Source organism: Alexandromys fortis, unplaced genomic scaffold (genome assembly GCF_014885135.2).
Source record: "Alexandromys fortis isolate MF-2015 unplaced genomic scaffold, M_Fortis_MF-2015_v1.1 scaffold_7, whole genome shotgun sequence".
Classification (NCBI taxonomy): domain Eukaryota; kingdom Metazoa; phylum Chordata; class Mammalia; order Rodentia; family Cricetidae; genus Alexandromys; species Alexandromys fortis.
This window is the reverse complement of record NW_026067920.1, coordinates 8,446,062-8,514,852: the sequence shown is the minus strand read 5'-3', so window position 1 is coordinate 8,514,852 and position 68,791 is coordinate 8,446,062. Positions and strand designations below refer to the sequence as shown.

The following is a 68,791-nucleotide window of genomic DNA, read 5'->3' as shown; positions in this document are numbered from 1 at the left end:
TGACTTCAAGGCCAGCCTGGTCTACAAGAGCTAGTTCCAGGACAGGTTCCAAAACTATACAGAGAAACCCTGTCTCAAAAAATCAAAACAAAACAAAACAAAATAGTATGGATATTTGCATGGTGATTTCTCAGAAAATTAGGAAACAACCATCCTCAAGACCCAGCAATACTACTTTTGGGTATATATCCAAAGGACGCTCGATTGTACTACAAGGATATGTGTTCAACTATGTTTATAGCAGCATTGTTTGTCATAGCCTGAACCTGGAAACAACCTAAATGCCCCTCGACCAAAGACTGGATAAGGAAAATGTGGTACATTTACACAATGGAGTACTACACAGCAGAGAAAAATAATGACATCTTGAAATTTGCAGGCAAATGGATGGAGCTAGAAAACATTATTTTGAGTGAGGTAACCCAGCCCCAAAAAGACAATTATCATATGTACTCACTCATAAGTGGCTTTTAGACATAAAGCAAAGAAAACCAGCCTACAAACCACAATCCCAGACAACCTAGACAACAATGAGGACCCTAAGAGAGACATACATGGATCTAATCTACACAGGAAGTAGAAAAAGACAAGATCTCCTGAGTAAACGGGGAGCATGGGGACCATGGGAGAGGATTGAGGGGCGGGGAGAGGCAGGGAGGGGAGCAGAGAAAAATGTAGAGCTCAATAAAAATCAATAAAACAAAAATGTTACTTCCAATGCTATCTCTCAGCCAGCCACTCAGCTTCTGGGGCAGGTTCTGCCCCTGATGAGGATTCTGGGGTCTTTCCACATACCTTCCTGGCTGCTCTCTCCCCCTTTTCCCTTGACCTTGGCTTGATGCTATCAGGGTAGCTTGTTGCCTCCTTGTCCAGCCTGTCAGGACTTTCCACCAATTCACACCGTGGGTCAGAAACCAGGAAAGCTGGCAAGGTTTTCTAACTTGGTGTCCATAAACCAGGGACCTCCCTCCCCAGTATCTGTGTTTTATTTCAGTAGTAATCACAGTAAATGAGAAAATAACTAAAAAATGTAATAGTGTCAGCTCCTGCAGCAGTGTGAATGAAATCATCTCTGGATTTTTGTCTGTTTGAGGCAGAGTTTCTCTGTATGGCCTTGGCTAGACCGGAACTCTCTATAGACCAAGTTGTCCTCAAACTCACAGAGATCCGCCTGCCTCTGCCCCCTGAGTATTAGGATTAAAGACATTTGTCACCACATCTGGCCATCTTTGGATTTTTGATTTGCAGTGGAGCTGGGGTCTGCAAGCACCCCTTGTCTTTCTCTCTTTCTGGGCCCCCAAGGCATTCCCTTATTGCCAGTTATGCCTGGGTTGGTTAGACAAATAAACCCAAGAGTCTTCAATTTAAGGGTAATCCCTTTGCTACGATCCTCTAGCCAAATCTCTAAGAAGAAGGGGATCCTGGGGTCCTGGTGCTTCTTGACTTCTCCCCACCCCCTGTATTCCAATGGGGTCCCATCCTGAGCCTCTAACTGCCCACCTGGTTCTTGTGGGTGGTGCCTGTCCAGAAGTGGAGACACAAACTTTCCTTAAAAGGCAGCAAATGTTTCTCAAAAATAAAGCCTCTATTTTGTTACATAATCAGCTAGGCCCTGGCAAGCCCCAGCACTAGTACACCGACTGCCAAAAATCCAAATCTAAGACACGCCCATAATCCCTGCAGTGAGGAGGCTGAGGTAGGGGTACTGGAAGGCTGAGGCCAGTCTGGGCTACACAGTGAGACCTGTCTCAAAAAATAAAATTACACAAATATTGAGGTTCTGACGGGTCCACAAAGGTCAGAGAAGGTGGGAAAGCTAGACCCAGGTAGCAGATTGAAGAGAAACATCCCCCACCCCGCACACACATCTATAAGCTAGACCTGGATAGCTGATTGGAGACTAACATGCCCCTTCCCATTCTCCCACCACATATATCCATGTCCTTCCAGACCTTTTTTGGAATAAGAGTCCTTTGCTGATATAATCAGGATAAGAACTTTGAGATGATGTCCTCCTGAATTAGAGTGATATTTCTTGACCAGGGTCATTCTAAGGAAAGAGAGCACACAGTCAGAAGAGCCCAGGGAAAGACAGTCACCGAAGGCGACAGCAGAGACTAGAGAGGTGCAGTCACTGACAGGAAGAGGCAGATGCAAACTTTGGGAATGTGGCCCTGCTGAGACCCAGAGGGTTTTTTTTTTTTTTTCTTTTTACTTCTGGCCTTGAGAATTAAGAGAGAATGTGTTTCTGTTGGTTCAAGCTGCCCAACTTGTGACAATTTGTTATAGCAGTCATGGGACAGGCACACCAGAGATTAATGATAACAACATGTCAAAGTGCTTGAAGGTCCCAGCCAGTGTCTTTGAAGGGCCAAAAGTCCCCAGGATCTCGGTCCAGCAGCATTAAGAGTTTTACCACAGGCTTCCCAAGAGCTGCTGGCAAGTGGCCTCTAGAGGAAAGAGATCGAGATGGGAGAGGCAGAGCTGACTCCAAGCCCCTCAGGTGTAAATGATACCAAAGTGAACCCAAAGACAGGTGCTGGTGGGGTGGAGGTGAGGAGCGGAGGTGTGGCGAGGATTGGGCAGCTTAGGAAAGGCTGTGAGGACTGAGTAGTTGTCTGTCCCCATTCCTCCCCACCCCCCACACCCCACGCAGACCGCCAAGGTCTTCTGGAGCTAGAGTTCAGAGCATCTTGGAAAAACACAAGTTCAGACGTCTGGGCAAAAGTAATCCAAACATGACTTTGAGATGGGCAGGAATAGCCAGGCTGGAGAGAACGGGGGAAGGGCAGTTGAAAGAGACTGGGCATGAGGTAGTCTGTGCAGGCTCTCTAACTTTGTGGGGATCTCAGAGAGGGGAATAAGAGGCTTGAGATTTAGATGGGAACCCCAGAACTAACTTCACTGGAACAGACCACCAAAACCAGTGAGATGTCACTGCTTCCAGAGAGGCACAAGAGCGGCTTGGGGGTTCGGGAAAGCAAAGGTCAGAGACTTCCCACACCTGTGTCAGATCCTGGCCCTCAGCCTGGGCCTGCCTCCTGAGAGCCACTGCTCTCAAGCACAGACATTCTGTGGGCCCGTGTTTCCAGGGTATATATGTAGGCAGTGGAAACGTACACAGCATGGTTCTTTCTCCTTAGCATTAACGCTCTCTGAACTCCTCAAGGCTATTGTACCACACAACCCTTTTATCTTCAGGACACCTAGTATTGGATGTATCAGAGGAAGTGACATGCCTTACTACCGTCCCTGTGATAGGCCTTCCCCTTCTCAGACTCGCTCTGCGCCACCTTCCTACAGAGACTACCCCAGTAGAACTGTGGGGGTGACTAAGTCAACTGAGATATAAAACCCAAAGACAGTATTCATATATGAATCTTTTTTCAAATTTTATTTATTTATTTATTTTTAGGGAGGAGGGCTCTGGCTGTACATATGACTTCATCCAGAAGAGGGCATCAGATCTCATTACAGATGGTTGTGAGCCACCATGTGGTTGCTGGGAATCTAACTCAGGACCTCTGGAAGAACAGCCAGTGCTCTTAAGCTCTGAGCCATCTCCCCCACCCCATATATGAATCTGAAGTCTCCATTCTGTGGAGTCCAAGACTCCTCCCCAAGAAAGGCAACTCCAGTCAAGCACATGTCAGTCGCACTGGGCCCTGGACCTACCCCACGAGTACACATCCTACTGCTAGCCCTGCTGCAAAATCTACTTCCAGTTCCCAGAGAGCCTCAAACAGGTCCCTCGGCATTCCAGGAGCAACCTCTTCCCTCTCCACCTGTCCCGGGAGGATACCTATAGCACATTCAGTACTCACGAGTCACAGCTAGTCCAAACTATCCTCAAACTGGAGACCCTGCGTTCTTAGTACTCACGAGTCACAGCTAGTCCAAACTATCATTAAACTGGAGACCCTGTGTTCTCAGCTTGGAGCGCTGACAGTCCAGAGGCATGCCGCCTTGCCAGGCCAAGTTTTAAACCTATATTTGGCTCCTCTTGCCATCTTTCCCTCCAGTATTATGACGTTGATTGTGCTATTTAGCTCACACAAATATTCCCGTGGGGCTGGAGAGATGGCTCAGTGGTTAAGAGCCCTTGCTGGTCTTGCAGAGGGCCTGGGTTCAGTTCCCGGCCTTCCTAACTCCAGGTCAGGGAGATCCGGCACTCTCTTCAAATTTCCACCGGCACCAGGTGTTAATCCAAAGATGGGAGGAGAAAGACCACAACCCAAATCATCATGGCCAAATTAATTAGAGCAACCAACTAATTAAAGCACGTTGTTTTATTTTGTGAACACGGGCTGCCTCCCTCTAAGGTGGGGTTCCAGAGGTCAGCACTGGATGTGAGGAAGACAAGGCTTTTATTTATTTTATTTTTTAAAGACTTATTTATTATGTATACAACATTCTGCCTCCATGTATGACCACATTCCAGAAGAGGGCACCAGATCTTATTACAGATGGTTGTGAGCCACCATGTGGGTGCTGGGAATTGAACTCAGGACCTCTGGAAGAGCAGCCAGCGCTCTGAACCACCAAGCCCTCTCTCCAGCCCGAGACAAGGCTTTTATAGCTCAGGGTAGAGGATTTACAAATGGAGGATTTGACAGGCAAAATAGGTGGGGTTGTAGGAGCAGAACACAGGAGGTGGTCCAAACAAGGTCATCACAACAGGTCATCCTAAAACCTTTTGAAACAAAGGTAGGGTTGTAAGATGGCTGTAAACAACTTCCCGAAACAAAGACCGGATTTCCATTCCCGGAACAGGCAGTACAGAACTATGTGGTTAAGGTGGGGCATAGCCCAATCCTTGAGAAACAGAACTTTAATCATAAACAGAACCTAGTTTATTTTTTACTATAAGATGGCTTTTAGGCCTAGTTTATATCCTCTCTTTGATTCTATTAGTTAGCATTGGAATTTCCATGCTATCGTCTCAGAATGTCTATATAGTCTACCCCATGATAAAACGTGTACGTTGGGAAATATCTGAAAAACCTAATGGTGAGGGGATGTAAAGGAAAGGAAGGTGGTTCTTTGCAGGCATACATGTGGTGCACATACGCACATTCAGGCAAAACAATCAAGCACATAAATCTTTTTTTAAAAAAATATTTACTTATTATGTACACAATATTCTGTCTATGTGTATGGCCGCAGGCCAGAAGAGGGCACCAGATCTCATTACAGATGGTTGTGAGCCACCATGTGATTGCTGGGAATTGAACTCAGAACCTCTGGAAGAGCAGACTTAACCTCTGAGTCATCTCTCCAACCCAAGCACATACATCTTTAAAAAAAAAAAAAAAGTTTAGGGACCAGAGAAATGACTTGGCAGTTACTCTTGCAGATGACCTGAGTTAGGTTCCCAGCATTCAAAGGGGCAGCAGCTCACAACTACCCTTAACTCCAGTTCTAGGGATCTGACATTCTTCTCACTCAGTAGGCACCAGGCATGCACGCGTTGAACAGCCACACATGCAAGCAAAACACGTACACACATAAAATAAAGATAAATAAGTCTAATAAATAATTTTTAAATAAAAAACTCGAGTTTCTGCCCTTTTAGTTTTGGTTTCTTTTCGGATTTAAATGTTTGCTCCATCTGGATTTACTTGATGTTAAGCAATGACGGAGGGGGCCAATTTCTATTTTTCCAAGTGGACGGCCAGCTGTCCCTGTGCCGTTAGATTGGAAAACTTCACACTCCACCAGCTCGCAGACTACGAAACTGCACTCCTCCGCACACACAGTGGCTGCAAAGCAGGCGCCGCGTCACCAGCAGAGGCAGCCGGTGCCGGCTAAACCGAGGCACCGCCCTTGGGGGTGTGGGGGGGCGTTGTAAGAAAAAAGGAAAGGTGAAGACCCCGCCCCCAGAGAAAACAAGGCCCGCCCACTCGAAGGCTAAAGCCCCGCCCACAAGCCCAGGCCCTCTCCTCTAAGGTCTGCGAAGCCAATGGGGCTGTCCCAGAGAGCAAGTCAAACATCCGGCGAGTCCTCGGGCGTTATTTGCATAGAGGCGGGGCCTCAGGGGTGGAGCCCAAGCCATTTCAGAGCGCGCCTCATTTGCATAGAGTCCTCCACCTCCCGCCGCGGAGCAGGCACTACTTCCTCTCCTCGCAAGCTTCCTCGCTGTCCTTCCGCCTTCTCTCCCGACCGCGGTTTCCTCGGTTCTGCCGCCTTCCGTGCCTCCTGAGTTCCGTGTGCAGATGCTTCCCAAGCGGCGGCGAGTGCGGACCGAGTCCCCACACCGCGCTGTAGCTTCCTCCGCGCCGCCGCCGGCGCGCTTCCCGGGTGTGGCCATCTACCTGGCCGAGCCGCGCATGGGCCGCAGTCGCCGGGCCTTCCTCACGCGCCTGGCGCGGTCCAAAGGCTTCCGCATCCTAGATGCCTACAGGTGTGCGGCTCCCGCGAGGGCCCGGTGTTGGTGGGATGCCAGCCTCGAAGGGAGGCTGCTATATAAGCCGGTCCCCCTACCCCTCCACCCCGTGTATGGACCCACCGTGGCCCAGGGCGGGAGATGATTCACCTGCGGCTTTGGGTTCTAAGCCAGCCCTGGCACTTCGCGGTTGCGGTACCTTCCTCCAGCTCGGGAGTTCCTCGGTTTGAAAGGGTGCCATCTCATGTCAGAGGCTTCTTAAGACTTACAAGGAAAAGTAGTTAGCCTATTTGCTAGCTGCTCGCCCTCCCATTACGTCCTGAGTTTGCGGAAGTCACCAACCAGCTCCAGTAGAGAACATGCCCAGGGCAATGGTGTAACTGTGCGATTGAGACTAATAAAGAAACTTGGAACCTGTGCCCCTCTGGCTGGCTAACTTGTTTGCACCCCCCTCCCAATAACGAAACATTACTAAAGGCGCCAGTAAAGAGTGGAGAAAACAGCTTGGGTTGCACACAGTTCTACATTTTTACAACAGCCTGACAAGATCTCCAATGTAAAGGAAATTCAGAGAGACGGCACTTTCCCTGCAGCAAGAATTTGCCTACTGGGGTTTGAACAAATAGAGCAAGACTCTTGTGTCTGTATTTAAATCTTAGCAGAGCAGGATGCCTGCCTGTGATCCTGGTGCAGGAGTGCTGGAGTTCAGGCCAGCCTGTCCTCCACAGTAAGTCTCCAAACAGTCAGCACTGAGATCAGAACCACCTGGCCCTGGTCCCTACAGCAGGCCTTTCCCTGCGGCAGAGGGTGGCAGACAAGTTAACAAGTCAAACTGGCTTGTGAGTGTGGCTGTGCTAAGAACCCTGTGGGAGAGTGAAGATGTGGTCGTTCATCAAGGAGGGCTGGGAAGGCTTTCCAGAGGAAAGGGTGTTTGAAGAATGCAGGGCAGTCACTGTGCAAGAGCCAAGGCTTAGGATAAGGGCGGGCAGAACTGCAGGGGCCCTAGGTTTCATTCTGCTCTTCCCCCAGCTCAGAGGTGACGCATGTGGTGATGGAGCAGACCTCAGCCAAGGAGGCCACCTGCTGGCAGAAGAATATGGCTGCTCATCACCCAGGCGGCCCCCAGCCAGTTCTGCTGGACATCAGCTGGTTTACAGAGAGCATGGCAGCTGGGCAGCCTGTCCCTGAGGAGGTCCGGCACCGCCTGGAGGTGAGCTAGTGAGGGACTGGCTCAGCTGGGACAGATGACACAGTAGCAGTGCCTCTGACCTCAGGAGGAGGTGGGGAGTGACTATTCTGACCAGTTGGGACATACCTACTTCCAGTGTATTGAAGTGTGTCTTCCTTAGTACTTGGGATGAACCGAGCTGGCAGGAACCTATCTTTGGGATGCTCTAGAGCCAGGCTGCTAGGAGACAGGAGACAAGCTCCCTTGCTTCTGAGACCTCAGTCCTCAGCTCACATATACAGAGCTGAGGGATAGAGTCCATGCCAGTCCTGCAGCTTCACGATGACCTGTGCCTTACCCTTTTGCAGATAGCGGAACCCAAGAAGGAGCCCCCAGGCTCAGTGATGATGCCAACTTATGCCTGTCAACGTCCCACGCCTCTTACACACCACAATACTATCCTCTCAGTAAGCCCCATCTATGAGCCGATCCCCGCCTCAGAAAGTGGGTGGTATGGGTAGAGCTGGTTGGTAGCTAAAAGGCTGAGGCAAAGTCCCATGCCCACCTTGTACCTTAACCAAGCCCCCCCCCCCCCCCGCAGGAGGCTCTGGAGACGCTGGCAGAGGCAGCAGGTTTTGAAGGCAATGAGGGCCGTCTCCTCTCCTTCTGCAGAGCAGCCTCGGTACTCAAGTCCCTTCCCTGGCCTGTCACATCCATGAGCCAGCTGCAGGGGCTGCCCCACCTTGGAGGACATTCCTCTAGAGTAATCCAGGTAGGTGCTTGTCATACTGAGTGGGTGAGTGTGTGGAGTGGGGAGTCCTGGGCCTGGTGGAACAGCAGGATACTGTGAACAGGTGGTTCATAGCCCAGTCTGGAAATAGCAGCATGCACACAGACACTGCCTTGCGGCCACAGTAAACTGTCTTCACAGATCCTGGTATGGGAGTTGTTCCCCTACCTCCGGGTAGATGAGTAGACTCAGTGGAGGTTGCGGCTGGCATTGGCGTCATTGTTAGCAGGCTCAGGGTGTCTGGGGTATTGTAAGAGAGAACTCTGAAATGTTTTTTGAGGACCCAACATTGGACAAGCCTTTTGGATACTTTTCTTTCAAGAACCCGCAGTAGCAAAAGCCACTTTTAGATGAAGTCATACATATTTCTAAAGGTAAATATTGGTATACCCTGGAACTCATATGAGGAAGGAGCCATACCACAGATTCCATTGACTGTAATAACTCCAGCCCTGGAGACCTTTGTGGCTGGAGCCCCTGCCATCCCAGCTGTGCCCTGCAGCTTTGGTTACCTCCTGGGGTTCAGTTTCCATTTCCAAGTTCTACTGTGGTGTCCCTGACACCATAGAGCCCTCCCCTTTCTTCAGGGTATGGGAGGAACTGCCGGATCTTCAGGCTGAGCGCTTTGTTTTGTCTCCTGTCCCAGGAGCTGCTAGAACATGGAACTTGTGAGGAGGTGGAGCAAGTCCGCTGCTCAGAAAGGCACCAGACCATGAAGGTGTGTGTTCGGGGAGGGGACAGCTAGGACCTTGGCAGGGGTGCACACAGCACAATCCACCGTGTGAGCCAGCATCCATCAAAGGCCTTTTTACCCAGCCTTGGGGTCATAGTAGGTCACTAAGACATAGCAGCTAGACTGACACCTGATAGGTGCCACCTGGAGAGCAGGTAGAGGCTGTTTTGAACACAGGGAATTTTCTACATCACTCAGCACCATCTGGTTTTTTTAATGGAATAGTCTTGTGTGTGTTAGAGACCACACTGAGCAAAATGTGTGCAGTAGGGAGGGGGCTGCCACCTTGCAGTGCCCCATCTCCGCAGTCACCGTGTTGTTCTTGGTGTTGTGGGTTTGCCTGTCTCCATGGGACACCTGCACCTGTCTGCTCATTGCTCACCTGATACGGAGGTCACCTGGGTGCTTTACTTTTGTCTGCTCTGACACCTTCTGCCTCCCCCTTTGTAGCTGGAGATTATCAGAGCAGTGGCCTGAGATTTGTGGCCTCCTGGGAGGGTGAGGCTCACGGTGTCGTGGAACACTGCACAGAATACTATCAGTGACAGGGAGGACTTGGAAAAGAGTCCTCCCCAGCCCCCGTGAGGTTTTTCTAGGCGAGAGAGAGAGAGAGATGCATTGGAAGATGTCAGGTATCTCTTCTATATTCTGCCTCCTGGGCACCCCAAAGTCTGAGAAAATATCCATACTAGCAGAAAATTATAGTAGTAATTAGAATTTTTTTCCAGGGTGGGGGCTTGAGACTCTCATATTGAAACTGAGGCTGGCCCCAAACTCAAAGCAAACCTCCTGCCTCTGCTTCCCAAGTGCTGAGATTATATGCATCAGGACCTCCCACTCATAAAAATAAATAACGTAGTTGTTATCTCAGTATTTTACTGGGTTTTTTTTTGTTGTTGTTGTTGTTTTGGGATTTTTTTTTTTCAATACAGGGTTTTACTGTGAGGCCTTGGCTGTTATGGAGTTTGCTCTGTATGCCAGGCTGGCCTTGAACTCACAGAGATCCACCTGCCTCTGAGTGCTGGGATTAAAGTTGTATGACACCACCTATCAGCAGATTTATTTTTTTTTAAATTTTGTTTATTTATTTATTTGGGGAAAGGCACACACCATGGTACACATGGGGGTTAGAGGACAGCTTGCAAGGGTTGGTTCTTTTCTACTAGGTAGGGTCTAGGGATGGAACCAAAACTTCAGCTTTGGCAGCAAATGCCTTACCTGCTGAGTTTCACCAGCCTATGTCTTCCTGTCTGTCTGTCTGTCTATCATCTATCTATCATCTGTTTATCATCTCTCTATCTGTCTGTCTGTCTGTCGATCTATCTATCTATCTTGAGACAATTTTGCTTTGTAATGCAGGCTGGCCTCAGTCTCCTAAGTGGTAGACTTACAAGCAAGTACCACAGTACCCGGAGCTGGTTTGTTTGGTGTTGGCGGCCTGCCTCTTGCTCACACAGCCCAAGCTGGGAAGGATCACACTTTGTAGCCGAGCCCACTCTCCTCTTGCCCTCATCTCCCAGATGCTGAGATACCAGAATGCACTCCCATATTCAAACTATGTCAGATTATTTTTGTAGATCTATTATTGAAATTACATATATACTTGCACGTGTAGATGTGCGTGTGTGTGTGCACACGTTCACTTTAGTATGGGTGAGTGAAGTTGTCAGAGGTGACAGATCCCCTGGAGATATAGGCAGTTGTAGACTCCTGGAATTGAACTCAGGCCCTCTGCAAGAGTAGCACTTGATCTTTTTTGTTTTTGTATTCTTGAGACAGAGTTTTTTTTTTGTGTGTGTAACCCTGGCTGTCCTTGCTCTATACACCAGGGTAGACTTGAACTTAAAGATCCATCTGTCGAGAGTACTTGGTAGCTTGACTGTTTCTGGGTCCCTGTCTGGTCATAAATACCAGATGGAACCAGAGGTTAGTAGCAGAGTTGAGTGCACATCCGAGTCAGGAGTGCCATACTGTGCCCTTGGAATCGGTATGCTCTGTAAGACTTCCTGCGTTCCTTCTTGCTGCTTTCTTGGGATTGGGGTGGGGGGTTGTTTGTTCATTTTTATTCTGGCTTGGTTTTGATCCCACAGAGCAGAGAATATAGTTTGTACCTACCATGGCACAGACATTCAAATAAATAGTACTGATTTGTTTATCTCTGGAAAAAAAAAAAAAAGATCCATCTGCCTCTTGAGCGCTGGGATTAAAGGCATGTGCCTCCACCGCCCAGCTAGTACCAGATTTGCGATGACAGTGGTCTGTCTTACACTGTGAGTTGACAGAGTTAGGGAAAAGAGGACTGAGAAAAGCCCAGGAAGGGCAGCGCTGAGACTGTTCTTCTACAAGACAGCTGTTTTGTTTGTTTGTAATCAGGCTCTTGTTTATAGTTCAAAGCCGCTCTGTAATTCAAGATCTTCCTGTATCTGTCTCCTGAGAGCCGGGATGACAGGCATGCATGGCCATACGTGACCTCCATCCTCCGGACACGTATTTGGTAGTCTCCACAGCTGTGATACATAGCCGCAGAAGGGTTTGGATCATGTATGCAACCTCTACTGTGGTGTGGGCTGTCCTTAGTCTCATTCCAAAATTCCTGGGGAGAGTCTTCATGACTGGCCCAAGGCAGGCAACATGCTTAGTCCAGGACACCATGGGCCACTTGGCATTTGAACGTTTGAGATCAGGTTCTCCACACTTTCTGTGGTAGATGCTAGTCAGGCCTCCAGTGCTCTGTTAAAACCACCCTCTTGGTTCACTCTTCCTTTGGTGTTGCTGTTGAAGAGAACACACAGTAAGTCCCAGCCGCAGTAAGTGGAGGCCTTTTCCTAGTGAACTAAGCACCCGGCGAGCCTGTATACAGGATAACTCTTTTGGTCTGTTGTAAGCTCAGGCCGTGCCTATGCATTAAGGGGACAGACCTCACAAGGGCTGAAGAGAGAGCTCCTTGAAGTTTTCTGGTGCTTGGGCGGCTGAAATATGTTATCCTTAATAGGGCTACTCTTAGGGTATGTGGGTTTAGTCCCCTGTGAGAGTGGTCTGGGTAGACCAGATTCATGGATTTGGTCCTCATCCTGTGTCACTAGGCATGAAGGCAACACTCTCAGGGACATCTTCTGTAGACTTTGTCTTGACTTATCCATCTCTTCTTCCACATAGCTCTTCACCCAAGTCTTTGGGGTTGGTGTGAAGACTGCCAACCGGTGGTACCAGGAAGGACTCCGAACCCTGGATGAGCTCAGAGAGCAGTCCCAGAAACTGACCAAACAGCAGAAAGCAGGTGAACTTCCCAGAGCCGCCTGGACCCAGGAGCTCTGCACAGTGAAGCCCCTGGCTCTGCTGTGGAATGTGCTGACTACCCGAGTGCCGGAGCAGCTGGTGCAGAGGGATCCGGGAGTGATTAGCCGGGTTTCCTATGGTTTTCTCCCTATAGTCCGTGTCTACCATGGCCCTTTCTCCTTGAGTGTTGTCATGGCATTGCCATGGCATCTGGGCCTCATGTTTCCTCCTGTTTGATTTCAGTTGTGTTGGGGACAGCCTTGGTCTGGGCCTGCCTGTCCAATGTGGTGTCTGGGTGTGTGGTTTTGTGGTATAGGTGCCACCACGAGTGGAAATAACATAAACCTTGGGTTTGCTATGCCTGATCTGAGTTCTTTCCTCTATTTAGTAGGTATGTAACCATGGCTTCAAGGCTAACCTCTAAGTCTCGGTTACCTTCTCTGGGAAGCAGAGATACAATAGCATGAATTTCCCAAGTGCCTCTGGAAGCCAGCAGGTGATGAGCAGGCGTTTGGTCTGTGTAGCCTGCCTGATCGCTCTGGTGGTCTTGGCTGGAGACTGCTGAAGGGTGCCATGGCCTGCCAGTGGTCTCCCTGGGTGCTGCTTACTTCACCTCCTAGAGCAGGGTAGACAGGATGGCCGGCAGCATTTACTAAGGGCTTGCTGGATGATGCTAAGCATTGCCATTCCTCATGCTTAAACCTCCTTAACTGAGCACGGAGGGCACAGAGATGCCCCTTTGACAGGCAGGGAGACACGCTGGGCCTAAGGAGAGGTGGCTGGTAGCAGACCCATCGTCGCCACCTCTTTTCACTGCCTTTTGGTTGCCTTTGACTAATGGGGAATCAGAAACCTTAAAAGTGCAGGCTATAGCCGGGCAGTGGTGACACAAGCCTTTAATCCCAGCATTTGGGAGGCAGAGGCAGGTGTTCAATGCCATGGATCTCAGTGAGTTCAAGGGCAACCTGATCTACGAAGCAAGTTCCAGGGCAGCCAGGACTGTTAACACAGAGAAACCCTGTCTCTAAAAACAAAACAAAACAAAAAGTGCCGCTGCATCTTGCCTGTGTCAGCTTCTTTGTCACATGTGGTTCTGTGAAAGATGTTTTTGTTTGTTTTGTTGTTGTGTGGGGAGTGAGCCCTATACGGTGCATGCTAAACTCTCTGCCCCAGCTCTCCGTACATAGCCTTGGCTGGCCTGAAACTGTATAGATAGACCATACTGGTCTCAAATTCACTAGAGTTTTACAAGGTACTATGTTTGTAGGGGAGTTGGGTGCAGGGCACAAGGGATCTTGTTTACTTCAATTGCATGTGAATCTACAGTTATCCCAAAGAAGAATTTAAGTTTAAAAGGAGAAGTGGATCATCTATATGATCTCACTCTGCTCTGGCCCCCACCTTACCCTCTGCCTTTCCCACAGCCACGGGGTTGTGGTGGCTGGTGTGTCCTGAGGGTGGGCTCCATGAGAAAGACAGGCTGTGCTGCCCACAGGGCTCCAGTACTACCAGGACCTGAGCACCCCAGTTGGGCGAGCCGATGCCGAGGCTCTGCAGCAGTTGGTGGAGGCGGCCGTGAGTCAGACTCTGCCTGGAGCCACTGTCACGCTGACTGGTGGTTTCCGGAGGTAAGGGGGCCCACCGTACCTTCTGAGTATGCACCAGGCTCCTCCCTAAGATAGGGACTGGAGTTGTGAATGCCGAGGTGGCCTTTCCACTTACTGTAAGGGACATTACTTTGTGCCGAGGCCAGAGAATCAAACTTTCTCTTTCAGGGGGAAGTTACAAGGTCATGATGTAGACTTCCTGATCACTCACCCTGAAGAAGGCCAGGAAGTGGGGCTGCTACCCAGAATGATAAGCCACCTACAGAGCCAGGTGAGGCCTCCAGTGCCCTGCACAGGAGTGACCACTGACCAGCCTTCTACCCTCCCAGAACCATGGTAGCACCCGGCCACACTTGCCTCCCCTCTCGCAGGGACTGGTCCTGTATCACCAGCACCATCGCAGCCACTTAGACTCTGCCCATCTCCTGCGTCAGAACTACAACATGGACGCTTTTGAGAGGACTTTCTGCATCTTGTCCTTGCCCCAACCCACACACACAGCTTTAGAGGGGCCCCTACATCCCTGTCCAACCTGGAAAGCTGTGAGGGTAGATCTTGTGGTCACCCCCAACAGCCAGTTCCCCTTCGCTCTTCTTGGTTGGACTGGCTCCCAGGTAGGTCATGTGTTCCTTGGGGGTCTGGGCCTGGGGTGGCCCAGCCCTGCTAAAGGCAATTGTCCTCCCCATCTCTCCCCAGCTTTTTGAGCGGGAGCTGCGGCGTTTCAGTCGGCAAGAGAAGGGGCTGTGGCTGAACAGCCATGGGCTGTTTGATCCTGAACAGGTAGGTTGCCAGGAACTAGGGTTAAAAACAGCTCCCATAACCTGAATCCTGGTTCGCAATCTCAAATATGCTGTACACTGCCATGTAGTATGACGTGATCCCAACTGCACTGTGCATTAACATGGCCTGGTCCCAGCCGTGCATGGGAGCATGGCCTGGCTCCAGCTCTGCTGCATGGGAGCTTGGCCTGGCTCCAGCTCTGCTGCATGGGAGCATGGCCTGGCTCCAGCTCTGCTGCATGGGAGCTTGGCCTAGCTCCAGCTCTGCTGCATGGGAGCATGGCCTGGCTCCAGCTCTGCTGCATGGGAGCTTGGCCTAGCTCCAGCTCTGCTGCATGGAAGCTTAGCCTGGCTCCAGCTCTGCTGCATGGTAGCTTGGCCTGGCTCCAGCTCTGCTGCATGGGAGCTTGGCCTGGCTCCAGCTCTGCTGTATGCAGTTATGGAATAGGCCCCAGCAACTAACCCTCTTGTTCCTTGCAGAAGACATTTTTTCATGCAACTTCTGAGGAAGACATTTTCAGACTCCTGGGTCTCAAGTACCTTCCTCCAGAGCAGAGAAACGCCTGATCCTGCCCGCTGGCCGCCACACCCACCCACAAAAATGAGGGGTTTCCTCATGTTTGACCAGGGATGTTTCTAGACAGAAGGTGGACTGCCACCCCATGGCCTTGCCTGTGCTAATGGAATTTTCAGCTGCGGGCACATTGGCAAGATGTGGCCTTGAGTCAGCTTTCAGCCTCGCACTCATCAGAGTCAGGGGCTCTGAGCAGTCCGTACATCATGGAACTATGGCCGTCTGATGTCTTGCTTCTGGTCCTGGTATGAGCATTTGGTCTATCCAGCCGTGGCTGCCGTCTACAGCAGGGTACCCTGTTCGATGTGCTAGAAAAGAGACACGTGTCCCTGCCCCGTTCTTGAGCTGATATAGGAAATATAATTTATGGCTGTGAGGTGTTACACAGAGCAAGAATCCTGACTGAGGGCTATGCCGCCATGTCTAGAGGAAGAAGTGACCTAGGAAGGAAACCTCCTGTGCTGGGGCTGTCTGGCACCACCACCCACAGAGCTGGGAGCCAGACTTCATTAGCAGCACAGCCCCAGAGTTAGCACCCACATTCCTCCTCTTCCACTCCTCCATACTCCAGCCTGAGCTGAGCCAGGCCTGCCCACCCACAGTCTCCTGTGCATCCACAGTCCCAGCAGTGACGTCTGGGAGGGCTGGTTCCTCAGACAGACAGTGCAGCCCAGCCTGGCAGCGGTACTGAACACCAGCAAGATCAGTGGGCAGCAACCGAGGGCTCTCGCCCTCCTGACTCGTGAGGTGCAGGCTCCCCTGTCCTATCTTTTCCGACAGCCCTGCAGCAGTCCCAGACCTGTAGTCCTCACGCAGGTCCTGTGGCTCTGGCATTTCTGTCGTCTCTTCCAGTGTCAGCTGTGTTCCTCTAGTTCAGTCTCCCCCCACTTTCCCAGTTCACCGCCCGTCCCTGTGTGCAGACCCTGTGTGACCAACCACGTCACCTTCTCTGAGGCAGACATACTGAAGTGCTCTCTAGTTCCTCATCCCCAGGCACCTCTGGCTCAAAAGGCCCTCACCCACTGTCCTAGTGCCCACTCTCGCTGCCTTCTTCAGGGCCTGACAGAGAAGAGCCTCCTAGATCAACCACGGCATTAGCAAGCGTTTTAAAGATTACCATTCAATAAAGTGCATTCTTACGGCGTATGAGCAAGGCTTACCCCAACTCATGCATTTGGCTTCGTCCCTACAAATAGGTCACAGATGTGCAGCTAGACTTTGTGTCAGCCATTGTTGGTCTGGGTTAGCAAATGCTCTTGGGGCCCCTGCAGTGTTACATGTATCAAACTTAGTACTCCAGCTGCTACACGTTGTGAGCATTCCACTGTCCACTCAGGTCCTGAAGGTTTACACTGGCTTTATGACTGTGACTAGGACTGCAGTGGGCATGCATGTAAGTGTATCTGAACAGTTGCTGGGGTAACATACCCCCGGGACATTGCTGTGCTTGGATTTCTTGTTTCCTGTTCCGTGAGTTTTCCCCTTCTAATAAATAAAATATAATTGTTTTATCCTTAGCTAGCCTAGTTATTTCAACATTGCCACCCCTTAATTCTAGACTTGTGGATCCTGGCTATGGGAGAAACCATACCATATATATGGGATTTTAACTCAAAGCCTAAACTGTCTTCTGGAGAATCCTGTCCCAGCCCTCCAAACTGCTGCCCCCTAGTAACTGTGTCTTCAAAAGACTGTTCCAGGGGGCTGGAGAGATGGCTCGGAGGTTAAGAGCACTGACTGCTCTTCCAGAGGTCCTGAGTTCAATTCCCAGCAACCACATGGTGGCTTACAACCATCTGTAATGAGACCTGGCGCCCCCCCTTCTGGCATGCGGGCACACATGGAAGGAATGCTGTACACATAATAAATAAATAAATCTTTAAAAAAAAAGACTGTTCCATCTTTCTATCAGGTCAGCTGCTTCAGGATGGTGGAGAACATAGTAAGACCAGTGGGTTCCATGGTTATGGCCACTGTCACACTTCTTTAGCTGTGAAGCTCCTTGGTCAGAAGCAATACCATGATGGTGGAGAAGGCATTCTGTAAGTCCACAGATGGTAGTTTTATGACAGGAAGCATGATGTGCAGGAAGGCAAACCCGTAACCAGAATAAGTATCTACTCCATAATTCACAGAACCATCAGTAAAGCAGGCCCTGCTCTCTTCCTTAGCAGATCTGGTACAGCCCATGAGGCTATAGGTGCATGCTCAGCAGCAGACTGCATTGTATTGGGATAGAAGCCATTTGGACGACTTCTTCATGTAACTCCTAACAGGAGACTTCAGGACCCGCTTGGGCCCAATCTCATGTATACCACTTCTATTTAATAATAGATTGCTGCTATGCAGGTCCCACTTGACGGCTCGATGGCTCAGACAACACCCAGCTCATGATAGGCAGCTCAGGTCACATGCTATCTTAGTAATATTGATGCCAAACTCTATGGCCCAATAGCAGGCCAAGAGCTGTCTCTCAAAGGGAGATTAGTTGTCTGCAGATGATGGTAGAGCCTTGCTCCAAAATCCCAAAGGTCTTTTCTGTGATTCACCTATAGGGCCCTGCTAAATGCTCCAAACAGCATCCCTAGCTGCCACTGACACCTCAAGTACCATCGGGGTCTGCTGGATCATATGGTCCAAACGGTAGAGCAGCCTGCACAGCAAGCAGCCTGGACCTGCTGAAGAGCCTTCTCCTGTTCCAGGCCCCATACAAAGCTAGCAGCTTTCCGAGTCACTTGGTGTATGGGCCGGAGTAACTACCAAGTGGAGAATGTGCTGTCTCCAGACTCCAAACAGGCCAACTAAACATTGTGCTTCTGTCTTGGTGGTGGGAGAGGCAGGTGCAGTAACTTATCCTTCACTTTGGAAGGAACATCTCTACATGCCCCCCCCACTGGACTCCTGATAATTTCACTGATGTAGAAGACCCTTGAATTTTGGTTGGATTTATTTCCCATCCTCTGATGCGCATGTGTGTTACCAACAAGTCCAGAGCAATTGCTACCTCCAGCTTACTTTGTCCAGTCAGCATAATGTCATCAGTATAGTGAACAATGTGACACTGTGGAAGAGACAAACAACTGAGATAACTCCCAACCCAGTTGTGACACAGGGCAGGAAGTTAACATGTCCTTGAGGTAAAGCTGTAAAGGTGCGCTGCTGGCCTTGTCAACTGAGAGTAAATTGCTTCTGGTGGTCCTTCTGGAGAGGTTCTGAGAGAAATGCATTTGCTAATCAAAAGCTGCGAACCATGTACCAGGAGATGTGTTAGTCTGCTCCAGTAGACACCACATCTGCTATAGCAGCTGCAATTGAAGTCACTACCTGGTCAAGTTTTCAGTAGTCAACTGTCTTTCTCCACAATCCATCTGTCTTCCGCACAGGCCAGAGGGCACAGTTAAAGGGAGACGTAGAGGGAACCGCCACCCCTGCACCTTTCAAGTTCTCCACGGTGGCACTAATTTCTAAAGTTCTTGCACGGATGTGATACTGGTTTTTTTTTTTTTTTTTTTTGAGACAGGGTTTCTCTGTGTAACAGCCTTAGCTGTCCTGGAACTAGTTCTTATAGACCAAGCTGGTCTTGAACTCACAGAGATCCGCCTGCCTCTGCCTCCCAAGTGCTGGGATTAGTGATACTGTTTTTAACTCACTATTTTCCTTGTCAGGGGCAGCTCTGGAGTGGGACTGGAGAAATAAGCACAGGTGAGTTCAGGGACCCACCGGACCTACTGAGTTGGCCTTCAGCCAACCTCCATTAATCCCCTGAACTCCATAGCCCTTACTGTATCTGGATGGCCACAATGTTACTTGGGGTCTCCTGGAATCAGTATCAATTCAAGACCTTAGTTAGGGTTTTATTGCTGTGAAGCGACACCATGACCACAGCAACTCTTACAAAGGAAAACATTTGATTGGGGGTGGCTTACAGTTCAGAAGTTTAGTCATTTATCATCATGGAGGGGCATGGTGGCATGCAGGAAGTCATGATGCGGGACAGGTAGCTGAGAGTCCTACACCTGGATCCTCAGGTAGCAGGAAGTGATAGTGGCACACTGGCTAGGCCCTAGTGATACACCTGCTCCAACAAAGCTGCATCTACTCCAACCAGGCCACACCTCCTAATAGTGCCACTCCCTATGGACCTATGGGGGCCATTTTTATTCAAACTACCACACCAGTAGACCCTGGAAAGTCTGATGCTTCCTTTTCCCCCAGTGTACAGTTACCCTTGTAAAAGGTCATAGGTCCTTCTGGGGAAAGGACTGGAGAAAATTTAACAATAAAACTCTTAGATGTTTTTTATCAAGGCTGTTTCTCAGGGCAACTTGACTGTCCCTTCATTCAGGGGGTCCTAGGTCTGCAGACTGGCTCAAGTCTGTTTCATGCCTGGAAACACCATTATTAAGTAGCCAGAACCAAAGGTCAATACAAGTCATGCTACCATGAAAATCTCTTTGCCTGTGCTGCCCATTATGGCTCAGGCTATTATAAACACTGCTTTGTCCATTTTCATAACCTTGATTTGAATATTCACTGCTGCCACCTGGGTGGGCCCTATTCCCCAAGGCCCAATTAAAGCCATTGTATTTAGTTCATCCAATTAGACAGCAGCACCTCCAACCCTAAGGTCTGGCACAATGAAAAGAACAACAAGACTCTTCAAATGTGCGGGTGCCCCCTCACCATTTCGTGTCTTATAGGATCGGTGAAGGGTATGTCTTCTGGGCCTTCCTGCTGCGGAAGATTAGGTTTTAACACAGCATCCTTTCATCTAACCCAAGGGATATCAGGCATCCCAACTCCTTTTCAGTAGGCCATCTGTCAACAAATGCTTCAGGGCTGGAGAGATGGCTCAGAGATTAAGAGCACTGGTTGCTCTTCCAAAGGTCCTGAGTTCAATTCCTAGCAGCCACATGGTGGTTCACAACCATCAGTAACGAGATCTGTTGCCCTCTTCTGGCCTGCAAGCATGTATTCAGGCCAGAACACTGTATACATAAATAAACAAATAAATAAATCTTTTTAAAAAAATCAACAAATGCTTCAACCAATCATTCAAACAAACTTATGATACTTTTTTTGTGTGTGTGTGTGCAAGCTTCTGTTAAATTTAGAATCTCTACTCAGGGACCTACATCAACAAGCTCGGTTTTATGTTCCTTCCACCATTATTCCACACTCTTGAAATCCTTTCCCACACATATTCCCCAGATTTCTGCCTAAATTAATTAGCGAACTCACCATTCTCTTTAGTAGTGTAGCACACCTCCTCATGGACTTTTTACCGCCCCTCTAGGAGCCTGCTTTAAGTCTGGCTATAAGTCTAGAGGCAGCTATTGGTGGCCCTGAGAGACATCTGTATTGTCTTGCTGTGGACTATTATTTTAACTGACAAAGACGTGTCACGTTTGTTTATGCTGCAGAATGTTACTTTAGCTGTAAAGGTGTGTTACTTTTGTTTATGCTGCATTTGTTTAAAGATGTAAGGGTGTGTGTTTGATTATGTTAAGAGGTGCTTCATCTGTTTCACGTTGCCTACCTAAGGCTCCTGATTGGTTTAATAAAATGCTGAACAGCCAATAGATAGGCAGGAGAAAGGATAGGTGGGCTGTCAGGCATGGAGAAAAAATAGGAGGAGAAATCTAGGCTAGAGAAGGAAGAGAGGACAAGGGAGACACCCAGGGCTGAAGCCAGAAGCTAGGTATACGCCAGATAGCAGACACAAGAAGCAGAGAAAGATATACAGAAAGAACGTGAGCGAGAAAGGTAAAAATCCCCAAGGCAAAAGGAAGATAAAGAGAAACTGGTTAATTTGAGCTAAAAGAGCTATCCAGAAAAGAGCGAAGCTAAGGCCAAGCATTTAAAACTAATAAGAGGTCTCCATGTCATGATCTGGGAGCTGGTTGGTGGCTCAAAAGAAAAAGCCTGGCACAAAGTCTCCTTCAGGGAAAATCCCTGTTGGCCTAGCATACAATGAAGATCGTTTTTCTCAGTCAAAGGAGGAAAAGGAGATATCTCAGGGGACAGAGGTGAGAGTACATCTTCTGCTGAGGTGGAGAGACTACCTCCCCAGGTGAGATAAACCCTTGAGAATCTGGGAGTTCAAGATTCTCAGCCTCAATAGGGTCCTCCCCCAAGTTACAGGTTCCCATTTTTACCAATTAATTTCCAACCTCTGAGCCTGGGACTTAGATTTTCTTTGTAATTTAGCCAACCTTATAGTGCAGGCTTTGGTTTGATATTCCGAACCTGAGCTCTGTGGCTGCTGAGAAGATTCTCTTGCAGGACAAACTTAGAAACCTTTATACTGTTTGTGTGTACCTGGACCTGGTCAGTTTTATCACTGAGTTTATTATCGTCCTTCACCATATTCTGAGACACTAGGAGTTGGTTGTCTTATTCAGCTTGTGTCGTTGTGAAGAGACGCCATGACCATGGCAACTCGCATAAAGAAAATAATTTAACTGGGGACTTGCTCTAAAGTTTCAGAGGTTTAGCCCATTATCTTGGTGGCACACCGGCAGACATAGCCGAGAGTTCTACATCAGGATCTGCGAGCAGCAAGAAGACACTCTGAGCTTGGAATGGACTTTTTGAAACCTCAAAGCCCACCCCAAATGGCAGACTTCCTCCAACAGGACCACACCACTTAATCCTTTCTAACAGGGCCACTCTCAGCTGACCACGTATTCAAATCTGAGCCTATAGTGACCATTCTCATTCCAAGAGCCACATTGAATAATTTTATAATGGAGCTCATGCTTTTCCTCTCTCAGTTTATCCAAAAATGTTAGGAGCAACCAACCAGCAGCATCATTTTCCTTGTTTTTCCACAAATTGTCAAAAGTTGCCTCTCACGATTAGTGAATCAGGATAATCAAATGCATTTGTTTCCTTACGATTGTAAAACAGTTCACACCACAGACTTTCAACGCTCTCTGAGCTTCTAGGAGAGGCACTGGCAAACTGGCCTATTCCAGATACTTAAAACAATTAGTCCTTATACGTCTGTTGTTTTAGAATCTAGCATCTATCTAAATACAGAGAGAAAGGGGATTAGAATGACTTACTGACTGTGGCCCAGCTAGTCCAACAGTGGCTGTCTACCAACAGAGGCCCAGGAATCCAGTCCTCGTCCAGTTTGTAAGGCTGGATGTCTCAGCTGGATTCCGTATATGTGCAATCCTGAAGAAACGGCTCTACGACAGTGAAGGAATGGACTTGCCAACCGGGCAAGAGCAAGCGAAGACAGACTCCTTCCTTCTTCCATGTCCTTCACAGAGGCTGCCAGCAAAAGGTGGCCCAGATTAATGATGGATCTTCCTGCCTCGAAAGAGTTGGATTAGAAGCAGATCTTTCCTGGCTGGCATTTTGGAGCCCATTACCTATGGTGGGATACTTTGCCCAGCTGATTCAGGGGGAGGGGCTTGGTCCTGCCTCAGCTTGGTATCCCAGACTGTGGTGACTGCCCCAAGGGAGGCCTTACCCCTCTGAGGAGTGATGGGGGTGGGGGAGGCAAGAGAAGGGGAGGGAGGGGGAACTGGGGTTGGAATATAAAATGAAAAAAAAATTTAAATGAAAGAAAAGGCTTATCTTTCCACCTCAAAGATCAATTACTTAATTAAGAAAAACAATCCCACAAGGTGGTGGTGGTGGTGTACACCTTTAATTCCAGCACAAGGAGACAGAGGCAGGTGGATCTCTGTGAGTTCGATGCCAACTTGGTCTACAGAGTGAGTTCCAGGACAGCTGGGACTGTTACACAGGGAAACCTATCTCAAAAAATGAAAATTTTTTTAAAAGTAAAGTAAAAAAGATGTTACTTGGGGACAGGCATGGAAGCTAGAGGTGGGGCCTCACTGGAGGAAGTATGTTTCTGGGGTTTTGCCCGGTATATGTGGTCCTCGTGTTTCTGAGACGCTGTGAAGTAACCAGCCCTGGAAAGACCCATACACTTGCATGCAGCACCTGTGGATGCCGGGAGACTGTATCGGATTCCCCTAGAACCGGAGCTACATATGGTTTTGAGCTGCCATGTGGGAGCTGGGAACCAACCCTGGGTTCACTGCAGGGCAGCCGGTGCTCTTAACCACTGAGCCATCTGTCCAGCTCCACAAGTTGAGTGTCTTGTGGATGCCTTTTATCAAGTTAAAAATTATCCTTTATTACTAGTTTTTACCCCCAAAGTTTAAAAAAGTATTACACCTAATCTTATGAGTTTTGTGTGGGCACATGAACGCCACATTGCTCACGTGGAGGCCAAGGACAACTTTCAGGAGGTCTCTCCTTCCATGGTTCTCTCCTTCCACCTTGTGGGCTCTGGGTTAGCAGGTGCCTTTCCTCACTCAGCCAAGTTGCCAGCCCTCCCAGGTTTATGAGTAGCTCTGAGTTTTGGTGGCTGTTTTCCTTGCATCAAGCTGTATGATCGTGGGAATATTCTGGTTTTTGTTGTTTGCTTAGTTGATTGGTTGTTTGGTTTTGGTGTTTTTTTTCTTTTCTTTTTGTTTTTTCGAGACACAGTTTCTCTGTGTAGCTTTAGAGCCTGTCCTGAACTCTCTCTGTAGACCAGGCTGGACGGGAACTCACAGAGGTCTTCCCATCTCTGTCTCCTGAGTACTGGTGATTAAAGGCGTGTGCCACCACTGCACGGCCTGGTTTGGGGTTTTCAAGACAGGGTTTCTCTGCATAGTCCTGACTGTCCTGGGATGTAACACTTTCCCTGGGGAAACCTTCCCCTAGCTGAGCAGAGTCATGGTTACACTGCAGGGGTGGGTGGGAGAAGGGCTAAGCAGAACTGTAACCCTTCCCTGCTGGAGCAGAGTTGTTATGTTGGGAAAACCTCTGCTTGGAACAGGGAGGTGAGCTGCTACGCTTATGGTGACTTTATGGTATTCCTTGCCTCCCGACTGCCAGGATCCCTTTCTCTCCAAGCCGCAATGCTTACAGTCAGCATATTTAAAACACAATACAATTTGCAGGAAAGTTTCCAGGCAACAACCATTTCCATTCCAGGTTTCCAGGCAACAATCATTCCAACTCCATGTGCACAGAAAAGCTTAAAATGTGTTACTTAAAAACGCCTTTATAAAGTAAGTGTATGTGACCTTGAGAGTGGGTTTCTATATTAAAAGACCTATGATCTAGTGTGGTCTTTGACCAAGACAGGGTAGAAGTCAGCAGGCCATAAAGTACATATGACATCTCCCCTAAGGATGGCTTCTATTAACTAGGAGCTAAGGATAAAGGTCTAGGGAGGGAGAGTCTGGGATAAACATTCTGGGGGATTTGGGTGAGGTCTGGTTCTATAGCAAAAGATGGGTGAAGTTTGCTTCCACAGATAGCAAAATGGTCGCCAGGTCATTAACAATATCCATTCCCAGCCTTCTGCTTTGAGGAGAGGCCCGTTGGTGTTTGACATTTCCGGTTCCCTAGTGCTCTGTGGGTGCAAGAACTTTTGTGTCCCCAACAGTGTATCTATCATCTGTAAAAGTTTCCTGGTGGAGTTTTTGGGAGGGGGGCTCACTTGTGGTGATATTTTGTTTGTGATCTAACAAAGTTTGCCTGAAGATCATAGCGAAGAGTTAATCTTTCTAAATTCAAGTCCACCCTGGGCTACATTAGACTGATCCAGTCTCAAAGAGAAACAGAGTGAGGCAGTGGTGGTTCACACCTTTTATCCCAGTACTTGGGAGTCATACACCTTTAATCCCAGCACTAAGGAGGTGAAAACAGGAAGGGATATGGCTAGGTGGAGAGAGGAATACAACGCGAGAAGAGACAGACGTCAAAGCATGCAGTCTGAGGTTTCATAGAGATGGATGCAGTCTGAGGATTGCCCCTTTGGTCTGAGCACTGGTAGAGGTAAGAACTCTAGTGGCTGCCGCTCTGCTTCTCTGATCCATCAGCTTTCACCCCATAGCTGACTCCGAGTTTTTATTATTAAGAACAATTAGAATTCGCGCTACACTCTGCAAATGAAGATACTTTCCTTGACTTCTTTTTCCGGTCTGCTCCCTTGATCTCCTTCAGCTGTCTTGTTGCTCTAGCGAAGACATCAAGTACCACATATTAAATGGACTGAAGAGTAGACAGCCTTGTCCAAGGACCACCCACCTCCATCCAGGTCTAGTAAGGTGAGCATCCATCATTCTTATCTTTCTTCTTTTAAGACAGGGTCTTTCTGTTATACATCCCCGACTGTCCTAGAATTCCATGAAGACCTTGGAGGCCTTAAACTCATAGAGATCCACCTGCCTTTACCTCGCAAGTACTAAAGGCATGCACTATCATGCTTCACCTAGATAATTTTTTGACATATTCTTTTATTTAGTCTGCAAGTATTTTGTTGAGAATTTTTGCACCTATGTTCATAAGGGATACTGGCCTCTAATTTTCTCTTTTTGTTAGGTCTTTGTGTGATGTAGGTATCGTGACAACAGTGACCTTGAAAAAGGAATTAGGAAATGTTCCTTCAGTCTGGTACAGTCTGAAGGGGACTGGGGCTGGCTATTTAAAGGTCTGGTAGAATTTCATGCTGAATCCATCTGGCTCTGACTTTTATTGGTTGGGAGACTTTTAATTACTGTTTCTATTTTGCTAAGCATTATGAGTCTGTTTAAATTGCTTATTTGATCTTGATTTAACTTTGGTAGGTCATACATATCAAAAAATCAATCCAGTTCTTTTTAGGTTTTCTACTTTGGGGAATATAGATTTATAAACTTTGTTATCATTCTCTGGGTTGCTTGGTGTTGCTGTAATGTACCATATATAATGTAATATATATACATATATATACACACACATATATATTTGGAGGTAGTTATTTCTTCTTGTTCTAGAGATTTCAGGTGCACACTAAGGCTAATATGAAATCTCATTTTTTTCAATTTAGACACTTAGTGCTATGAACTTGCTTCTTAGAACTGCCTTATTGTCCCCTAGATTTGGGTTTGTTTTGCTTTCATTTTCAATTCAGTTCTAAAAAGTTCTAAATTTTCTTCTTGATTTCTGTCTTGACCTTCTTTTCATTCAGTAGGGAGTTGTTCAGTTTCTGTGAGTTTGTAGGTTTCCTGTTGTTGATATCCAGGTTTAATCCATGGTGGTCAGATGGTATACAGAGAGTTGTTTCAATTTTTTATACTTGTTGATAATTGCTTTAAGTCCAAGTATGTGGTCAGTTTTGGAGAAAGGTCCACGAGCTGTTGAGAAGAAGATAGATTCTCGACCAGGTAGTGGTGGTGCATGCCTTTAATCTCAGCACTCAGGGGCAGAGGCCAGTGATCTCTCTGAGTTTGAGGCCAGCCTGATCCATAGATCTTTTGTCAGGTAAAATGTTTTGCGATGTCTGCCAAGTCCATTTGACTTATGATATTACTTAACTCCAGCATTTCTCTGTAGGGTTTTTGTTATTGATGAGAGTGGGCTATTGAAATCACCCACTATCACTGGGTGAGGGTCAGTATGTGCTTTTTAGCTGTAGCAGTGTTTCGTTTATGAATTTGGGTGCTCCTGTGTTTGGTGCATAAATATTCATAATTGCAATATCCTGTTGTATTTTTCTTTTGATGAGTATGTAGTCATAGTCCTTCTTTCTCTCTTCTGACTGCTTTTGGTGTGAAGTCTATTTTGTCAGATAGTAAAACGTCTTCACTTGCTTTTCTCTTGGGTCCAGGTACTTGGAATACCTTTTTCCATCTTTTGACCCTGAGGTGAGTTCATCCTTGTTGGTGAGGTGGTATGCTTCTTGGATGCAGGAGAAAAGTGGATCCTGTATTCAATCTGTTACACTTGTGTCTTTTTGTTGAGGAATTGAAAACATCAATATTGAGAGATATCAATGAACATTGTTTATTGATACTTGCTATTTTGTTGTTGCAAGTGTTACAGCTCCAAAGGGAAAGGTATCCTGATTTGTTGGGAAATTGGTCTATACCTACAGCTGTGAAGGGAAGGTTTCCTGGATACTTGCATTGTGAGGAGAAATGTATCCTGACTTGTTGGGAAGTCAGACTGTACCTAAAGCTGGGGTCTCATGGGGAATGGTCTCCCCACAGGATGTAGCAATCCTGCTCTTCTCCGAGAGAGAGCTGTTACGGCTGAACTCTGCTCTGTCCTCCTAATGGTGTTTCCGTATATTCAGTTCTTCTCTGCTCCAGCCCAAGATGTTATTTCTTCTGCTTCGCTCTGCTAAGGGGGGAACCCCTGAAGAGATGCCAGGCAAGTGCTCTACCACTGACCAACCCCTAGTCCATGACTGCCTTCCTAATTGCAGCTCTCTTAGTAGATACGAAGTAGGATTGTTCACTTGCATTTCTTTTAAGTGGCTAGTAGTGTTGAGTATACTGATCAGATCGTTTCTTGTTAGGGAATTACCTGTTTAGGTCTGTTGCCCATTTCCAAGTGAGGTGGTGTGTGTGTGTGTGTGTGTGTGTGTGTGTGTGTGTAAGCCACAGCACACATGTGAAGGTCACAAAACAACTTAATCTGTTGATCCTTGCCTTCCACCTTACTTAAGATGGTCTTTCTGCTGCTTTCTGCTATGTTCACCAGGCTAGCTGTCCCTGAGCTGCTGGAGATTCTTCTGTCCCCCTGCCACTTCCCTGTAGGGTGGCAGGATTGCAGAGACTTATGCTGTGTGTACATCTTTTATGTGGAGTCCTGTGATTCAAACTTAGTTAAGAATAAAATCAAACTCGGCTCCTCTCCTCCTGTTTGTGAAGGAAGTGCCTTTACCTCTCTGAGTCATCTCACTAGCCCCTGCTTAACTCTTTCTTACTGAGCTTAGAAGAGGGGTTTCCATTTGTTTTTGTTGGTTTGTTTTGAGGATTTTCTGTGGTGCTTTGGATGGAACCTTGGCTAAACAAGTGCTATACCCCTGGGTGATATCCCCAGACCCTTGTTTTTATTTTATTCTTGTGACGGTTAGTTTTACTTGTTGATTTGACACAGTCTAGATTCTCTTGTAGGATGAGACTCTCAAGGAGGAATTACCTAGATTGGGATGGTCTATAAACAGGTCTGGGGTTCATCTTCCTTTTGCTAATTGAGGTGGGAAGATCCAGTTGTGGGTGGAGTCTTTCACTCCGCAGAGGATCCTGCAGTGTGTAAGGGAGGGAAGAAAGTGACAGATGTCTGTGAACTGAACCCAGGTTCTCTGGAAGAACAGCCAGTGTCCTTAACCACTGGCCATCTCCTGTATTGCCATCATGTTTTCTGTGTCAGGATCTCTTGCTGGGATCTGAGGCTCGCTGCTTAGGGTAGATTGGCTGGCCAGGGAGCCCTGTACTAGGGTTACACGTGGGCACCATTATGCTCTGCCTTTTTCTATGGGTTCTGGGGGGGGTCAGACTTGGGTCTTCAAGCTTGCGAAGCAGGCATTTTACTCACTGAGCTATCTCCCCATCCCTAGTTTTCACCCTCATACTTAGATTATTAATATGGTTTGAGGAAATGTATAAAAGGTTTGAGGTGTTGAAATTGGAGCCGCGGGGCTGCGTCCCCGGCACCCGGCCGCCCGCATGGCTAGAAATACCCAGAAATAATTACACGGAAACTGTATTCTTTCAAACACTGCCTGGCCCGGCTAGGTCCAGTTTCTTATTGGCTAGCTCTTACATATTGTTCTAACCCATTTCTAATATTCTGTGTAGCCCTCGAGCTGGCTTACCAGGGAGGATCTTAACCTGCGTCTGTCTGGAGCGGGAGAATCATGGCGACTCTTCCTCTAACCTTCTTTCTCCCAGAATTCTCTTCTGTATACTCCGCCTACCTAATTTTCTATCCAATAAAATGGGCCAAGGCAGTTTCTTTATTAGTAAGAAATCATTCCCACATCATTTCCCCTTTTTCCGTTTAAACAAAAAAGAAAGGCTAACTTTAGCACAGTAAAATTACATATAACAAAACAGTTATCAAGTAAGAATTACAGTTACAATATTTATATCTATTTTATCTCTTACCATAACTAAGGAAAACTATAACTATTCATTCTTCAACTCCATCAAAGACTCCAGAAGGATACAATATTACCTAAGTACACAAGAAATAAGAAAACTCTAGAAATGACAGAGACATCTTGCTGCCTGGACAGTCACCCAAAGTTCTTTGGTACCGTTGGGGCATCCATCTTCGGCCTACAGGCCCATGGTATCCAGATACATTTCCATGAAGCAGGAAATTTCAAAGACAGTTCAGTCATTTTCTGCTGTGTCCTGCAGAATGTCTCGCAGACTCTTTCATGAATCAGGAACCCCGAAAGACCATCTCACCTTTAGGCAAGTTCAGCAGTCCTCTCTCTGAGGGTTCTCTGTGTCCAGTTTATGCAACAGTCCAGGCAAGAGCAGTTTCTTGCCCAAATGACTATCAAACTCCATAAGGATCCTCTTCGATGCCCATCTTCCTCTTGAAGTAACTGGTGCTGCCAGGAGCAGACGTGTCTCCTTGTCATGAAAAGTCCTAAGTTATTAAAATATTTTAAATGCCATATTCTGCAGTCTTTGAAAGATATGAAGAATGCCTATCTAATTGAAATATATCTCTATATATCTAGAAAATCTAATTAACATGACTACAAGCTTAACTATTAGCAATGATTATCCATTAACAACCTATATTTCCTAATTATACATTACATTTTAAATGAACTACACAATCACAATACCTTAATCAAGATCAAAAATACATATACATATAACAAAATTGACCTTAAAATCCATACCAATGCAAATTATTCATATCTATATCATATCCCCCTTTAAATGTAAAAGAACATTTATAAACAATATTTGGGAACATGGGCGTAGTTTTTTCTTTCCAAACTGCTTCCTGCTGAATAGGGGCGTCGTTAATTAGGTCTTTTGTGGTATAACCTGTGTGCCAGGGTCATCTCGGCTGGCAGTTGAGTGAAGTAATTTTTTGAGGGTGTTCGCAGCAACCTTTCAGGAGGGCGTGGTCTATCATACCATATCGGGATAGATGCAATCCACAGGGTCACATCCTCTGTGAAAACAAAAGAAGACCCTCTCCAAAGCATCATATCCATAGACCCAAATTTTGAAATCGTGATACCCTTATATCCATTCTGGTTTAGCTTGGCAGCCCATGTAATGAAATGTCTCTCTGTACTTAGCTCCTTCACAGTCAAAAATTTTAAAGAAAACACAATGTACATAATCCAGATTCTCTGTGAATTTTCCATTTTTACGTGGCTTATTTTTCTTTATTTCTTTTAATCTATAACTATCTGTACTTCTGTATTCTGTCTCTTTAAAGACTTTACCCTTTTTCTTTTTAAGACATTAACTTTATTTTTTATATTCTTTTTTCTTCTCTCTCCCAAGCCTACGTACATTCATCCAACAGTGTCTGAATCTGTTTTATTGTGAATCTGTAACTTTTTTACTATCCAGGAGCACTTTCTTTTGCGCCTTTAAATCACTAAGCGCTTAAGAATCTAAGCTGTGACATTCCTAGGTCAAAAACAGGTACTGTATGCTGGCTCCGCCCAGTCCAACATGGTGGAGCCGCTCGTGCCTCTGATCCTTGCACATTGCACCATTAGCATGGCGGAGCTGCTTGTGCCTCTGAGCTGCGGCACACAATGTCCCCCTTTTTAGGCACACAACAGTCTAGTTGCCATCAAACAAATCGTAGCACTTTAATCCAAATGCTCCATTCATACGCTCTGTCTCCCGCCGGAGCCAGACAGAGATCACAATGGCGGCACAGCCCAGAAAGCCGGCATTTTAAAACAGCCAGTTTTTTCCTGCTGCCGAGTCAGGACAATTTCTTTGCAGCACGCAACCCAGAAACAGCAAAAAGCTGTCTTAAATTCTCTCTCTCTCCTTTTTAAGCCCTCTCAGGTTTTTAAGTGGATTTAGCCCATCACGTCTGGGCGCCATTGAGGCAGGGGTCTGCCTTTAGTGACTTTCATGTGGCTGTCCAGTTGTCCACAAACTATTGGTTAAAGAATTATTCTTTGCCCATTGGGTTCTTCGGGCACACCTGTTAAACCACTTAACCACAGTGTGAAGGGAGGCTTCCTGGACTCAGCACTGTTCCGGGACCTCTGTTTATCTTACACAGCCACACTGTCTCTGTTACTGGAGTTCTTTACAAGCACTTAGACACTGGGAAGAATAAATCCTCCAAGTTTTTGTTCAAGTTGTTTTGGGAATAGCCATTCTAAGACCCCACTTTAAGCCAAGCAGCCAGATAGGACTTCTAATAAGAGTCTGCAGTGAAGGTCTAGGTTATTTGCCGAAAATTACCAACTTTAACAATAAATATTTTTATTTTTGAGATAGGCTCCCACTGTATCGCTGGCTGGCCTGGAATCCACTGTTTAGACTGGGTTGGCCTCAAACTCACAGACATCTACCTGCCTCTGTCCTCTAACTACTGGTATTAAAGGCATGCATCACCACATGTAGCCCATAAACGTGGGGTTATTTAGATATACTTTAGTTTCTACTAATAATGTTTTATAGTTTTTAGATTTATGTGTATGAGTGTTTTGCTTGTTTATGTATGTGTCCCACATGTGTGCCTGGTGCCTACAGAGCTCAGAAGAGGGCATCAGATCTCCTGGAACTGGAGTTATGGGTGGTTGTGAGCCACCATGTGGGTATTCTTTCTTAGCCAATCCTGGGCCCCCTGCAAGAACAGTAAGTGCATGCAACGGCTGAGCCATCTCTCCAGCCGAGTTTTATAGGGTTTTTTTTTTTTTCCAATTTGCATTTATTTTGTATGTGTGTTCATCTCTGCATGTGTGTACACACACACTAACCACAACATACATGTGGCGACCAGAGGCCAACTTGGGGAAGTCATTTCTGTCCTTCTATGTGTATTCTGAGGCTCTGACTCTGATCAGTAGGCTTGTTACCATAGTCTCTCCCTGCTGAGCCATCCTGCAGGGCCATTCTCAGTGTTTAGAGCATACATTTCACACACCTTTGTTAACTCTAGTTCTAAACCCAGTGTGGGTGCACCCCTGTAGCCTCAGCTACGCAGGAAGCAGGGGACTGCGTAAGACTGTATCTTAAAACCAGCCTGGTAACTCTCTCAAAGACTGAAAAAAAAAACATGTGTTTTATTCTTTAAATGATGCCAGGTGACTCAGGCCTTTAATTCCAGCACTCGGGAGGCAGAGGCAAGTGGATCTCCATGAGTTCGAGGCCAGCCTGGTCTACAGCGCAAATTTCAGGACAACCAGGGTTAAATAGTGAGGCCCTGTTTTGAAGAAAGGAAAGCAAATGACCCTGCCACTCCTTCATCTAGTCTTGGCTGACCAGCCTTACCTGCTCAAGGATTAAAGGTGTGTACTACCACACCTGGTTCTAAAATGTTTTCAAGTTTATTTGTATTATTTTTAATTGCGTGTCTGTGTGTGGGAAATTTGCACATTAGCGCAGCTACCCACCAAGACCAGACCTGTGGGAGCCTCTGGAGATGGAGCTACAGGTAGTTGTGAGCTGTGAAGTGGGTGTTGGAGATTGAACCTGGGTCCTCTGGAAGTGCTCTTAATTGCTGAGCCGTCTCTCCAGGCCTCTAGGGTATTCTGGTTTTTATTGGCACCTCAGCCTAGCATCCCTTCCCTGTAGGGCTCATAGCTGAGTCCCTTGATTTATCTGAGAGCTGCTTCTTCCTCATGCACCCCTCAAAGCAATCGTTCCTCTCCTCCGCCCTATCCTATCACACCCCTTCCTTCTTAGCACCCAGAGCTCGGCACAGTAGACTTGGTAAGCTGTGGTATCATTGCTGCCCTTCAGGGCCACAGTCCCAGTTCAGTGGGTTTCCTAATGTGGCCAGGATAGACAGAACAGTCTTGGGTTAGGAGAGACAAAAAGTGAGACCCCAGTGAGGTGTCATGAGGAGGGATGGTGTCCCTGGGATCTGCAGAAGTTCTCCCTCTGCCTGTCAGGATTCTTGAGTCAGCTTTGGCCCACAGGGCCTTCTGTGTGGGCTGGGACCAGTATGGAGGGTTCCCTGCACGTAAGGCCTAGGCTCCTACCACCCACCTGTTCTTGTTTCCAGATGGGGGAGGTAGGATGAGGTGTGGGGACTGTGTCCTGCAAGCTCAAATGTAGACATTCCAGACTCCATGCTGCCAATTCCCCGGGTCAGCTTATCCCTGGGTGCCTGCCACTAGAAGAGGTGGACATACCCTATAACTAACCCCTGTAACTCGGTGCAGGGCTGTCCCTGAAGGTGTGGGCTTGCAGGTGCCATGAATTCTATTTTCTTTTCCAAGTTGGTCTCAGCTTGAAAGGGTAAGCCTGGCATGGATGACAGTTCATTCTCCACAAGAGAACCCAGAGAGAAGAGTCCTTTTCCTTTGATTTTTTCTGGAAACCAAACCAAGAGGGGTTCTCAGCCCATGCTTCTGTCTGGTGTTGTCCTCCACAAGGCTGGACCTCCCAAAAGTCATGGTTTGAACCTGCTCTGTTTCTGCCATGACTTTTCCTGCTCCTCTGTCTACCAAAGGGCCCCCCTAGCTTGGCTGCCTGTTGATGGCAGAAGAGGGCCCTTGCCAGGGAAATAGATGATCAGGAGCCCGAGGAAAGCCTCCAGCCGAAGTAATTCTCTACTAAGTTGAGTGCAGGTGTGTGTGTGTGTGTATGCATGGTGGAGGGGATTCTCCTGGCAACAAGTGCCTGCAACACACTAACACAGGCAATGCATGTGTGCTGAGACAGGGACCTGGGCAGGAAACAGTCACCTGCTGTAGCCACATACATTAATGTATGCACTGACCTCTTCGGGTGGTGACCTATACACACACACTTTAACACTAGGCTAGATTCGTTCCTAAGACAGGCTTGAGCTCATCTTATTGTGTTAAGAGGCTGAGGCAGGAGGATTGCTGCTTGGGCCACATAGTTAAGGCCTATCTTAAACATCAGCAGTGGGCCTGGAGTAGTTTTATTTCTGCCTGAGCAGGAAAGGGCTGGTGGAGACCCTGAAAGTCCCAGAATGTCAAAGAACATTATTTCCATGGAGAACAGCCCCAGGCTTGACTTCTACCCTTCACCCAGCCCCACCCAGCTTGGCCCCAGGGGCCAGCTGGTTATGGACTTGTCATCTGAGCCCAGGCAGAGCGTGGGCTATTTTTAAGTCTCTGAACTACACCCCACCCCCCCAGTTCTACTACTGGTCGCCTGCCTCTGCCTGCACCTCCTGGAATGCTGATTGGCAGTTGGGGCTGGTGTGGGGGCTGGGAAAACTGTTATAAAGCTGAAAGAGCTAAGCAAGTAGCTGTCACCTGGAGCTCCCGTGTCCCTTGCCACCATGGCCACACACCGCCTAGTAATGGTTCGCCATGGTGAGAGCTTATGGAACCAAGAGAACCGTTTCTGTGGCTGGTTTGATGCAGAACTGAGTGAGAAGGGGGCTGAGGAGGCCAAGCGGGGGGCCATTGCCATCAAAGATGCCAAAATGGAGTTTGACATCTGCTACACATCGGTGCTGAAGCGAGCTATTCGCACCCTTTGGACCATCCTGGATGGTACGGACCAAATGTGGCTGCCTGTGGTGCGTAGCTGGCGCCTCAATGAGAGGCACTATGGGGGCCTCACAGGCCTCAATAAGGCTGAGACGGCTGCAAAGCACGGGGAGGAGCAGGTGAAGATCTGGAGGCGTTCCTTTGACACCCCGCCACCCCCCATGGACGAGAAACACCCCTACTACACTTCCATCAGCAAGGTGGGCCAGGTGCTGGGAAGCCGGAAGGCTGGGAGCCTGCGTGGGAGGGCTACCCAGGGAGCAAACACAAGTGTTCATGTGTCCACCCCCAGGACCGGCGTTATGCAGACTTGAAGTCTGGGGAGCTGCCTACCTGTGAGAGCCTCAAGGACACCATTGCCCGGGCCCTCCCCTTCTGGAACGATGAGATAGCACCCAAGATTAAGGCTGGCAAGAGAGTGCTTATTGCTGCCCATGGAAACAGCCTGCGTGGCATCGTGAAGCATCTGGAAGGTGAGCTCATCCTCAGGAAAGATGGGAGACAGGAACTAGTGACAGCCCTGACGTGTTTCAGATATTTTACATTAGGTGAGGGTTTCAAAAGCAGATTGAGGTTAAGAGTTGAGAAATGCTTTTATGTTGTTCTATTCCCAGCATACACTGGGCTACTGTGACGAAGGTGGCGAGTTTAGTCGACACAGCACAGCTGAGCCACCCCACCCCACAGGCGCTAATTATAGAGTAGGCTTAAGGCACCCATAGGGGACAAGGGCGGGATTCTGCCCCAATGCTGGCTTGTTACTGAAGCTTGAACAAGCCACTTGAGTTGCTACAGAACTCTTGGCATCTCTCCTAGTGCTGCCTGCTTCTCCCCTCCCCCCCAAGATAGTCTCACTGAACCCAAGGCCTTGAACTTGAGGTCCTTTGGCCTCAGATATAGGCTACAATGAACAGCCCACTCCCTGCACAAAGCTGAACCACTGTCTCCCTCCCCAAAGCTTCTTTAGGCAAAATGCGGTCTGAGTGCAGAGCTATGGTTATTTAACCATCTTAGGCTTGCAGAGCGACTCCTACTCCAGAGCAAGGGGTGATGGACTGGCCTCGGGGGCCATGTGGGCATAGGGAAGTCACCAATTATGGTCCCAACTGGGTCTTAGACACTGTAAGTCTATTAGATTCTGGACAACCTTTAGGTTTGCTGGGATACTAAGAAAGGAGTGGGGTATGACCCATTTCCCCAGCTAGTGGGTGTACTAATGAACAGATGTGCAACATGAGGGGGACACCTCTGCCCCTCCTCCCTGGACTGGGTTCTGAGAAAGTACATGGGGAGTGCTCCAGGGAACACTCCCAGGTCCCCCTGCTTGGTAGGGATTGGGTGATGGCAACGGCAAAGGTTGAACTGCTATTCCAGGCAGGGGCTGCTGGAGCAGGCAGGGTCAAGTTTCCTGTTCCTTCCCTGCTCAGAATTTAGAACCTCTAGAAACCAAATGACTCGTCTCAACCGTCTTTAGTTTGGCCAGTTCACCCTGGGCTGAGAGCATGCATGGCTACACTCAGGTTACAGCTATTGATGGTGGGTGTTCTTGTCTTGCTGCTGGGCTATTTCTGTAAGCAGGTCCGCCTTGACCTTTAGGCACATGTCTGTGGTCTTGCTCTCATGGACGGGTTAACTGGCAGCATCCTAGTACCAAGGTCATGTATGAACTGAGTGGAAGGCGCTAAGAACACTGTTTCTGCTCCAGGGATGTCAGATCAGGCCATCATGGACCTGAACCTGCCCACGGGAATCCCCATCGTGTATGAGCTGGACCAGGCGCTGAAGCCTACCAAGCCAATGAGGTTCCTGGGAGACGAAGAGACAGTTCGGAAGGCCATGGAAGCTGTTGCCGCCCAGGGCAAGGCCAAGTGAGGGTGTACATGGGCAATAAAGTTCCTTCAGCACAGTACCAAGTTTAGCATGGCCAGACTTGGTCTGCCAAGCTCAACTCAGTCATGAGGACTTCTGGGTCCAGGGTTGCAGCTATCCCTAACTCAACATTGATGGGGGGAGAAGTCCAGTACCCATCTCTGGCTATGGGGGAAGGGGCTAAATCAGGACTATGCACACCACGTGTGTGTGACCAATCCCCTGCAGTGACCCTGCAGCTCTGGAGTCACTTGGTTACATTAAGGAGAAAAGCAATGTGCCCTGGACTTCTCCATGAGAAACAGGAAGTGTGACTCTTGACCAGTTTCCTTCAGGGTGGCTTTCTGCTATCTCTGTGACCTCTTAACTGGCATGTCAAGTGTACCTCCCAGGCAGGACAAGTCTATCCGACTAAGCCTGCAACAGTTTTAGCTCATAGGGCCTCCATGGCCTGCTGTCCTAAAGGATAGGCAGAAGATGGGGAGGAAGTAGGCTTGACCACAGCATGAGGTCTGTGGTTTCCCCGGGCACTTCCGTTCCAGGCTACCAGCGGGCAAGTCTGGGGTCAAGTATGTCCACTACCTCCAGGCAGATGAGTGTTGGACCATGTTGCAGAGGCTCCTGGAGGGAACTTTGCAGCCGTGGTGTCTTCTAGAACTGAAATACAGGAAGGCTCCAACATGAGTTATAGCTTATTTATATACTCCAACCCCTTTTTTTGAGACTGAATCTCTAGCTCTGGCTGTCCAGGAACTGAAAAAGAGCAGGCTGACCTTATGGCCTTGAATTCATGGAGATCCACCTGCCACTGCCTCCTATGTGCTGGGGTTAAAGGCCACACCACCATGCCAGGTTCATTTGTACTTCCTACAGGAGGCTAAACAGCCAATTTGTCTGAGGGCACATATGTGTAAACACACGTGTACACTTATGTATGATGCAGATAGAGACCCCAGGCTGGGCTTTCTTCCATGTGGGAGCAGTGATGAGCTGTGGGCCTCACTGCAGGTCTCAGATGGTTTATCAGACACAGATGCGCGGAGCCAGCAGACATGAGTGAACCACAAGATACATGTCATGTCTGATTTTTCACATTCTCAGAGATGGGAGCTTGGTCGTCCCATCCCTTCTTCCCACAACACAGGCACGGGGACAGAGAGGGAGTGAGGTAGGGAAGCCCCTAGTAAGAAAACCTCCCTGCTGTCAAAACCGTCATGTTCTACTCTGACTTTGGTCAAGACTTAAGTTCATGATTCCCGAGGAAACAGCTGCAGCTACCACCCCTGAGAAGCCACAGAGAGAAAGAAAGGCAGATGCAGAATGTGGCCCCCAGATGTCCCTGCTCCGACTCCAACTTCTCAGTGCTGCTGTCCTCGGGCAGAGGTCACCCAGGAGCAGGCCACAGGTTAAGCTTGGATCAATACGCCATTCCCACTGGGGTCAAGTGTAAGTCTGGTAGGAGGTCCTGGAGGTTGTGGTAAGCATTTGGGGGAGCAGCGGGAAACGGCTACATCTGGGGTGACAGCACTCAAGGCAGAGGGAGCCTTGTCCTTACTGAAGTTCCATTCCTGGAAGAGTGTCAAACATTAACTCTCAGGCCTCCTCTTCGGGTGGAGAAGACAGGCCTCGGCCTCACTCTATGAGCTCCACGTAGTTGGCAGGAAACATGCCAAAGTGGCCGTCAGGCCCGTAGCCACGCCACCAGCCTTCATCAATCACCTCGATGCCCGTGATTAGGTTCTCAGGGTCAAAGGAGATCTCTGTGTCGTCGGCTGCAGGAAGGGAAGCCGAGGGATGGCATCTTGGTACCTTGCCACACCCCTCACCTGTCCCCAAAGAGCCCAGTGCCACCCAGTCGGGCGGCACCAATGTGCCTGTACCTGCACTGGCCACCACTCAAGGCAGAGCATCCTAAAGATCACTCCTTTAAATCCTTGTTCCCCAGTGCCCCAACCCTGAAGGCTCGGAGCTGACACGCAGGCCTCACTTCTCCCATCAGACCTGGAAGGTCTACAGTAAGGATGGCTATAGGGATTCTGTGAGTGCGTGGTGGATGGTAGGCAGCCAACTGGAGGCACGTGCTCTTCAGGACAGACGTTCCAAGGCTGTGGGCATTCCCACTACAGAGGGTCTTCCATCCCATCCCATATATCTTTCCTTTCAGATACCCTCTGGAGCTAACCCCCAGAAAGCCCCTGTACACATTCTTGTTCCCTAATCTCAGGATTTGTGACCCGTGACGGTAGCTAGAGGAATCTTACCTGCCTGGTAGTCGTACAAGGCCCGGGCACACAGCCCCTGCCCACTGAGGCCCTGGCCCTGCATGTAGTTGTCGATGTGTACGGAGTCAGCCCCTTGCTGCTGTACCTGTTGGAAGTGAGAAAGATGGCATTACTCCAGTCTCAGCCTTCACCCAAGGCTCAGACTAAGCTGGGATCTGGGGCAAGGGCATCGAGTACGAGAGGGCCCTGTAGGGCAAGGGGCTGTGGCTGCCTGGTACACTTGCAGCACGGCTCTCATCTCAAAGGTAGCACACAAAGGAGCTCTTGGCATCTGTCATCAACCACACAGGGCACTGGCACACACGACCACGGCACAGCACGGTTCCAAGGAGAATGAGCAGACTCACAGGTAGGCTGCTTGCCTACAATGCTCAAGGCCTTGGATTCTATCATCCCTGCCACAGACCAAAACAAAACTAAGCTGTGATAGGGGCAATCCCCACACTCAGAAAGGCCGGGTCAACGGGATCTCCAGCTGAAGACTACACAGTGAGACCCTGTCTTCAAAATACAGTGAAGGGATGGTTCAGTAGTTAAGAGCATTTGCTGCTCTTGCAGAGGATCCCAGCTTGGCTCTCAGAACCCACGCAGCTCACAACTGTAATCCCTATTCCAGAGGCATCTGATGTTTTCTTTTGGCCTCCACACGTACCACACACACATACACATACAGGTCAAACACTCATAAAATAAAAACAGAAAAAACAATACAATCCTAGTACCCTAAAACATGCCACAGGAACTCAGACCTATGTCCAACCCACCAGTGGCGGTTCCTCGTAGAGAGCCTCCTGCTCTGGGGCTTCTTCATATGTGGGTTCTTCTTCTGTCTGAACTGCAGACAGACTGCTAGGTGCTGGCTCCTCACAGACACCTACAGCAAAGGCCACAACAGGATATGACCTTCTTTCTACAAAAGTCCCCCTCTCAATCATCATCTCCCCTCAGGGCTGTACAAGGTTACAGGGGTCTTGCCTGCACCGGGCCTTGAGACGGTGGGAGTTGGCTCTCTGCCATAGGAGGCTTCTGGCTGAGTGAGCTGCTTCTGCAGGAAGGGGCTCCTCAGCTTACCTGAACAACCCAGAAAACACCAAGTCATTACTTCAGCTATAACACCTGCACTCCACAGACCTGCCTAGTGTATCTGAAGTAGGGCCCCTGTTAACACAGGTAAACACCCCAGGGTTTCGGGCTGTGTCACCTGGATTCTGGTGGCTCTCCTCATTCTTTTGTCGCCCTTTAAAACATGCCCTGGAGGCCCTTGCATGGACTCTAGGCTTCCCCTCGGTCCACCCTGTTTTGTTGCCAGGCCCAGAGGAGGTCTCACCTGGCTGAGAGCTGGAGAGAGAGGTGGTGGACATAGCCCTCTCCTTCTGCTTGAAAATCTCTCGTGGGTGTGGGGCCTGCTGCCCAGCAGACTCCTGGGAGAAGCACAGAAGCATGCTTTGACCCCCGCGGTGACTGAGAACCCAAAGGCCTCTCACCTGACTGCCCTAGTTCAGAAAGCAGGCCCTCAACGCTGTGTTAAGTGTGTGTAGGATGAGTTAGAATGGGGACCAGGGAGACGAGGAGCTGACAGGGCCTCTCCCAAGACGCGGCTTCGAGCCATGCCCAGAGCTTCTGTCCTGGTTTCCCCCACTGCTTCTCTGTGTGCACAGATGCGCCTCAGGTTGACTGCAGAGGTCTGGGCTAAGCCTCAATCCAACAACAAGGATTTCACCAAGTGGCTAAGACAGAGCCAAACTAGCAAATCCCCAGGTCTGTTGAAGAGATGCCTGAAACTCACCCATTCCTGTCTGCTCCTTGAAAGCACTTCTTGCTCCTGCTCACACGTCCTGCTGGAAGGGCAGAGATCAGGAGAGCTGAGGCTGGCAGCAGCTCCTCATGCTGGTCCCTCAGTGTTCCTGCCCCACAACAGGCGAGCATTTGGGGACAGCCATAACCACTTGCCCAGGGCATGGTGGGCTAACCTTGGGGTTCCAGATGATCTATGCTGTTCCTGGTAGCGCTGCTCACGGCGGGCAGCCTCCTGCAGCTCTCTCTCACGCCGCTCCTCCTCCAGTCGCTGCCGCTCCTCCTCAGCCCTTCGCTTCTCCTCCAGTCTGCGGTTCTCCTCTTCCTTCTGCAGAGGGAGCTGCGCACTCAGCAACGTGCAGCCCCCTAGGCTTCAACCCCTGTCAGGGACTGGGTCCCTCAAAGGGCCATGTCAAAGAAGGAACAATGCAGCCCATCATGCACTGTGCCTTCAGTGTAACCAGCTGTAAGGACAATGCCCAGCAGCGTGTCTGTCAGTGTGCCCGCCTCCACTACTACAGCACTCACCTCAGCCTTGGCCCAGAAGCTATCTTTGCCAACCCTCTTGATCTCAGACTCGGCGTTGGTTTTCTGGTACACGGAGCCCTAGAGAAGACACAGTGGATGGTCAGGCACGAATGGGGCAGGGTAACGGGAATTTGTCAGCTCTAGAGAGCACATGAAACCTTCTAGGTCTGCACCTGGGAGGCTCAGAGGAGCCTGGACTGCCACTCACAAGACACACCAAGACGTTCAGAAAAAAGTCTGGAGCTGGGTGTGGTAGTGCACACCTGTAAGCGCAGCACTCGGGAGGCTGAGGTGGCTGAGGCAGAAGGATCTTGAGTTCAAGGCCAGCCTGGCCTACAGAGCAAGGCCCTGTTTCAAAAACTAAACAAAACAAGGTCTAGAAAGGATGGCTCAGAGGCTAAGAGCACTACTGCTCCTGCAGAGGACCAGGTTCCCAGCACCCACATGGGATAGCTGTCTGTAACTCCAGTTCCAGAGGATCTGTTGTTGCCCCTTTCTGGCCTCTGCAGGCACAGTACACATGTAGTGCACAGACACACATACAGGCAAAACACCCAGACACGCTACACATAAAATAAAGACAAAATACATCTTTAAAACAAACAAAAAAAACAAAAGCTCAGGGAGACCACCCCAGCAAGGACATGGCACCCTGAGAGCACAGGGTGTGTGTCCATGTCCATGTGTGTCTATGGTGGCAACTGGTCCTCACTGATGGGAACAGGAGGATTTTTATTCTAGACTCCTGGCAATTCTAAAGTAGGCCGCTCTTCAGACAGCTGACTGCTGGCAACATCCAGAAGCATCACCATGGATCCCAATTGTATGACTAATTAAGTGGTTTGCAGCCATGAGCGCCACATGATACCAGAGCCACAGGCCTGTGTGGTTTCAGGCTCTGCAATAAAGCTGCCAGAAGTTCTCCACAACGGCTCCCCCGACCATCTAAGTCATGCGGACACTATAGCTCTCGGGTTATTAGACTATTACAGCTGTGGGCAGTTGCTGAAGAGCCTCTGCCACAAGCTGGCTCTCCAATAGCAAAGCCATGGGGTTGGTGCCCATCAGGGCATAGGATCACCATCAAGAGATGCCAAGCAGAAGGAATTGTTACTCAGACATTAAAAACTACATTTTTGGTCCCCTGCTCTTAGGCATGAAGGAAGGTCCATGTCAGGGCAGCACTCACCACTGGGGCCTGAGGTCCTGTATCCTGGAAGCAGGCGCTTTCCCTATGGAAGCTGTAGTTAGCTCCAGAGGCCTTGGCAACCTTCTCCATGATGCACTCAGGCTCCACGTCCTCCTCAGCCCGTGCATTGATGGTCACATGGGCGCCCTAGAGCAGAAGCAGCACTTGAAATATAAGCTTTGCAAACTTAGGAGAGAACAGGCCAAACTACCTGTCCATATAGCAAAGGCCAGCTCTGCACACAGGGGTCAGCTCTCCCCAGCCGTCAATGCTACAAAGTTCCTGTTGCAGTTCAACAGATGCTCAGGCACCTTCCATCTATTCAATGAAACTGACTCCTTCCTGCGTAGCTGACCTGAGACCTCATTAGCGGTTATTATATTGGAAGCTCACCAAGTACTCGGAAGCAGAGTCCTTGCCTAGCATGTGAGAATCTGGGTTTGTTCTCAGCACAAAAATTTGAAAACTTAATTAAAAGCTTTCAGACCAGATGGGAGAACTAAGGTATGTCTAAAGACATACTGGCAGAAACAGAAGTCAGTCTCAAGTCTCCTTGCCAGGAACCAAGCAAATGCAAAGTCAGCTGACAACAAAATTATAAATTAATTGTGATAGAAATGTCTCTGAAATTGGAAGACACTACAGCTGTTACAGCTGTGGGAGGAGTGACACGAATGCTGTATAAAGGGCAGCAAAGGGATGCATCAGAGAGTGCGTGGGCAGGGCGGCGGCTTCTTCCCGCAAGTCTAGCTGCTGCTGCTGCTGCTTAACTTCTCTCTCTCTCTTCTTTCTTTTTGACAAGGTCTCACTAGGTAGCCCTAGCTGGCCTCAAACTCAAAGAATCTGCCTGCCTCAGGCTCCTGAGTGCTGCGATTAAAGGTGTGTGCCATCATGCCGAACACTGCTAAACCATAGAGAGGATGATCAGCAAAGCAGTTGGGTCAGTCCTGGAGTGGTCCTTATCTTGCCCTACTGAAGTCAGGCAGAGGTGGCTCTGCCCATATCCTGCTGCTCAGCCAGAACATTGGCCATGGTCCTGCTCCTGTTTCCAGCTCCCTTCCAGTTTACCTGTATTCAGGAATCTAGAGTACTGGATCCTGCAAGGCCCTTTGCGGGGCTTGGCTTGGCCCTCACCTTCAGGAAGTTGGCCATGGTGCTGACGTGGTTGGCGCATGCTCCCTTCCGCACATCATTCACACCCTCGCCTGTCTGCAACACAAGCACAGATAGCATGACCCAGGCCTCCTCCAAAGCCACTTCCTGGCCCACAATTCCCAGGAACCCAACAGTTTCCCTATCTCTCCTAAAGGCACTCCGTCCCCTCCTCCCAGACAAAGCCATTCTCCCGAATGAGTCACACAGATGAGATCAGTCTTCATACTTTCCGAGCTCAGGGTGCAATCTGAGAAGCACGGTTGCTGGCTTCCCAAGTGGGGGCATTTCTCAAACATTCCTGGTCCCCGACTAGGGGGACCTATGCTGTTGGAGTTCCTATCGCTATACTTTCAAGGCTCCTGAACACAACCGCAGAGCCATCTCAGGGTGGGGATTTTTTTGTAATAATTTCTACTCCATTCTGCAGGAATCCTTCTGGCTTTGGGGGTGAATCCCAAGCAAAGCCATTTATTCCTTGGTTCAATGAATGGACGGTATACTCTACTCATCCCCATTCTTAACCAACAGTCCTGCTGACCTACTGAGTGGTGTAATGAACTACTGTTCCCAAGGCCAAGTCAAAGGAGAGGAGACAAGGGGCTGCTGCAATGACATCAGCCATGAATCCACATACCCAGTTGATGAGGACAAACTTGGGCAGGCCGGAGTTGGGGTCCTTCACCCTGCAGAAGGCGTACATCACCTTCCCACTGTTGAGTTCCTCCACCAGCTCCTCCAGGCCTCCCTCTGCAGAGTTACAGGAAGGCTCAGAGGCAGCCTGCACCCCTGCCCACCAGTGCTCGCCCCACCTGCCTCAGAATCCTTCTGGGACCCAAGTTTAAAATCAGACTCAGCGGCAGAGTGCCCGGCTAGCACCTATCAGGTCCTGGGCCAATCTCCAGCTCCACAAAATAGTAAGCAAACACGTAAACGAACATAAAATAACCCGACTCTTGGGTCCCAGCCCCACTCAGCTGACTCAGCAGAGCTTGTGGGACTCAGTGAAGTGCGTTTCTGGCAAGCATGTCAGGTGTCCCCACCACCTCCTAGTTTTTTTTTTAACCCACAATAGTTTGTTTTTGTTTCTGAAAATCGCTTCTCTAAGATTGAGAAGGAAATCATAAATAAAAGGCCATTTTTACTATATTTACTTTACTTCTTTCTTTTTTGTTTTTGAGACAGGTCTCTATATAGGCCCGGCTGTCCTGGAACTGTAGACCAGGCTGGCCTCAAACTCAGAGAGCTCCACCCGTTGGCTTCTGTCTCCTGAGCGCTGGGGCTATAGGTGTGCGTTACTGTGCTTGCACAGCACCAGATCTCTGAATGGAAGAGCTCTATGACAAGGTTACCAAGGAAGGCCTGGGACAAGAGCCTACTAATGCTCCCTTGTCACAGACTACGTGTCCACCAGAGTCAGACCTTTTGGGGCATCCCAGAGATAAACAGTTAGTGAAAACTCTCACAGTCTTGGCTGGGGACGATGAGCTGCCCTAAGCCATTCTCCCTGACACTGTGCTTCAACCTCTAAATTTCCTGGGTCACACATTTCAGCTACAGGGCTCCCCAGAACCCAGGGCAGCAGCATTCTGATGGGCAACAGAGTCGTGCCTTGTGCCAGCCAGAAGCTCCGACTGCTGACATGTGCAGCTCTCGGGCATACACAGTGTCATGTGAGATGACCAATCGGTGGCGATTCTAGAGAGAGGATGCATCAGCAAGAATATCTCACGGTGGAAAGGAACTTTTCTGTCAACAATAGTACCTAAAACCACACTCTCATTTGCCCGAGCAGAGAGCATGTTCTAGGCACTCACTTGGAGCGGGAAGGTCAGGCAGGCCCTAAGGACAGCCATGCTAGCCTCGAGCTTGGGAGAGCCAAGGATTTCAGCTGAGAGGTCTGTCTCATACCCCAGGCATTTCTGGCTTAGCTGACTTGTCTGTTTCTCCCAGTGGTAGCCAAGAGCCAGTATTTCTTTGAAATACCAAATCAAGGTCCTCACAATCACCTGCGGCCACACTGGCTCTCCCTAAGGAGGGTCACACCTTTGCACGTAGTTGCCCAAGACCAGGGCAGGGCAGAGTCAGAGAACATATATGTTGTGGGTCTTCACCTACACCGGCTTGAAGACTGGCATCCTCAATCTGTAGTGCCCTGGACAAGGGCTGCCCATAAGCTGGAGGGTGGACAGCAGCAGTGTCCTGGCCCAGCCAAGGACAGCCAAAGAATGTCTTCATTAGCAAACGTGAAACACACCAGTGTGTCATGGCTGACATGGCTCTGGCCATGGTCCTACCGGACACTGGTCCACATTCAGATCAGGAGTAGTCTGGAGCTAACTCAGTAAAAGGTCTGCGAAAAATCAACTGGGGGAAAGGTCACTGCAGCTGAGCTGGAGAAAGGAGACGCCTGTGTGCCCGAATTCCCTTCTGCTCCTGTGATGGCTTAAATGTCAGCTGAGGTGGTCCAGGGCTAGCCACAACCTCTCCCCGTTGTGTATCTCTCTTCTCTTCTGGTGCTGAGAGCCTGTGTGGGTTCATACTCACCGCCTGTGCCAGCCACACGGATGTCATTGCTGTTGCCTTCATAGGTAAACAGAGCCCTGAAAGGAAACACAAGCATGGTCAGTGGCCAGCACCCATGCTCGACCCACTGCATCTACATGGCAGGCGCAGGCTCCACTGTGCCCTGCCCTGCCTTGGCACATAGGAGCAGGCTACTCTGAGGCTAGCTAGCCATGGACTCCCTTTGAGAGAAAGCCATGGAGATTGTGGAAGGACATACATACATCTACTGAGAGGAAGATACAAGCACAGAATTGTGTGTTCTTTCTGCACACTCATGAAAGAAACACTCAACTGGACTGCAGGTGCATAAATTTCAAAAGGCATAATATGTCTACATATTTCCGAATCCAAACACCTAAAGGAGAAGCAGGAAGGGGTACTCCTGAGTGTATCAGCCCTGCTTCTACAGCCTGTGGGTGGGGCACAAGCTCTTTCTGTCTTGAGACTCTTTTAATATGCACTTTACCAGGAGTATACAGCAACAGAAAGCAGACAATTACATAACATCGAGTCCCAGTTAAGACCAGTGATCCAAACTGGGCGGTGGTGGTGCACGTCTTTAATCCAGCAGTCAGGAGGCAGAGGCAGGGGGATCTCTGGGAGTGTAAAGTCAGCCTGGTCTGCAGAGTGAGTTCCAGAGCAGCCAGGGCTGTTACACAGAAAAACTCTGCCTTGAAAAACAAACAAACAGGGGCTGGAGAGATGGCTCAGCAGTTAAGACTGCTTTTCTAGAGGGCCTGAGTTCAATTCCCAGAAACCACATGTGGCTCACAACCATCTATAATGAGATTTAGTGCCCTCTTCTGATGTATAGGTGTACATGAAGATAGAACACTCATAAACACATGAATCTTAAAAAAAAAAGAAAACAAAGGAGAAAAAAGAAAAACAAACAAAGGCCCCCGGTCCACCGAGCCTCTGACGGACAGAAGCCCACAGGCTTTCCATCCAGCAGAGCCTTAACTTGATGAGCCAACTCCAAGCTGGTGTGTAGAACTAATTATTCAAACGATTCTAGATGATTTTAGCTTATACACTTGATCTCTAGAAGCAGTGAGGAAATACGATGAATCTGTTTAGTATAGGCAATTGACCAGAATGAAGGCTACTGATGGAAGAACCTGGAGAGGTGGCCTCAGGAAGGCAAGCTGTACCTGAGGGTCACAACATGGGGCCCAGGCATTAAACGATCTTGCACCAACACTAACAACCCCAGCAGGGGTGACAAGCATGAGGCACAAGAACTGACCCAGGTGACAGCAAAGCAGCTCGAGAGACAGAAACTCCAGACTAAGTTCCAAGAGGTTGTCAGTGCCACGACAAATGCATGTCCTGAGAGTCACAGGAGGTCACCAGGAAGGAGATGCTGCTTCCCAGAGCAGAGAACCCCAGCCAACAGATATTCAGCCCGAATTGGTAGAGCTCTCTGGAAGAAACAAGTCCCTTCCTCTTGGTGACGAGCGCTGCCTGTTAGGGCGGGGAGGCTAGAAGCAGCAGCAGAGGACAGAAGGGATCTAGCAGCAAAGAAAGACCTGCCTGGTGTCTGGGGTCTACACCTCCAGCCTCCCCCACTTTCTCCTGTGTTCTATCTGAAACTACCTTCGGAATGTTTTTCAGTTCAAGCTAGGTATAGTGGCACATGCTTGGTAATCCCAGCACCAGGAGGCAGTGATGGAGGGAGGCAGAGGCAGATAGATCCAGGTAGATTCAAGATCAGCCTGGACTACACGGTGAGATTCTGGCTCAAACAAAACAAAACCAAATCTATCAAGACTGGGAAGGCAGCTCAGTTGACAAAGTATTTGTTATGCAAAACATGGGGACCTGAGGTCCATCCCTGTCCCCATGAAAAAGCCAGACACAGCTGGGGAAGACACACAGATGGAACCTGGAACTTCCTGGCCACCCAGTCTAGAAAATTAGTGAGAATGAGGTTGAATGAGACCCTCTCTCTCAAAAAGAGAAAAAGGAAAAAAAAAAAAAAGTAGGGCATAAGAGTCCTTTCTGCTCTTGCAGAGGACCCAGGTTTGGTTCCCATCACTCACATGTGACTCACAACAGTCTGTAAATTCAGTTTTTGGGGACCCACACCCTGTTCTAGCTTCTGCAGGCATCAGACATGCACATGGTACACATACACGTAGACAAACACTCATACACATAAAATATAAACAATAAAGTAAGGCAGAGAGTGACTGAGAAAGGCTGACATTGACCTCTGGCCTCACACACACATTGACATCCATTTGTACCCGTGAATGCATCCACACATGCATACATGCACGTACACACATGCACGCACGTACACACTCACACACACCCCAAAATAGATATTCCACTTCAGAGGCTTTTTCTTGTCTTCACCCGAGCTCCACCCTTATCACAATCAACGTGAAGAAAGCGTGGCTCATGGGGCTTTAACAGCAAGAGAGCACCTTCACCACCCAGTCACTCTCGGAATGTGCGCACGCAGACGGCACTGCAGCTATGAACACCCCCTGAAAGTCCTCCCCACGGAATTCACCCTCCAACAGGTCACACACACACACACACACCCCTAACGCTAATGTACTGTCAGGGAATGAAGTATGCACGGGGTGGAATAGGAACCAGGGGCTCAGAGGTCACACTCGCTCTTTGGGGAGGAAGCTGAAGCTAGATTGCAGATGGGGAACTAGAGCTGTGGCTCTGGCCTATAGTGCAGCGTGGTACCAGCTGTGTGTGCAGCTTTTTGTGACCAACAATTGAAGACCACCTCTTTTTGATTGTCTATTTACTTTTTCTACATGGTTTAATCCATCCATCAAAAACATATCTAGGCACTAGGGACAGAAACAGGCCTACCCCACCACTTTAGGGAAGAGGAAGAACACACAGATGCACACACTCACACAGATACATAAATTCACACACAGATGCACACACACTGATACACACATCACTACTCCATGAAGGTTTCCATCGTGTATCTTATTTATATCACAAGGAAGTGAAAAGAAACTGGGGGAGATGAGAAGGTGACTATAACTTTAGTTTCAGGGGACCCCACACCTTCTTTCAGACTCTGAAGGCACCAGGCATATACACGGTCCACATATTAGGACCTGGAGGCCTCTCTGGGAAGACAACCTCAGTGCAGATATGAAAGACAAGACACCATCAAGATGCCATAGAAGCCAGTTCCGTAAGATCAAGGCTGTGATGAGGAACTAGCTTGCAGTTTTGAGGAAGAGAAAGACTTTGGTTCAAGGGTGCTCAACAGGTGTGGCCAGTGTAGGCAGCAGGAGGGGCAGGCAAGAGTCTGGGCTTTCTTAAAGTGCAACAGGAAGCCACTGCAGTTATGGGCAGGGAACCGAGATGGCTCAGATATTTTCTCAGCTAGCGAGTGGGGACCTGCCACACAATCTTGCTGAGTAACTACTGAAATGGCTATGGCAGTGAGGGTGGAGGCCAGAGGCTCATTCAACTGGAGTGGCGCAGTCTGTGGCACTGCAGGAACCTAAGCAGTAACATGGCTGCCTGGGCAAAGAGAAGGCTCTGCACCCTCAGAAGGGACATGAGTGGCGAGGCAGGGCAATGTCAGACCGAAGTGGAGCAGATGATTCCAGTAAGGGGCTCAATGAGTACTTGGGAGACAGAGGCAGGGGAGCTCCAGGCCAGCCAGAGCTATGGAGTGAGGCTTTGTCTCAAAAAAGCAAGCAAGCTGGCTAGCTCAGCAAGCTCGGGAGACCTGCGCCGCTAGCTAGGCTGTGGGGTATCACTCCCAGTGATGGTTCCTGAGAAGACTGCAGGGCATGAAGATTGAGGGGATACAAAGCAGCAGAAGAAAGATCACAGGACCATGCGATAGGGGTAGTCTCCATGGGAGACTCAACACGGGCAGACTCGGTATGTCGTTCCTCAGTGCTGACCAGAGGGCAGTGGTGATCCCACCACAACTCCAAGGTGCAGTCTGTACTCCCCAGCATTTGTTCACCTTAACCTGCCGTGCTCAGCATATTTCTCGGAAATTTAAGCGCTAAAAACTGGCTAATGGAAACATTTTAAGTAAATGGAAAGTGAAAGAGAATTGCTATATGTAGCTGAAGGGGGGAGGGGCTCAGCAGGGTCACACTTGAAACTTCAAATCCAAGCTCACAGTACTGTATGTAAATCCCGAGTAAATTGGAGGATGAAACCGAAACACTGGCAGCTTAGCAGAGGAAGTCCTAGGGTGCTGGAGGAAAGATGGAGCCTTTCTCAAACAGGTGACAGTATCCCGTTTTCAGTTCCCTTCCTGTAACTCAGAAATGTGATCGAAGAGAACCAGGGACCCAGATCTGACATCTCTGACTGAGCCTTCAGTGTGAGTTCATGACCTCAACCCCGCCATCACACTGCTTTCAAGGTCTATTCCTGAATCCGGGTTTAAAAGGCCAGGACGCGGCTTCCTCCTTCAAAGGAGTTGGGGAGCTGCGCGGGACCCCTTTGTCCAGAAGTCCCAGAAAAGACAAGAGGCTGGCGGACAGCGATCACAACCAGACAGAAACCTTCAAGAGACTCCCAGGGCAGAACCGACAACAGGCGGCAGGGGAAAGGTCAGGGGGCAGACAGCAGTGGCGAGGACAGGGTAGCACCGCGCTAGGGTGCAGGGAGTCGGGAAGGTGATCCAGCAACACCACGGCCACAGTGCGCCCCGACCTTCCACTTCCAGGGTCTCCCCGGACCCGCCTCGCTGCCTACCAGTCGGTCGGGGATTTCTCATTGACCACGCGCACGTAGGCTTCCTGCAGCGCCGGCCCGTTCCGGCTCAGGTTCACCGCCATGGCACGCCCCACGGTCCCAGCAATTCTACAGCCTCAGCTCTCCACCGGCCTCCACTGACGACCGGAAGCTCCGCCCCGATGGCCGGAAGCCTCGCCTCTGACGTGCGGAAGCCGCGCCCAGGAGGGGAAGCGGAAGTAGAGGATTTGCGAACTAGTTTGCCGGTAAAATTGAGGTAGGATGGCTATTGGTGAATTAGAATCCGAGAGAGGCAGGCGGGGCCTTGTGTCCTCGTCCGCAGTCCTCAGGGCGTGGCTCCGAATCGAGCACCGCACTTTTTCTTATTCTTGTTTTAGTTGGTATATTTTGTTTGATAGTAGATTCCCAAGTCGCTCCGGAAGAGTAATCCTGAACCTATGTGTGCACTCGCGCCTCAGAAATTTAATCTGATAGCTGGTGCGGTAGCGCACCCCTTTCACCCCAGCACTCGCGAAGCAGAGGCAGGTGATCTTTAAATTCAGATTAGCTTGGTATACAGACCAAGTTCCAGGACAGCCAGGGCTACGCCGACAAACCCTGTATGGAAAAAAAAGAAAAGAAATTTAATCATCAGTATCCCGCGTGATGGTATGCGCCTGTGATCCTAGCACTCAAGAGGCAGAAGCTTGAGTTCTAGATCGGCTTGGGCATCATCTACATCATCTAAAATAGAAATTAAAAAATAAGCTCGATAGTGGGATAATAAAGAGAATCTGCTTTGTGGTTCAACTCTAGTTCAAAATTAGTTGCCTGAACTTCTTTATGATGGATCATAACCTATAACTGTAAACTAAAATAAAGCCTTTCTCCTCTCTCTCTCTCTCTCTCTCTCTCTCTCTCTCTCTTTTCTTCCTTTTTCTTTTTTTTTCTTTTTTCTTTTTTCTTTTTTTTTTTTTTTTGAGATAGGGTCTCTCTGTAGCTTTGGAGCCTGTCCTGGAACTAGCTCTTGTAGACCAGGCTGGTCTCGAACTCACAGAGATCCACCTGCCTCTACCTCCCAAGTGCTGGGATTAAAAGCGTGCGCCACCACAGCCCAGCTCCCTTTCTTCTATAAATTGCTTTTTGTCAGGATATTTCATTTCTCTGTCACAGCAGAGAAATGAAAGTAGAAATTACTACACTTAAAATGTTGCAAGAATGGGACGGTGGTGCTGGTGGTGCCGGTGCTGATGCTGGTGGTGCTGCTGGCGCTGTTTGTTCTGGTGCTGTTGATGCTGGTGGTTCTGTCTGGTGCTGCTGGTGCTGGTGGTGATGCTGGTGCTGGTGGTGCTGCTGGTGCTGGTGGTGGTGCTGGTGCTGGTTTGTGCTGGAGGATGGTGCTGGTGGTGATGCTGGTGCTGGTGGTGGTGCTGGTGCTGGTGGTGATGCTGGTGCTGGTGGTGGTGCTGGTGCTGGTGGTGCTGCTGGTGCTGGTGGTGCTGCTGGTGCTGGTTTGTGCTGGAGGATGGTGCTGGTGGTGGTGAGATAGCTTGGTGTTTAAGAGCACTGGCTGCTCCTTTAGGGGACCCAGCTTCAATTCCCAGCACCCATATGGCAGCTTACAACCTGTAACTCCAGTTCTAGTGTGCTTGCTGCCCTACTGCCCTCTTCTTGTCTCTGCTGACACCATGCATGGACATGGTGCACATCACACAAAGGTATAAAAATAAAATGGGTGTGAGGGAGGCAGAGGCGGGTAGATCTCTATGATTTTTGAGGCCAGTTTGGCCTACTCAGTGATTTCTTGGCTAGAAGTGAGACCCTGTCTCAAAAAACAGAAGTATTAAAAAGAAACTTCAGCGCTATTTAGCAAACCCAAATCTTTAAAAGAGGTAACATATGTTGTATGTGTGGTACATGTATATGGGTGGGGGTGTATGCATACTTATGTTGTCTGTAGAGGCCAGAGGGCAATGTCAAGCATCCTGCTCTTTCATTCTTCACCTTATTCCTTCGAGGCAGGTCTCTTACTGAGCCTGGAGCTAGGTTGGTGGCCAGCAAGTCATAGGATCCTCCTGTTTCTGCCTCCCCATAGTACTGAAGTTATAGACACACAGCGCCAAACTCAGCTTTTAAAGCAGGTTCTGTTTTTTTTTTTTTAAATTTATTTTTATTTATTTATTTTAAATCAGGTTCTGGGTGTCTGAGCTCAGGGTTTCAAGCTTGTGAAAAAGTGCTCTTTCCCACTGAGCCAGCCCCTTAGCTCCCGCTGTCATTTGTTCTTCAGGAATCACTTAAACCAGTGGTTCTCAGCCTTCCTAATGCTGCGACCTGTTAATACAGTTCCTCATGTTGTGGTGACCCTAAGCATGAAATTATTTTGATGTTATTTCATAACTGTAATTTTGCTACCCTCATGAATGGTAATGTAAATATCTGATATGCAACCCCCAAAGGGGTCTCTGCTTACAGGTTGAGAACCACTGACTTAAACCACGCATCTCTCTGATCTCTATGGTCCACTGGGGACAGGAGGGGGGGATCATATTACTCCATGATGGCTTTCAAGATCTGCTGTTCAGTTACTGACCAAGGTCTGAACTTAGTAGCATCTGTAGATGTGGGTGACACAGGACCAAGCACACCACGGTTGTCTTCAAAATATGGCTTTTGACTCAAGAGCCTATTCCACAGGTTGAACTGGGAGCATGACAAATAGGTGGGCCCCCTTCTCAATGGCAGAGAATCCAAAGGATTGAGCGCAAGACTGCTCAAGCACAAGACTGCCTGAGCACAAGTCTGCCCAAGTCGTATGAAGCTCATTTTAGGGTTCCAAAAATTAGTAATTTGCACTGGGAACATCAAAGGGCTCGTTTTACTTTTTCTACTTGTTTTCCAGCAGAGAGGACTCACTTGGGGATACTCTAGATCTAGAAAAATGGATGTTTGCTTGGAGTTATAAACTACTAAACTTGAAAGACGAACATTTAGATGCTCATAGCCTTAACACCATGTTGTGCCAGGACTTTCCTGTCTGCCTGCCTCTGATATGAAACTATGTCCCTTTGCTGGCTGAGTTATCATCTACAAAGTGCTGTGTTCTACTGAGCTGAAGTGCACATGGTGTTACAGCTTGGGAGAGAAGATGTGGTAGCAGCCTTGCAGAACACTTCAGTAAGAACATTCTTTCCCCTAACATTTAAGAAACAGAAACTTAAAGAGTAATACCCAGCAGGGTGAGAAGGTGAGAAGCAAGAAAGCCCAACGCCCCAAAGGCTGTTAACTACAGAGTGGTATGAATGGGCTCAGAATTGTACTCACTGGCATTGGTTAGCTTCTTTTTAGGTAGTCTTATGTGGCTGAGGCTGGCCTTGAACCTCTTTCCTCCACTTCTCCTGCATGCTGGGATTACAGGTGTGCACAGCCATGCCTGGTTACTTGTTTTCAGAGCAAATCAATCTCCCTTGGCTGATCCTCAAGTGTTAGGTCAGCAGACTTCTTCCTCCTTGCCCTCATAGGCCTCACCTGGTTTGGGATGGCATAGTTTTTCTCATCTCTCCCTGTTCTGATTCACCAACCATTACTGTCTGGGAATAGACCAGCTTTATAACCAATTCAGAAGACAAAGTTAAGGCTAGGTGTCCTGGATACACCTGTTAGCTCGCAGTGCTTAGACCAGGGCGAATGATTTCTAGTAAAAAAAAAAAAAAAAAGCCCTCTAAAGAAACTCCTTAGATCTCTTCTCTCTTTGTAGTCCTTTCTAGAAGGTTCTTTCCTAGCCAGATGTGGTAGCATATGCTAGTAAGCTCAACTTTCAGAAGACTGAGACAGGAGGAACCAGAATTCAAGGCCAGCTTGAGCTATGTAGCAAGACTGTCTTCAAAAACACATTTCACACACATGGATGTGCTCGCTCTTGCTTTTTCCTAGGTAACTAATCTCAGAGCCCTGTACTCTTAAGAGCAAACCTTACTCCATCAGAAAGCCCACAGAGGAAGCCAAGCACTTAAGGCCTATTCAAATCTCTGGAGAACCTGCTAATTCTGTCTGAAAGGAGAAAAAAATGCCAGTTGTCATAGTTCTGAAGGAATTTCATTTTTATTTGCATTTGAAGTTCCTCTCCTTCCACGTGTTCCAGTCTGTGAATGTCTTATGCTTGAACTTCTTGTTAGGTTCCCAGTGGGAGAAGAGTGGGGAAAGCCTCAGCACCTACAAAAGCTTAACCCCACCTCTCTGTCTGACGTCATCCTCCTGGGGTGTTCCGTGCTTTATACATCCTGATGTTCCCCACGTGCTGTGGGTGTGAGGAGAGGAATGCAGCACATAGCACTACAGAGGGCAGAGGTGGAAGACAGCAGAAGCACTCTCACGGATTGCCCTTCCAGTTCCCAGGAGCTCCTGAGGACATGGTTCTGTGGCAGACAGAGTGTGAAGAAAGCCCACTCTGCCCTGGGCCCTCAGGATAGCACTGTGTTCTAAAGGCAAAGGCCATGTTTAGGGAACAGACTGGGTGGCACCATTTGAGGACAAGTAGGGGAGGCATGCATGGCTTGATTCCCCAGAGACAGGCAGTGACAAGGAAGACTGTAGATCATAAGGATGGTTGCTGATTTGGCATCAAAGGTGTGATACTGTCAAGGCCACAATGGCTGAAAGTGGCACCACCAACATGCTGCAGCCAGAGGAAGCGAGTGGCCAACTCGCGTGTGAACGGAGGATGTTCTGTGAGTGCCTTAGCCAATAGCTCAGAGCTTCACAGGAAGGCCACTCTGCCTGGCAAGCTTCTCTTGGACAGTGTCTCCCATGGAGCCTTCGAGGCTCTTACATAGCATATTTCTGTGTCCACTCTCTTGCTAGTCTGTTGTATCTGGAAGACAAAATCAGATGGAGCAACACCCTCACTTGAAATGTTATCCTTTCAATGTGGAGTAGAGCACATGAGGGGGTAAAGCTGCCACTTGTCAGGCATCTGGGACTGATGGATAAGCGAAATAAAGGCTTTCTCTGGAACAGGACTTCGGTTATGGGTGTAACCCATTAGCGTGGTGTTTCCTGTTGCTCCTCCATAACTACCTGTGGTGGTTTGCAATAATGAAAACCTAATCTTTTCTCTCCCATGCCCTTCATTATGAATGAAAGATGTGGAAGGAGTTCAGCTTGGAATATTCCAGGCTGCCTGGCACACAAACTCCAGAATGCTGGCATAGTCTGAATCCACGTGACCTTCTGTAGCTGGGTCACCTCTCTGTGAATGGCTTATCACATCCCTTGACTGTTTACCTTGAAACATAAAACATCGTCTGCTTTGTGGGGTTGCAGGGAGACGGCCCCGTGTAAAGCTCCCAGGCCACACCTGGTACCTAGTCGGGGCTCTGTAGGTATCTGCACTTAGCTTCGTACTGCAATGAGAACTGATGCCATACATACAGTAGTAAACTAGAAATGAGAAAGCATCTCACACCAAACATTAAAATAAATACAGTTTAAGCTGGGCACGGTGGTGTACTACTATCCTAGCACTCAAGAGGCAGAGGAAGGTGGATTTCTGTGATCAAGGCCGGACAGGGTTACTCAGTGAGATCCTATATCAACATCAAAACAAACAAGCAAAAACTTCAAAATCCAGTCAATTCAAATTCATTGAATTTGGTACTGGGAAACTTCACTAAGGAAATCAGATTTATAAAAGCCTCAAGAAGCTTGGCAGTGGTGGCATGCACCTTTAATCCCAGCACTTGGGAGGCAGAGGCAGGTGGATCTCTGTGAGTTAGAGGCCTGGTCTACAGAGTTAGTTCCTGTAACAGCTAGGGCTGTTACACAGAGAAACCCTGCTTAAAAAAACAAATGAATGAAAGAATGAATGAATGCCTCAAGAAAAAAGGCTTGAAAAAAATCCCTTTATATCCTAATCTCTTCAGACAAAAGTAACTGATGAACTAAAAAGACTTAATCTTTTGTTTTTTTTTTGTTTTTGTTTTTATTATTATTATTTTTTTTGAGACAAGGTTTCTCTATGTAGCCCTGACTGTACTGAACTCACTCTGTAGACCAGGCTAGCCTTAAACTCAGATCCACCTGCCTCTGCCTCCCTAGTGCTAAGGTTAAAGGCGTGCACCACCACTGCCCAGTTTTTTTTTTTCTTTTTTGCTATCTTTTAAAAGTTAGTTTATTTCATGCGTGTTGATGTTTTGCCTGCATGACTTGTGTGAGGATGCCAGATCCTCTGGAACTGGAGTTACAGACAGTTGTGAGCTGCCATGTGGGTGCTGGGAATTGAACCCTCTCCCAAAAAAATAAACCCAAACCAGACAAACAAACAAACAAACAACAACAAAGAGCACTGGCTTCTCTTTCTAGAGGACCCAAGTTCAATTCCCAGTACCCCATGGCAGCTCACAACCCTGTGTAACTCCAGTCCCAAGGGAGTCAATGTCCTCTTCTTGCCTCTGCTGGCACCACATATGCACATGGTGCAGGCAAAACACCCACACACATATAAATAAAATCTAAAAGAAGAAAAAGGTTTGGATCTAGCGCCACACAGTGGGCCGTGCCATCAGTAGGTCTGCTGCTTGGGCTCTGGCACCCTTGACCCCTGCTCAGAGACTGCATGTGCTCTAGCATAAGGCTGTACCTGGCCAAGGAGGGGAGCCCTACAGTCCTGGGTCTACCTGGTGTGGAAACAGCTGGCAGTGAGGGCAGGTGTGCTAAATTGCAGCCACCACTCTGAACTTCTAATCTTCACAGCAAGCTAACCTTGGCAGTGCTGCCCACCCTGACTGGCTTTAGCCTCATTCTGGGGATTTCCAAGAAGACAACCCCCTTATTTTATGTCATAAACCTTGTAATTTAATCCAGAATTTCCTTGTCATATTCTTCTGGGTCCTTTGTTGACTGACCACTGACTTAGCTGTCCTCAGGTCAGGGCTTGACAATATTTTAGGATTCAGCAATGACAGTTGATAAGTTATCTGGAAGGGCAAAGTGCTTTTATCCCTTCTCCCTCCTCTGAGCCAAAGGATGTGTTAGGAAGAGCCAGGAGGCTAAGCCCAGGGCACACCTGCATACACTGCATTCATGGGCTTGGCTTGGGAGGAAGATGTCCGTGGGAACTGGGGGCAGTTGCACACAAAGCCAACCCAAAGAGGATGCATACTTCTCTCTGTCGGCCTTGTAGGTGTGGGCTATTTCTGGCACCAGTGGGTCATCAGGGTTGGGGTCGCAGAGAAGAGAACAGATGGACAAGAGAACTAGGAAGAAAAGAAAGCGTCAGTCAGCGGGGGCCATGGGCCTGTGGGTCACATGTGGGTCCAGCGAACCTCCTGAACTGCACTTCCTGTTTCCCCCGAAGCGCTCCAATTTGATGATTCTGTTCAACTCATGATATTTGCTGTTAAAATACCAGCATGCTGCACATCGCAGGGTGGTTCCAGCACACTGTTCTAGGACACCACCTTCCGCTGTGGTCCGAGACTTTACCTCCCTACTTCACAGAAGCCCCTGAGGTCTTAGTTCTCACTCTCCCAAAACCCTCTTCTGTGCCCATCCCACACACTGACAGTGCTCCAGACGTCTTTGTTTAGTGGTAGGAAGACAGGAATTCAGAATCTTGAAGCTCGACTGAGACTCTGAACCAGGACTGCAAAGCCAATGCACCTTCCTACTGCGCTCTCCCGTCAAGGGCCTTGCGCAAAGAAGTTATTTACCAGGGCCTGCTAAGGAGCAGATAAAACTTTGAGAGCTGTATTTGTGCTTTGCCCTAAATCTACCATGACTCAAAACAAACTGGCTTCACTGAGTCCAAAGTCCTGACAACAGTTTCCTACTGATGGGAAGAGTGGGTCCCCTTTAGTGAAGAGATTCAATTCTTCTAATGTTCTAAAAGTCTGCCACTTGAGGGCTGTGAGCTCCCTCCACATCACTCAGGCTGCCTGCCCTTTCTAAGAGCCCCTTGCTGCTGTTCTCCTTTCCCTTCCTTTCTGACTCTGATGGCGGCCCCTGACTTTCCTGGACAGTGGGATAAGGCTGTCTACCCGAGGAACAACCCAGAGAAGAGCCATTTTGGCAGAATGTTGGCCTGTTTCCTAGATGTGTCAGTCTGACAGAGTCCACTGTGACTCTGCACAGCACAGAGGTAGTGGCTCTGTCCTGAATTTACCATATCCATCTCTGCAGGTCTTTTCTAGCATCTAAAGCCTGTCCTGCCAGTTGTCCCACGCAGTTTGGAGCCTCTCCCAATGTCCAAAGCTCAGCCATTTGCTTTGCCTATGTCCCACTCATCTGGGGGTGGGGGTAGGTGGCTTATTGTACCACCTACCCATACCCAATCTTAGTTCAGGAGTACTTATAGTTCTGTAGCATGGTTTAGATTGGATTGTTTTTTTTTTTTTTTTTTTTTTTTTTGAGAGAGGATTTCACTGTGTAGTCCTAGCTGTCCTGTAGGACAGGCTGGCCTTGAACTCACAGGGATCTGCTTGCCTCTGCCTCCCAAGTGCTGGGATTAGAAGTGTATGCCACCATGCCCGGCTAAACTGAATTCCTAATCTCATTCACAACATGCTCATTATCACTTGTTTTGGGAAAGGAAAGTTTCCTCACAGACTCTTGAGATCAGGTTCTGTATCTGTCCTTTCAGAGATGACTCACAGTCTGTGTTGGTCCTCCTTGGACGAATGAATGAAGGAGAAGTTAATATTTGTCTTTTGACTTTTGGGTGAAAAATGCAAGTAGAGTTGTCTTCTTGTACCCACTTGGCTGTTTTGAGCATCACACAGCTACTGACTGCTGAGAACCACTAGGGCACAGGTACGGTGTTTTACATGCCATCTCCTTACAGGGTGGAGAATGAGGTGGCACAGAACTGGGCGGGGCTTTGTGATCTGGGGAAGTCGTCTGTCCTTCTTGCGTTTCCATGTACACTAGTCAGCAAAGGGGTAAAAGTACATGAGACAGGCAGGCATGCTGAGTACATGTCAGTGTCTCTACCTTTGGACACAGTCAATGCTGGGGACCACTGTGACCTCAGGATGTCCAGGCAAATGCTGCCACTGCTGTTTATATTAGGGTGATAGATTTTGGTAGTGAAAGCAACCTGTAAAAATAAGACACCAAGTCAGATAAGCCAAAGGAGATCTGGAAAAGAATCCAAGTGAAGAGCTTTCGGCAATCACCCATCCCAGCTCCTAAGGGGGCAAAGGCAGGCTGCTCCAAGAGAAGTACCCCAACCCATTTCTTGCTGGATTCTCATTTTGAACATGGGGAACTGATGCCAACTTCCCTATACATTGTGCTGTGAAGAATAACAAGCAAGGTGGTAGAAAGAACCCAAAGCCCAAATATCTACGCAAAAACCAACTTTAATTATGTTTATGATGAGCAAACGGTCACCATAAGACACAGCCATAGCCGGGCAGTGGTGGTGCATGCTATTAATCCCAGCACTCAGGAGGCAGAGACAGGTGGATCTCTGTGAGTCTGAGGCCAGCCTGGTCTACAGAGTGAGTTCCAGGACAGGCTCCAAAGCTACAGAGAAACCCTGTCTCGAGAAAACAAAAAAAGAAAAGAAAAGAAAAAAAAAGGGTGTTACTATGTAGCTCTGGATGTCCTGGAACTCACTCTGTAAATCATGCTGGCCTTGAACTCAGACACCCCCTCCCCCTGCCTTGGCTCTTGAGTGCTGGGATTAAAGGTGAGTGCCACCACTACCCAGCTGTAGGGCATTTTCTTGATCAACGATTGGTGTAGGAAGACCCAGCTCACTGTGGGTGATGCCACCCCTGGGCAGCTGGCCCTGGGCTGTGTAAGAAAATAAGCTGAGTAAACCATGAGAAGCCAGGCAGTAAGCAGCATTCCTCCACAGTCTCTACACATGGCCCTGTCTCCAGGTTCCTGCTTGAGTGTCTTCCCTTAGTGTGACCTAAGAGTCATAAGATGAAATAAACCCTTTCTTCTCCGAGGTGATTGGCCATGATGTTTTATCACAGCAGGAGAGACCATAAGACGAGGACTAATCATGAATATCTGCAGTTTAAGGTCCCAGCAGGTTATAGCCATTGTTTGGAACAGCAGAGCATCGGGAGAAGGTACACACAGCTCTCTACCTGTGACACAGAATGTCATCATGAGCTGTCCTTTCATCAAAACGTTATGGGAGTTGTGGGCAGCCTCACCTTTGGGGGCTTGAAAGGATAATCTGTAGGGAAGTGGATGGTCAGGAAAAAAACACCTCCTTGGTAAGGACTGTCATTCTGGAAGGAGGAGACAGGAAACAATCAGTGCCTGCAGGAAACTGACGTAGAACAAGCTGGAGTTGTGCATGCAGCTTTACCTACCGGGCCCATGATGCTCGCCTGCCAGTGGAACACTACAACAAAAAGAGAGATGGCCATGTAAGGGACTCCTCAGCCCAGAGGGTGTGTTCTACTGAGAAGGTGCCACCAAGCTCAGGGCACAAGGCCCACACAGAACCGCTTCATTTCTGACACTGACTACAAGTTTGAGGCTTTGAAAAGCACCCTCAAGCTCCAAGACTCACAAGGACTCCCAGGGACCCCCGGGAGTTACTGTCGCCAGGGTTCAAGGTACTAAAGTGACACAGATGCAAATTGATTTCCTGGCCATCAGGAGCGCTTACGAGCGCGGCAGTGCGAGCCGTAAGCAGACCTCGCCGTGACACGGCTGATGAGGAGCTCTCAGAGACCGAGTGTTAATAGCGCACACATCTTTTTTGGTTAAAAATAATTCTTTTCTTTTTTTCAAGATTTATTTTTATTTTATGTGTGTGGGTATTTTGCCTGCATGTATGTATGTGTACCACACGTGTGCCTGGTACTGAGGAGGCTGTAACAATGTTGGGTTCCCTGGAACTGCAGCTGAAGAGAGCTGTGGATGCACATGGGCTGGGAACTGAGCTCAGGCTCTCTGAAGGGGCAGCCAGTGCTCTTACCCACTGAGCCCTTTCTCCTGCCCGTGACTCATTTACTACACAGGCAGAACTACAACTCAGCGCTCTCTCTGCACAGAATTATGCCTCAGCTAGTCTTCTGCCCCTCTATATGTTGCTGCTGACCAGCCTTTTCTGCTCCCCAGTTTTCCCCTTGATTCATTTTGAAGCTCTTTTCAGAGAGTCTCTTTCAGGCTGTGGGGCCCCTTGGTCACACACATCATCTCACTCAGTGACCCAGGCAGTGTTCTGAGGACTTGATGACTAATCAAGATGAAGCTTTCCTGTTCTTCTCAAGTTCCTGCCCTTCGGCAACCAGACTTCCTTATCAAACCTTCTGTTCTCTCCAGCGTCTCGGGCTGTCTTCCCTGCTCTGCCTGTGTCTAGAGCAGCTCCTTTGAAGGCTCCAAATAGCCACATCCAAGGTTCCAGAGTCCCTCAGGACAATGGACCCCAGAGCCTCTGCAGAAGCCGGAAGCCGTCTTTTCACTCAGGGGTGGCCTTCTGAGTTTTTAGAGGTCTTTATCTCAAGAGGATTCATCTCATATAAATTCATGACAGGTATGAAAATAGGGCCAGGGTTAAGGCCTGGGCTTGTCCTGGTTTTCCTTCACCTGTTCAAATACTCTATCAGCTCAGTCCGTGTCAGCAGGACAGAGACAACACTGTTTAGAACACAAGGACTAAGGAGAAGCTTCCGAAACCCCTTGGCTGCAAAAAGGCAGCCAAGCAGTTCCCAGATCTTCCTCAGTATTTCAATCAAATGCTTACTTACGGTTGCCTGAGCTAATGGAAACATCACTTCTTTAAAGCAATTTTAAAGATTATGGTGGTGTGTGTGGTGCCTCAGCACACACAGAGGTCAGAAGAGGAATGGAGGAGTCCCTTCCTTCCTTTCATCTGTGAGTTCTGGGGAGTTGACTCAGACGTTAGCAGCAAACACCTTTACCTGCTGAGTCACTATGCCTAGCCATTTATTCAACTTTTAAATGTATAATCCAGTGGCATTATATGCATTAATATTCTTTTTGTAAGTTTACTTTTATTTTCTGCATGAATGTTTTGCCTGCAAGTATGTATAAGTACCGTGTGTGTGCATGGTGCCTGCAGAGTCCAGAATAGGGCTGGACTTGGAGTTAAGGATGGTTGTGAGCTATCATGTGAGTGCTAGAAATCAAACTGGGTTCACACTTTATCTATCCAATCACCCGATAGGCATTGGGGCTGTATTAGCTACTGTCCTTATTGCTACAATGGAATACCTGACCAAAGCAACCTAAGGAGGGAGGGAGGGGTTTACTCGAGTTCACAGTTCTGGGGTACAGTCCAGCATGGCAGAGAAGGCAGGGTAGTAGGAGCTCCAGAAGCCGACCACAGCCTCTACAGTCAGGAAGCACAGAAAGGATGCTGATGCTTAGCTAGCTTTCTTCTGATCTATTCTGGGACTCCCCGTGGAATGGTACCACCCACATGTAGTGTGGATCTCCTCACCTAAGCTAATCTGGATTCCTCACAGGCAAGGCTGAGGTTTGTTCCTACAGTGATTCAGTCTAGATTAGCTGCCGTGGGCTGTTCCATTGGATTAGACCCCGCTCTTCAAGAATCCACCCTTCCTCACACAGTTCTGTCACTGTGCTGTCCTTGTACAGTGCAGAGGACTGTCCAGAGACCCAACAGCCCACAACCAGCCTGTGTGAGGTGGCAGAGGTCTGGCTAGAGCTGCTTCTCCAGTCTCCTGTGGAGAAGCGCAGAGGCGGGAGAACAGCCGAGGCAGACAGCAGCTGCCATGCCCTGTCAGTCCTCCGCCAGTGCTCTCACAGGTCCAGTCCTCTTCAGCTAGCTGTGTACCATTTGCAAAGTATCCCATGTCTGATCTGGGACAACCTGTCTTCCTTCTGACTCAGTAGAGAATGATTTCCGACAGTTCAGGCTCCATCTGGAATGTAACCTGACCAGTCACCCTGAGGTGAGCTCAGGATCCCCACTGAAAAAGTACTTCAGGCAGGAGCTTACAGATCTTCACTGTTTAGTCTGCCCACTTTACTGAATTCTGGAACTTTTCCATTCTTCCCTTTCTATTTTTTTTTGATACTAGCCAAAATTAATCCTAAGCATGTTCGAGCTGCCTCTTTTTTTTCTTAAATATTTATTTATTATGTATACAATATTCCGTCTGTGTGTATATCTGCAGGCCAGAAGAGGGCAGCAAACCTCATTACAGATGGTTGTGAGCCACCATGTGGTTGCTGGGAATTGAACTCAGGACCTTTGGAAGATCAGGCAATACTCTTAACTGCTGAGCCATCTCTCCAGCTCTCGAGCTGCCTCTTTTCTGGACTTTTTCACTAGGTCTCTGAAGAATCCAGTCCTCAGCTGCATAGAGGCTGAGCTCCACTGCGCAGCACACACGCACACCTTTCGCGGACTCGGACCTAACAGGTAACTATTTCTCTTCTCCATCTTTCCTCCTGGCAACTGCTAAAATTTACAGTTTGCCTGTCCTGTTGTTATTGTTCCCAAATTATAATACAATGGAGAATGCTCTTGAGCTTCAAAAACAACAAACAAACAAAAGGAATGAATGAAAAGAAAAGCAATCCACACTGGGCAAGGTGGCACATGCTTCCAGCAATCTGGGAGATAAGACAGGAAAATTAAGAGTTTAGGCCAAGCTGAGCTACAATTATGTACTCCAGGTCAATCTCAGCCATCTCAGAACAAACTAACACAAAGCAGTTTATAAGCATGTGAAAGAAAACAATTAGGTTTCTTAAGAACTGTTCAACTAAGGAGAGTGGGAATGAGGTCTGGCCCTGATAACATTGAAGATTTTGGTTACAAACCTTCTGGAATCCTCTGGAAAAATACTCACAGTCATCACCTACAGGTCCTGCAGAACACTGAGCAGGCGGATCCCTCTGTAAGTCAGTCAGTTCCTAGAATACAAGACAGGAGTTAGGTTGCTATAGGCCTAGGGAGCTGCCTCTATCACTGCCGTCCAGCAGAAGGCAGAGGCCTTCGGAGAGGGTGGGAAAGAAGGTCAGGCAGGAGGCTACTCTCAGAGGAGGATACAAATGGCCAAAGTTCATGGTGACAGACTACAGAGATGGCTCAGCAGGTAAGAGCACTTGCTGCTCTTCCGGAAGACCTGAGTTCTCATTCCAGCACCCACTTCAAGGAACTTATAACTACCCTAACTCCAGCTCGAGGGGATCCAACATCCTCTTCTGGCCTCCAAGAACATCTTTACATATGTGACATAGACATACACAAAGAAACACAGACATATGAACAAAATAAAAATAAGCAGAGTTCAAGGTGAGTAGTAGTTTGTATCTAGGAACCAAAGGAACATCAAAATGCGACACCTTGTGGGATGGCTAATCTTGGTGGTCAACTTGACTAGATCTAGAAACAATTAAAATGCAAGCATCTGGGCACACCTATAAGAGATTTTGTTGACTGGATGATGTGAGGTGGGAGGACCCATGCTAACCTGGGCCATACTGTCTGCCCACAGAAAAGGACATAGGAGAAGGAGGCTTTTGCTGTTTGCTTGCTAGTTCTCTTGCTGGCAAGCTCACCTATCCTGCAACCCTTTGCTGGTGGTAAAACCTACTTCTTTGGGATTCCAAGAGACTGAAAACCAGCTGAGATGGCCAGCCTGGTGTTCAAAACAACCACCAAATTCTTTACTTTTCCACAGAGAGACAGTCACTGTTGGACTGGCCAGACCACAGCCTGTAAGCCACGCTACCAAGTTCCATATATATTTTCTCATTCTATCAGTTCTGTTCCAGCTAATACACCATCTGAGAGGGACTTCACACTGTGAGCTATCACACTGCCTAAAAGTACATCCTGGTATTATCACTGGGGAGTCAAGCCTTAGAGACCAGAAAGAAGAACAGCCGAGGAGGTGCCCAATGAAGCATGTTCTTGTGAGCCTATCAAGGGATTCTAATAGACTTTGGACATTTTAAAATGACCTCTGTTCTGTCTTCTTGGATGTCTGTCTAGAGCCTATAGTCCTAAGATTTTATTATAGCTCATGCCTGATCTTGGGGAATGGAATCATTTTCTCTGCTCAGAGGGATCCAGTTTCACGTTTCCCTGATGTTTCTTTCTAGGTACCAGTCAAGAACTTCTTTTCCTCACTACATCTGACTGTTACAAATGGAACTATTAGTGTATTTTCAGGGTCCTTTAGATAGGCCTACCGGTAACCCAACTGACACACTTGATGACCCCAATCAACACAAAGAAGCCAGATAGACTGTCATCCTAGTTCCCTAATGAGAGTTTGGGTTAGTTCTTCAGGAAGGGGAAATGATGAGGCGAGGAGATAGAGATGGGCTAGACAGTTTAGGGGCAGGGATGCCAAAAGCAGCAGTTGTAGTAATGGCCTTGATTCCTTGGCTCAGAACACCAGTAATCTTCCTAACTTGGACACTCTAGTCCAGACATTAATCCCTTCTAGTGAACAGCTATGGAACTGTATCTCTGGATTTTCATGATAGGAATAGGTTTTATTTATTCCCCAATCTTACTTAGCTCATCCCTTAAATGATTTTAGAATTACTTCTTCAAAGGCATTGAGTGTTAATAGTGGCATTGGAGGTCCATTAAGAGAAAGCTATCTCCTGATACAGATAGTGGAATCAACTTTGGGTTTGGATGGAGACCTAATATTACAAGCTACCCAAAATCTAATAGTTAATCCAGTTGGGTGATCAATCACATGCCTCGGACCACAGTTCAGGAAGGAGGATTAACCTAAGGCCAAGCTAAAGTGGTAATAAACAGTCCCTATACTGGCCTAAGTCTGGGCACGCTCTAACACTCTGGGTATCCTTGCTCTTTCTCTGAAGCTCCATACCCTGCCCCATAAGGCTTCTTGTCTGCCATGCAGCTGCTTGCTAGCTGAGCTCAAAGCCTAACGCAAAGGCATGGTTTTGTCTTCCTTCTCTCCATCTCCCTTCTCCTGGCGTCAGCCTATGAGACTAACCATGTGTGTTATGGGGGCAGAGCCAGGTAAGCGAAGCTGCCCAAGCCCTTTGGAGCTTTTAAGACCACGAGTCCCAGAGGTCACACACTGAGCTATTTACACCTCAGAGAGAGGATTTGGGTTTTGTTTCGATTTGATTGTAACTGTGCCCTGGTTCTTCCCTTTGGAATAGAATGTTTGTAACATTTTGATCTTATAGAACTTACAGTCAAGAGACTTTAGGTATTTATTTTGGTTTTAGGGACAAAATTTCCCTGTATAGCCCTAGCTGTCCTAGAACTCCTTCTTTAGATCAAGCTGGCTTTGAATCAGGGATGTTCCTGTCTCTGTCTCCTGAGAACTGGTATTAAAGGCATATCCCACCATGTGGCTTTGACTTTGGCTATTTTAAAGAGAATGAACTTTAAAAACTTTTTAAAATTAGATTTTTTCCATTATATTTTATGTGTAAATGTTTTGCCTCTATGTATATATGTGTCTGGTGACCATGAAGGCCAGAAGAGAGCATCTGGGGCTGCAGAGATGGTTCAGAAGTTAAGAGCACAGGCCACTCTTCCAGAGGTCCTGAGTTCAATTCCCAGTGAGCACATGGTGGCTCACAACCATCCATCATGAGATCTGCGCCCTCTTCTGGCCTGCAGGCATACATGTAGGCAGAACGCTGTATACATAATAAATAAATCTTTAAAAAAAAATAACAAGTGCTCTTAACTGTTATGCCATCTTTCCAGTCTGAGACTGAACTTTTAAAGTTTGAGGGTTGTTTGTTTTTGCTTGTTTTCAAGACAGGGTTTCTCTGTGTAATAGCCCTACCTGTCCTGGAACTCGTTCTTGTAGACCAGTCTGGCCTTACTTACAGAGATCCACCTGCCTCTGCCTTCCGAGTGCTGGTATTAAAGGTGTGCGACACCACTGCCTGGCCAAAGTGTTTGAGTTTTAAAGCCTGTGGGACTTTTAAAAGTTGGAATGGGGGGCTGGAGAGATGGCTCAGAGGTTAAGAGCATTGCCTGCTCTTCCAAAGGTCCTGAGTTCAATTCCCAGCAACCACATGGTGGCTCATCTGTAATGGGGTCTGGTGCCCTCTTCTGGCCTGCAGGAATACACACTGGCAAAATATTATATACATAATAAATAAATAAATAAATAAATAAATATTTTTAAAAAAGTTGGAATGGGAGCTGAAGAGACTGCTCAGTGGTTAAGAGCACTTGGTGTTCTTGCAAGGGACACAGGTTTGATTGCCAGCACCCACATGGTGGCTCACGAACATCTGTAACTCAGTCCCAGAGGATCTGACACCCTCCCTCTTCTGGCCTCTACAGAGCACTAGGCATGCATATGATGCACAGACACACATGCAGACAAAACACCCGTACGCAGAAAACAAAACCAAGTTGGAAATGTGTTTTATATTGTGATATTAATATGAGATCTTGTGGATAAACAAAAAGAAAAATATTATGGTTGAATAGCAATGCATTGGTGTATTAAGTTGACAAAGGGGTCAACTGTTTTGCTTAGATTTTTGTCAAGTTGACACAAGCTAGAATCCTTTGGGAAGAGGGTACCTCAATCAAGCACATCCCTCCATCAGACTGTCCTGTAGACAAGCCTGTGGGCCATTTACTTGATGATAATTGATGGAGAAGAGCCCGGCCCACTGTGAGTGGCGCTGTATCTGAGTACGCGGCCCTGGGGTACATAAGAAGGCAATCAGAGCAAGCCAGAAGGCATACACCAGTAAGCAGCCCTGTTCCATGGGCCCTTCTTCAGGTCCTGCCTCCAGGTTCCTGCCCTGGCTCCTCTGATGATGGACTGCTTAACCTGTAGGTCAAACAAACCCTTTCCTCCCCAAGTTGCTTTTGCTTATGGTGCTTATCACACCAACAGAAATCAGACTAAAACATACCCTGGATCCACTTGCTGGGAAGAATAACTT

General features: G+C 48.3%; 4 protein-coding genes across 13 annotated transcripts; 2 read left to right on the top strand and 2 right to left on the bottom strand.

Annotated features, from left to right (window-relative positions):
- The first annotated feature begins 5,411 nt into the window (after positions 1-5,411).
- Polm (DNA polymerase mu) lies at positions 5,412-16,829 on the top strand. Of its 5 annotated transcripts, none has more exons than XM_050141298.1 (11): positions 5,632-6,403; positions 7,415-7,595; positions 7,922-8,020; positions 8,155-8,325; positions 8,990-9,061; positions 12,233-12,353; positions 13,848-13,980; positions 14,128-14,230; positions 14,331-14,573; positions 14,656-14,739; positions 15,219-16,829. In XM_050141298.1, the coding sequence occupies exons 1-11, from the start codon at positions 6,216-6,218 to the stop codon at positions 15,303-15,305; spliced, it is 1,482 nt and encodes a 493-aa protein (XP_049997255.1). In that variant the 5' UTR covers positions 5,632-6,215; the 3' UTR covers positions 15,306-16,829. The 5 variants fall into 5 exon arrangements, with proteins under 5 accessions (XP_049997259.1, XP_049997258.1, XP_049997255.1 ...); XM_050141299.1 differs by having other exon boundaries at positions 6,262-7,112; XM_050141300.1 differs by having other exon boundaries at positions 6,274-6,403; positions 7,420-7,595.
- A 17,648-nt stretch (positions 16,830-34,477) lies between these two features.
- Positions 34,478-37,605, top strand: Pgam2 (phosphoglycerate mutase 2). The gene is made up of 3 exons (XM_050141247.1): positions 34,478-35,019; positions 35,112-35,292; positions 36,525-37,605. The coding sequence occupies exons 1-3, from the start codon at positions 34,606-34,608 to the stop codon at positions 36,689-36,691; spliced, it is 762 nt and encodes a 253-aa protein (XP_049997204.1). The 5' UTR covers positions 34,478-34,605; the 3' UTR covers positions 36,692-37,605.
- A 152-nt stretch (positions 37,606-37,757) lies between these two features.
- On the bottom strand, positions 37,758-51,090 carry Dbnl (drebrin like). 2 transcript variants are annotated; one of them, XM_050141245.1, is made up of 13 exons: positions 50,924-51,090; positions 46,181-46,236; positions 44,271-44,383; positions 43,616-43,690; positions 42,482-42,628; positions 41,293-41,370; positions 40,941-41,092; positions 40,757-40,808; positions 40,298-40,391; positions 39,946-40,041; positions 39,735-39,844; positions 38,950-39,055; positions 37,758-38,460 (listed from the first exon to the last, which is right to left on the bottom strand). In XM_050141245.1, exons 1-13 carry the CDS (start codon positions 51,004-51,006, stop codon positions 38,321-38,323), a joined length of 1,302 nt encoding a protein of 433 aa, XP_049997202.1. In that variant the 5' UTR covers positions 51,007-51,090; the 3' UTR covers positions 37,758-38,320. The 2 variants fall into 2 exon arrangements, with proteins under 2 accessions (XP_049997202.1, XP_049997203.1); XM_050141246.1 differs by having other exon boundaries at positions 40,757-40,805.
- A 3,888-nt stretch (positions 51,091-54,978) lies between these two features.
- Ube2d4 (ubiquitin conjugating enzyme E2 D4) lies at positions 54,979-64,807 on the bottom strand. 5 transcript variants are annotated; one of them, XM_050141253.1, is made up of 6 exons: positions 64,717-64,807; positions 61,234-61,265; positions 61,072-61,149; positions 59,888-59,993; positions 58,059-58,152; positions 54,979-55,769 (listed from the first exon to the last, which is right to left on the bottom strand). In XM_050141253.1, exons 2-6 carry the CDS (start codon positions 61,240-61,242, stop codon positions 55,724-55,726), a joined length of 333 nt encoding a protein of 110 aa, XP_049997210.1. In that variant the 5' UTR covers positions 61,243-61,265; positions 64,717-64,807; the 3' UTR covers positions 54,979-55,723. The 5 variants fall into 5 exon arrangements, with proteins under 5 accessions (XP_049997210.1, XP_049997207.1, XP_049997208.1 ...); XM_050141250.1 differs by having other exon boundaries at positions 57,963-58,152; positions 64,688-64,801; XM_050141251.1 differs by lacking the exon at positions 61,234-61,265 and having other exon boundaries at positions 57,963-58,152; positions 64,717-64,801.
- Positions 64,808-68,791: the final 3,984 nt, after the last annotated feature.

Bases quoted from the DNA above. Each gene is read 5' to 3' on its own strand.
- Polm (XM_050141298.1), top strand. From the start codon at position 6,216: ATGCTTCCCAAGCGGCGGCGAGTGCGGACCGAGTCCCCACACCGCGCT. The intron at 14,574-14,655 runs GTAGGTCATGTG...ATCTCTCCCCAG, and splicing joins TTGGTTGGACTGGCTCCCAG to CTTTTTGAGCGGGAGCTGCG. The intron at 14,740-15,218 runs GTAGGTTGCCAG...TGTTCCTTGCAG, and splicing joins GGCTGTTTGATCCTGAACAG to AAGACATTTTTTCATGCAAC.
- Pgam2 (XM_050141247.1), top strand. From the start codon at position 34,606: ATGGCCACACACCGCCTAGTAATGGTTCGCCATGGTGAGAGCTTATGG. The intron at 35,020-35,111 runs GTGGGCCAGGTG...GTCCACCCCCAG, and splicing joins ACTACACTTCCATCAGCAAG to GACCGGCGTTATGCAGACTT. The intron at 35,293-36,524 runs GTGAGCTCATCC...TTTCTGCTCCAG, and splicing joins CATCGTGAAGCATCTGGAAG to GGATGTCAGATCAGGCCATC.
- Dbnl (XM_050141245.1), bottom strand. From the start codon at position 51,006: ATGGCGGTGAACCTGAGCCGGAACGGGCCGGCGCTGCAGGAAGCCTAC. The intron at 46,237-50,923 runs GTAGGCAGCGAG...GTTTCCTTTCAG, and splicing joins GAGAAATCCCCGACCGACTG to GGCTCTGTTTACCTATGAAG. The intron at 40,809-40,940 runs GTTAGCCCACCA...CTGCCCTTCCAG, and splicing joins AGATCATCTGGAACCCCAAG to CAGGACGTGTGAGCAGGAGC.
- Ube2d4 (XM_050141250.1), bottom strand. The intron at 59,994-61,071 runs GTGAGGCTGCCC...TTATTTTTACAG, and splicing joins ATCCTTTCAAGCCCCCAAAG to GTTGCTTTCACTACCAAAAT. The intron at 58,153-59,887 runs GTAGAGACACTG...TTTTCTTCCTAG, and splicing joins AGCATTGACTGTGTCCAAAG to TTCTCTTGTCCATCTGTTCT.